General features: G+C 37.9%; 3 protein-coding genes across 9 annotated transcripts; 1 reads left to right on the top strand and 2 right to left on the bottom strand.

The window, feature by feature from the left end:
• Positions 1-9,665: 9,665 nt before the first annotated feature.
• On the bottom strand, positions 9,666-25,948 carry BATF3 (basic leucine zipper ATF-like transcription factor 3). The gene is made up of 3 exons (XM_083358244.1): positions 25,782-25,948; positions 19,688-19,792; positions 9,666-10,083 (listed from the first exon to the last, which is right to left on the bottom strand). The coding sequence occupies exons 1-3, from the start codon at positions 25,848-25,850 to the stop codon at positions 9,898-9,900; spliced, it is 360 nt and encodes a 119-aa protein (XP_083214370.1). The 5' UTR covers positions 25,851-25,948; the 3' UTR covers positions 9,666-9,897.
• A 10,451-nt stretch (positions 25,949-36,399) lies between these two features.
• On the bottom strand, positions 36,400-49,911 carry NSL1 (NSL1 component of MIS12 kinetochore complex; the record flags this gene model as incomplete). Its single annotated transcript, XM_083350203.1, has 6 exons — positions 36,400-36,675; positions 37,362-37,429; positions 42,754-42,805; positions 45,091-45,221; positions 46,752-46,827; positions 49,624-49,911. Coding segments are annotated over 6 exons (891 nt in total), but the record flags the coding sequence as incomplete, so codon positions are not given.
• Positions 49,912-49,953: 42 nt separating this feature from the next.
• TATDN3 (TatD DNase domain containing 3) lies at positions 49,954-61,457 on the top strand. 7 transcript variants are annotated; one of them, XM_083358571.1, is made up of 11 exons: positions 49,954-50,033; positions 50,881-50,913; positions 52,082-52,155; positions 53,424-53,508; positions 55,175-55,291; positions 55,759-55,821; positions 56,598-56,707; positions 57,847-57,902; positions 58,865-58,977; positions 59,588-59,668; positions 61,227-61,457. In XM_083358571.1, the coding sequence occupies exons 1-11, from the start codon at positions 49,983-49,985 to the stop codon at positions 61,368-61,370; spliced, it is 927 nt and encodes a 308-aa protein (XP_083214697.1). In that variant the 5' UTR covers positions 49,954-49,982; the 3' UTR covers positions 61,371-61,457. The 7 variants fall into 7 exon arrangements, with proteins under 7 accessions (XP_083214697.1, XP_083214701.1, XP_083214700.1 ...); XM_083358570.1 differs by lacking the exon at positions 49,954-50,033 and adding an exon at positions 50,348-50,602 and having other exon boundaries at positions 59,591-59,668; XM_083358569.1 differs by lacking the exon at positions 49,954-50,033 and adding an exon at positions 50,348-50,602.
• Positions 61,458-72,089: the final 10,632 nt, after the last annotated feature.

The raw sequence follows: 72,089 nt of genomic DNA, 5'->3' as shown, positions 1-72,089 counted from the left end.
TTTTAATTTAATTTTTTGTGACAGCTAGATTGTGGCAAAATGAGACACTTGACTTACAACAGTTCATTTAGTGACTGTTTTAAATTACAACAGCACTGAAAAAAGTGATTTATGACCATTTTTCACACTTATGGCTATTGCGGTATCCCAATGGCCATGTGATCACTTTTTGCAACCTTCAGACAAGCAAAGTCAATGGGGAAGACAGATTCATTTAACATCTATGTTACTAACTTAACAACTTCAGTAATTCACTTAGCAATTGTGGCAAGAAAGGTCGTAAAAATGGGGCAAAAATTCACTTAACAAATGTCTCACTTAACAGCAGAAATTTGGGGGTCAATTGTCGTAAGTTGAGGTCTACCTATACCATTGGTGGGCAAGAGAAAATTTTATTTGGGGGGGATTCTTATTCTAAAACTTCACTTTCTTAATACTAGCTCTGTAGTTGCTACTTTCTGTACTCTTATTTTGTCACCGGTCCCTTCTTCCATCTCCCTTACAAGTCTTCTTTCATTTTCAGATCTTCCCCAAGATAATCACATTGGCTTCTTCTGCTTTGGAATTGTTTGGTGTTGTGTTTTTTAATATGTTCTACTGTTCATCTTATATCTAAACTCAGAATTCACCACGTTTCGGATATGTATGTATGAATAAAGAGGGTAGCACTGCTAGAAATGAGCCAGAAAAGGTGAACCTCTTCTCTTTTGCTGATTTATTGTTCACACCCTTTTCTACCTATTGGCTGCCCTCCACATTTACTAAGTCTAAAGTAATTTTAATGAATAACATAACTGTGTTTATTTAATATGCTGTGCTCAAACAAACATATTTTAGCTTAATGTCATATGATCCACCCAAAAAACCTTTTAAAAAGGCTGGATTTCCAGATTGTACTAAACTACAAAACTATCCAGATTCATTTTCACCAGGTCTAGTATGTTGCATGAACTAATAGGTCCCTTGTGCCACAGTTCTTCAAATCTTCTTGCATCTTCTACTTCTTATCATTACCAATGCCCTATATGCATAGCATTTGAATAAGGCTTTTTGGCCTTCTGTTTTCTGGGATTACCCATGAATCTATAGCTTTGTTAGATTGGGATTTTATTAATTTTACTGGTTTTATACACATATGACCCAATGAGCCATTAACAGAGTCAGATCTTTCTAGTTCTCTCGTATTTCCCAAAAGTGTCCAACCACTTTATTCAGGATTTATAGAATGACCTGATCAATCTTTTTGTTTCAAGGTATGTGAGAAAAAAAAATGAAATTGTAAAAATGTTGTTTCTTCATCACTGTGCTTTACTTATTTTCATTTATTGTTATTCCCAATATTGGGAATCAATACTGGGAATACATATAATAGTTTGTCTTCCATTCTCCTCATAATAAGCTGGTGAGTTTTAAGATCACAACAACAACATTATAGACAGGTGGGAATTTAAACCTAGGTTCCAGTAATAGCAATAAGAATGGCACTTAGACTTATATACTGCTTCGCAGTGCTTTACAGCCCTCTCTAAGAAGTTTACAGAATCAGCATATTGTCCCCAACAATCTGGATCCTCATTTTACCAACCTCGGAAGGATGGAAGGCTGAGTCAACTTTGAGCCTGGTGAGATTCAAACTGCCAAATTGCAGTCAGCCAGCAGGCAGCAGGAGTAGCCCACAGTACTGCATTCTAACCACTAGACCACTAGTTCAATTCAGTTATTCACTTTGTAGGAGAGGTATAAGGAAAGAGGGAGGACAATTTTAAAGAAGTAACATTCTCATTTAAATTATCAGAAGGAAGAGACAACATTGTCTCAGCCTCAAATCCATCCTCTTCTGAGGCCAATATGGAATAAAAGCAGCAGAACCTAGGATAATGTAGCCTGGAACGAGGAACTGTTCAGTTCAGGTATTACTGAATTTAATCAATACTGGTTTTTGCAGGGATTAATAAGGTAAAGATTTCCAGCTAGGAAATCAACAATTTCTGAAAAACAGTTTTCCACCTCAGGAAAGATCCTATCTCCATGAAGTTAGTTATCATTGTATTGTCTTTTACACATAGTATTACGCTCATAGGTCTCTGACTAATTCCCCAAATTTTAATATGTTTATGAAGATTGTCAGTCATCCAGGTCCCAAACATGCTTTTTCAAGAGGCAACTGGACCTTGTTTGTTGAGGCCACTTGAAGGTTTATCCGTTCACAACTCAAGTTCTTTTGGCAGTTCCAAGATGATTCCACACCCATTTGCACTATTCAGGTGACCCTCAGGGCACAGATAAACCTCCAAGTGGCCTCAACAACTCTCAGAAAGAGTGCTAATAACCAGATGATTGCAAGGAATATAAATCTTTCTACCCTCCAGCATTCAGTCATAACTGAAGAAGCTTCTTGGATGAGAAGCAAAACATCTTCAAGAAAAAAATATCCAGTTGCATTTTGAAAAAGCACCTTTGGGCCAAACTTTAATAGCTTTCCTGATAGGTTAATACCTACCCAGCCAAACTATTGTCCACGATGGCTGAGAATTTCAGATTTTGATTCCAATGTGTCTGGAGAGCATCAAGTTGGGGAAAACATATCTATAAGAAACTGCAAGTGTCCCATGGGATGGTGTGTTTTCTTCTCTCCTTCCTCTTTTTTTCTCACAAATTTCCCCTTCTTTCTCCCTTTCAGCATGTATGCTGGTTGAGAAACATTTCTACTGAAATGTAATACTTACTGAAAGTTGAATGCCAGAGTCAATCATGGGTGGATTACATTTGCTGTAATGCCAATAAATTTATTTATTTATTATTTAAACTTGTATACCGCCCTATTCCCGTAGGACTCAGGGCGGTTTACAGGGAAAAATTAAAAATACATACATACAAAGTTAAAATCGATTAAAACTAAAATTAAATTAAGTCCCTGAATTTAAACTAAAACCCCATTAATAAATAATTAAAACCCCTCAGTCTGGGCCAGACAGCTCAAAAAGCCAAGTTTTCAAATCCCTGCGAAATGATACTTGGGAGTGGGAAGAGTTGCATAAGACAAAGACTTCTTCAGCTCTCTTAATGGTGGTGAAGCACTCAGGAAACAATATATCTATAAATAACCTTGCTAGTATCAGACTTCTGCCATAACATACTAGTCAATTACTATTGATAACAGCAGCACATAAAAAAATTAGGATCTTCATTATTCTGATTGGCCCTCTCCTACACACCACAGAATTTACCATTTTAAAAACAGGAAATGCATGCTCTTCATCTAAAAATGAAATTGGCATCCTATACTCCCCTTTCAGAAATTGGCAGTGTATTTCTAGGGTAGAAGTTGAGCACTCTCTTTTAAGGAGAATTACATAGTTTTCCCCAACCAGATGTTTTCCAGATGAGCGGCTCTCCAGAGCTGGACAATATGTTTTATTCAGGCTTTAGTTTGAGGAAATATTCAGCTTCTTTGAAAGATAACTTTGAACTTTTTCACAGAGTGGTGTGAGCAACAGAATGAAGAAATTGCATCATTCATCATATATGAGGTCACAGGTTTTCTCCAATAGATTTGTCTGAAACTGAAACAACCACACTTTGATTAGCTCCTATAACTGTGATGAGAGAAAAGGACAAGATTTTAGTGATAGAAAATAAACACCACTTCAGTGAAAGATGGAAAACCATGATGCCCTTGTACAGTAAAACACCACTTAAAGGGAACCGGTTGAATTATTGTATCTTCTTTTCAGGAATCCTTGAAACCATAGTTTGGAAAAAAAAGAGATAGAATGTCTCTTGCCATCTCATAAATTCTCAAGGTTCTTTTATAGAAACCACAACAATTAGAATAGTATTAAAGCAGGAAAAGTATTACACAATGTATAGAAATAGGGCTCTACTGAATACTTCTAACTTCTCTGGAAATAAGAGCAAGAATCATATGAAATTCTCCTTTATGAAGCAATTCCGCTTCCATTATCAGGTCCCTGAAATAGGGAAAATATATATCTCACAAAGTCACAACTGTTATACCTATGATAATGAGGATTTAGGTTTTGCCAAAAAGGGGAACATCATGACTTTTATTCAAAGAATTTACTGGGTTCTTATTCATGCAAGAGGATGGCTTTCGGGCAATGTGTGTGTGTGTGTGTGTGTGTGTGTGTGCTTTAAATTGCTTTTTGTTTTTTTGTTACTTGTAAACTGTCCAGAATTGTCATCAGGCAGCCTCTAAATTGTACAAATAAAGTACAATCAAAGCCAAAGAACACAGCTTGAAACAAGAAATTTCAATTCAATTCAATTATTTAAACTTGTATACCGCCCTATTCCCGTAGGACTCAGGGCGGTTTACAGGGAAAAATTAAAAATACATAACATACAAAGTTAAAATCGATTAAAACTAAGATTAAATTAAGTCCCTGAATTTAAACTAAAACCCCATTAATAAATAATTAAAACCCCTCAGTCTGGGCCAGACAGCTCAAAAAACCAGGTTTTCAAGTCCCTGCGAAATGAGCGAAGGTCGAGGGCAGTCCTAAGCTCCGTGGGAAGTTGGTTCCAAAGGGCCGGCGCGCCCACAGAGAACACCCTTCCCCTGGGAATAACCCAAAATGATCAGAATATAAAATGAACAGCTGGCTTACCATCAGCCAGTGAATCAGTGAAGTATAAACCAACGGATTTCGGCAGGAGTGTCTTGAGAAAGGTTTAAACACTATTTAACAGTAACAGGGAACACGAGTTCCTTGTCACTACGGCATTGTAAAGCCAGAAGCAATGTCTCCTGTCTCTGCAATTAGTGAAAGCAAGTCCAGCCTTCTTCATGCCAGCCCTGGCTTCCCAGTGGTGTTAATTTCAGGCTGTAGAAAGCCACATTCAACTTTAGCAGTTGCTAAGAAAGCCTTACCAGCTTGAAGAGGACATTTCTCTGCTAAGACAACATTTTTACAACATATTTACTAGGGGGTTAAGCACCAACTGAATAGAATTAGACTTATGCCTTGATAAATCATGCATAATAATTGCACTACTAGTTTTCCTGATATAAACATTGTATAGAAGTCCTGCATTACGGGTGCAGATGTATATCAAAAGCGAAGTCTATCAAGGATGATAAATTAAGGGCATGAATGATGAAGAATATTCAGGACCCCAAAATACTTCAAAAGGGGGAAAAAAACTGCAGATACTCAACAATGAAAATACAATTAACTTTAAAATTTGGACTATAAGAGAATGGAAACTTGCTAGATCGGTTTTAAAGTGGATTTTTAAGGGTTTAAAGTGTATTATTATTATTATTATTATTATTATTATTATTATTATTATTATTATTATTATTATTATTAATTGTTGTTGTATCTTAAAAGCCCACTTTAAACCCTTAAAAACCCACTTTAAAAACAGTCTATTACATGAATAGCAAGCAAAAGGAGATGTGTGCAGGAAAATATGCTATATGGTATTAAGAAAAAAAGGAAAAATTATTTGGAATAGCACTGCCAAGAAAAAAATTCAAGTTGAAGACAATTAACTATAAAAGCACAAAAACAAAGATGCGAAAATGAGAAGAATTTTCAGCTGCAACCTTATTTCCGAAAAAGCGTGTTATGCATCTTGGAAATCTGGAAAGAAATTAGAATGTGGACTATGGCTGTTAAATCAAGCAGTTAGGTTTAGGTAAATGGGAGCTGTACTTCCACCATACACCCAGACTTACTCCGGATACCCAAGCCATTAGGAGAAGCATGTAAGGAGAATAGAATTGAAATGGTCTCTTTGTCAATTATTTTTGTATTTGACTCTTTTATTTCATTCAATCAATCAATCAATCAATCAATCAATCTGTATAACTGCCAATGTCAACATTTGTGACTCTGAATTGGTCATACAATTAAATCCAACCAATAAATAAAATAAAAAATCAGTAAAAACACAATAGACCCCTTTGCTCCCCCACTAAACTCTTCAAATGTAACTATACTTGGAGGAATGCAGGTTTGTGTACTTAAGTTTTGCTTCAACTTAATAGTGGTGTTATTCTTTTCATGACATGTTGTTCTTTCATATATTTTGTGGCACATCTTGCATACTAACTATTCCCTGACAACTTTGATCCAATGTGTTTAGACACCAGGGCTGCATAGAAAATATTAGAACATAAAACAAGCAACCTTTTAACAGTGGAATAAACTGCCATGGAAAGTGACCAGTTTTCCTTCATGAGGAGTTTTTTAAGCAAACTCAGGATGCTAAATTAAAACCTCCCATGCCACACGATTTTCACTTCCCAATTATCAGAGTTTCAAACCAGCTTGCAGTTGTTCTCACACTGCTGACCTTGAGAAGTCAGAAAACAGCAAAGAAAACCATTCTTTCACAAGCTGTGCCCTCTGGTGCTGTGGGTCCTGCTGCCAAAAACAATTGGTCAAGTCCACTCCACAGAATAGAGAAACGAAAACAACTGCTACTAACCACCATTCATGTCCTTACTTTCTGTTGGGTACATTTGTTTGGTCATGTGAAAAGTATCTTGTCAGAATTGCTGCAAAATTGGCCAGCCACCATCCCAAGAGGACCCAGGACCTGCAAAGGAATGTGAGATGCAGCTTCTTCTCAGAAGAATTGGGCAGCCATGGGCTTCGTAGAGTTACAGCATTTAAAAGGGTCTTCAAAGAAAATACTAGCTTTGTTGTAACTTCCACTCCCTTGTGGTGCAGCTGGAAATATATGGAAGTTGATAATCACTGCAGAGAATCATACATTGAAGCACTGGAAGATATGCCTTCCAAACCTTATATGCTGCATAATATACTAAACCTAAAAACAATCTTAAAGCTATATCCAAAAATGCACTAATCAGGTTTTCACAAAAATTGAGGTGTTTGTCACCAAAGAAAATGGAAGAAAGAAAAACAGAGAGGGAATCAGAGTGCTGGGAAACAGAAGTTGTCCCTGTAGACTTTGACTACAGATTGTCATTCCTATATTCTTTTGGTTCTGAGCCGTCTTCCCCATTCCCTATGATGGCCAGCAAATTATCTATTATTATAAAGGCCATATATCTACATGATTAGTGAGTTAATAAAAGCCCAGTCTAGCACAATACCAACAAAGAAGAAAAATAACAGCTTTCAAAGGAAACCAGCATGGCTGCATAAAGAACTCTCTGACAAACTGAAAGATAAAAGGGACAAGTATAGGAAGTGGAAAGAGGGGCACATAACTAAGGCAGAATATCAGCAAATAGCCCGAGCCTGCAAAGATGAAGGGAGAAAAGCTAAGGCTCAAAATGAACTAAGGCTTGCGACCAAAGTCAAAAATAACAACAACAAAAACTTCTTTCAACATGTAAAAAACAAGAAAAAAGTTAAGAAAATGATTGGTCCATTAGTGGGGGAAAGTGGCAAGAAGTTGACAAGCAACAGGGAGAAAGCAGAACTATTTAACTCATTTTTTGCATCAGTCTTTACACAAAGGGAAAAAACAGTCCAACCTATCAAAAACAGTACCATAAAAAACAGATTAGAAACACAAGTTAAGATAGGCAAGAAAATGGTAAGTGAGCACGTGTCCAGCCTAAACGAGTTCAAATCACCAGGACCAGATGGATTACATCCCAAGGTTCTCAGGGAAATGGCAGATGTGACCTCAGAACCACTGAACTATATTTTTCAAAGATCCTGGAGCACTGGGGAATTACCAGAGGACTGGAAGAGAGCTGATGTAGTTCCCATCTTCAAAAAAAGGGAAAAAATAGATCCAGGAAACTACAGACCTATCAGCCTGACCTCAATACCTGGGAAGATTCTGGAAAAGATAATCAAACAATTAATCAGCAAACTCCTAGAGGCAAACAAAGTCATTACTAAAAGCCAACATGGGTTTGTCAAAAACAGATCATGCCAGACAAATCTTATTGCATACTTTGAGCAAATTAGTGGACCAGAGGAATGCTGTGGATATAATTTATTTGGATTTCAGTAAGGCATTTGATAAAGTAGATCACAACCTACTACTTGATAAGTAGAAAAATGTGGGCTAGATAGCATCACCACCAAATGGATTCGTAGCTGGCTGACTGGCCGTACTCAGCGTGTGGTCCTCAATGGAACTGCATCTACATGGAGAGAAGTGTGTAGTGGGGTGCCCCAGGGCTCTATTCTAGGCCCAGTGCTCTTCAACGTCTTCATCAATAATTTGCATGAGGGGATAGATGGGGAACTCATCAAATTTGCAGACAATACCAAGCTGTTAGGAATAGCCAACACTCCAGAAGATAGGCTTAAGATACAGGAGGATCTGGACAGATTTGATCACTGGGCACTATCTGTTCTGTACCAGCCTGCTACCGGCCCTGCAGAAAAGGCAGGGACAACCCCTTTTTCAAGAAGGCAAGAGGCTGGAATTACGCCTGCCAAATTTATTACCACAAAAACAAACGGAACAAGACAAACCAAGAAACAGGAGCTTTAAGAAACATGAACTATCCAAGCGCTTGCCTTCAGCAAACCAGCCCTCCCCACACATTCCCCTTATATAGAGTTCAGGGCGTGGCTTCTCTCTGCCTCCTTCCGAGAAGCCCCATTGCCTTCCTCTGTTTACTCCTAATTGACTGCCTCCTGCGTCGGGCGTCCTTGAACAGGGCCAGCTGTGGGTCATCTTCATCCACGCTGTCAGGCTCACACAGCTCGGTCTCCGTGGTGACCAAGTGGGAGGGGCCTGGCTGAGAGCTCTCATCAGCAAGATCTTCAAACCCCTCAGCAAGGTCTTCAACACCCCCCTCCTCCTCCTCTGAGTCGTCCGACCCAACTGCCGAACCCACAGGCTGACCCTGAATCACAACACTAACAAAATGAAATACAATGGTGAAAAAAGCTTCTACATTTAGGCAAGTAAAACCAAATGTACAGGTATAGTATAGGTAGTATCTTGCTCGATAGTAATAATTGTGAGAGGGATCTCGGAGTCCTAGTGGACAATCACTTAAATATAAACCAGGAGTGTGCTGCAGTTGCCAAAAAAGCCAACACAGTGCTAGGCTGCATTAACAGAGGGATAGAATCAAGATCACGTGAAGTATTAATACCACTTTACAATGCCTTGGTAAGGCCACACTTGGAATACTGCATCCAGTTTTGGTCACCACAATGTAAAAAAGATGTTGAGACTCTAGAAAGGGTACAGAGAAAAGCAACAAAGATGATTAGGGGACTGGAGGCTAAAACATATAAGGAACGGCTGCTGGAATTGGGTATGTCTAGTTTAATGAAGAGAAGGATGAGGGGTGACATGATAGCAGTGTTCCAATATCTCAAGGATTGCCACTAAGAAGAGGGAGTCAAGCTATTCTCCAAAGCACCTGAAAGCAGGACAAGAAGCAACGGATGGAAACTAGTCAAGGACAAAAGCAACCTAGAACTAAGGTGAAACTTCCTGACAGTTAGCACAATTAACCAGTGGAACAACCTGCCTCCAGAAGTGGTGAATGCTCCAACACTGGAAGTTTTTAAGAAGAGAGTGGACAGCCATTTCTCTGAAATGGTATAGGGTTTCCTGCCTAAGCAGGGGGTTGGACTAGATGACCTCCGAGATCCCTTCCAACTTTATTATTATTATATTCTAGCAAATCCAGCATACACATTTTTTTTATTTCATGCTGAGTATGGAATGCATAGTGGAAACAGGCAGAAGATACCCTGCTCAGTTGAAAATTACTCTCATAAGGCTGCAGTCCAGGGCTTTTAAACAGCAACATTAATTCTTGATGGTTCCAGGACTCCAAGGTAACACTAGATGTAGCACAGGCTGCTCTAAGAATGCGTGTGGTCATGCAACATGATGGCTAAAATGATGATAGTGAAGAGTCTTGAAATCTTCTCATTCTTTCAGGTTTCTCAGGAGGGAGACTTATCTTGGCAAGGGACCAAGGATGGCTTCATGTCTGGGAATCAACCCAAAGTTTAAGGCGCAATGTAACAAGGGACAGATTTTTTCGTGGTTCCTCAACACTTCACTCAGATGTTTCACTTCATCTGTCAGCTTTCCAATCTCCCGTTTTAGAGAATTATGCTCTTGTTCAAGGCACTCATATTCCTGAAATAATTGATAAAAATAAAAAGATCATGCATGCAAGCAAGAATCCATGATTATTTGTTGTTTTTGCTACACTATTCTTCATGAAGTGCTTAAATTCTCAAAAAGAAGTTTAAAAATAACCAAAAAGACAATTAAAAATAATACAATTATCTGAAAAATATAGTTACTTTGAAAAGTACATAACTCCTAATTTATTTTCTTCCCAGTCTGGCTTTTAGTGCATTTCAATTTTACCTACCTGAGGTGTAGTTTATCTATAGTGTTCTATTTAAAATATTTCTATAGCAAATAACCAGTAAGCTAATACCTAAGTGGCAGTGTAGTGTCAAATCAAATCAAGTAAATCATACAGTGGATATTTTTTTCCAAAACAACCATTACTCTTAACATAATTTAATAAATATTAATAAAATCAACAGAAGTCCCATATCAGAAGACCTTAGCCAAGACAAAGATCTTATATCTGTGGAACCATGTGGTTGGACAATCCAAAGGGGAGGAGCCTACTTGGAAAAGTCCTTTATTGGTCAGTATCTAGAGCAGGGGTGTCATCCCAAAACTGCGCCCGCCCCATTGCTGGCAATGGAGAAAAAGCTCCGATACGTTGCACATCACGTGACATCGCAAGTTTGACATGTCTGATCTAGAGAATGAGCTACCATAAAGGAAATCTCCAGTCATTATCTTTAACATCCAAGAAAGGGAAAAGCTTTGGTTCTTCTTTTCAAATGCACTTATATTTTATCATTTTATCAGTGTAAACAAGGGGTACAAAATATGAGATTTCTGATCACATATTGCTTGTTGTAAAAGTTGCCATCCCATTGCAATTTTTAATTCAACAATAGTGGAAATCACAAAATATATGGATACCAATTTTACAGATAATTAAACTAACTTGGTTTTAATTACATTTGAACCTAAATTACATTAAATCAGCTCAAGTTTTGCTTTTGTTTTGTTCTCAATATTTGGAGGGGGCTCTTGGCCATTGGTTTAAAATTTTTATTTATTTGTTTCTGAAATTTTAATGCTATCCAGTTCACTCACAGAGTGATCTGGATGTTATACAATTCAAAACATGAAGAACTAAAAACCATACAGAAATACAATACATCAATAAAACAGCCAGATAAAAACAAGACTAAAATTAGTTAAAAGTTAAAAGGGGAGGGTAGGGTTGTTAAGCTGTCAATCACTCCTTGGGTTTAGTGCTGTTTCATGAACCTCATGTGAGTTGACTGAGCCAGGTCTTCAGACTTTTTGAAAGGCCAGGAGAGTCAGCCTTCTTCCTGAATCCCACCAGTTGAAAGTCTTTAACTGACAGGGTCCAGAACACGCCTTCCCTACCTGAGCAGGTGAGACAAACTGATGTGATGGGGGTGAGACAATTAATCAAATAATGTGGGCCCATGGAAAAAAAAAACTTGTTTCCAGATGTAAACCACCAAAGGCAATTTTTAGAATTGAAAACGGGCATTAAATATGATAATAAATAAAACCTCCATATTTAGAGGCATTATGCTGTAGCTTTAAATACACACACACACACACACACACACACACACACACACACACACACACAAGGGGGACTGGAGGCTAAAACATATAGGGAACGGTTGCTGGAATTGGGTATGTGTAGTTTAATAAAGAGAAGGGTGAGGGGTGACATGATAGCAGTGTTCCAATATCTCAGGGGCTGCCACAAAGAAGAGGGAGCCAAGCTATTCTCCAAAGCGCCTGAAGGCAGACAAGAAGCAACGGATGGAAACTAGTCAAGGAGAGAAGCAACCTAGAACTAAGGAGAAACTTCCTGACAGTCAGAACAACTAACCAGTGGAACAACCTGCCTCCAGAAGTGGTGAATGCTCCAACACTGGAAGTTTTTAAGAAGAGACTGGACAGCCATTTGTCTGAAATGGTATAGGGCAGGGGTCGGCAACCTCGGCTCTTTTATGACTCGTGGACTTCAACTCCCAGAATTCCTGAGCCAGCTATGCTGGCTCAGGAATTCTGGGAGTTGAAGTCCACGAGTCATAAAAGAGCCGAGGTTGCCGACCCCTGGTATAGGGTTTCCTGCCTTAGCAGGGGGTTGGACTAGATGACCTCCAAGGTCCCTTCCAACTACTTATTATTATTATTATTATTATTATTATTATTATTATTATTATTATTATTATTATTATTATTAATTATTATTCCAAACATGCACATACAAATGCATATTCTTAGAAATTGGGGGTACTGAGGAAGTAGGACAGCAGAGTCACAAAGTAAGGGGGCAGAAATGTAGCTTTGATATTTGGGAATGGTGTCAGGGGGCTGCAAGAAAGCCAATCAGACATTATAGGCCATGCCTGGAAACCTGGTCATCCCGGTCTGTAGTTTTAAACCTACAGTGATCCATAGGTGCCTGAATTTGCTCAATCTCCTCATCCATAAAGAGTGGATTAAAAATCACAATGAAAGGATCTGTGTGCCAGGATAAATCAAAGGGACTCTCCTTTAGAAACCCTAAAAAAGGACCAGATGACCCAATGACCAAAGCACCCTCAGAGCTCCTCGAATGAGCTCAGTTCTCAGTTCTCTTGCATGGGCTCAGTTCTCTTGGCACCAGACTTCTAAAAAAAAAGAGAAGTTACTTTTACAAACGTCAAATTTCCCCGTGCTTGTCTGATCTCAATTTCAACCAAAGCATGAATGAGAAGTTATTTTTGAGTTTCAGTAAAAGAAAAGAAACCAAGTGGGACTCAGAAAAAAAATTGCTTTACAAGGCAACTGTACATCAAATGGCTAGTTTCACCCTTGATTTGAATGTGGCTAAAACAGAAATGCATCAATGTCCTTACCTCAAAAAGAATACAAAACAAAAGCCATAGCTGCTCAGCCACCATGACCAATATATTCATTAACTGCCTTACTGCACACATGAAGTCCAAGAACGGATGAATAATGTGCTTTCTTCCATAGAAAGGACATGTTGGACTCTGGTCCTCCACCCTTATTCATCATTTTACTCAGGTATATTCATAATTGCTCATATGAAAGCTTTGAAGCATTGATAACAATCTCAGTCTTGGCCAATACACTTGCTATTCTACACTTAAACTCTGTTCTTTAGAAGTCAGCTTATAAGCATCAATTGTTCAATTGGAAAGGAGAACATGAGAAAAAAATGTTGCAATGATTAAACATGCAAGAAAGGGGGAAAAGACTCTTTTTTTTAAAAAATCACAATAATATTATAAATTGCTTCTCCTGCCCAGTTGTCTATCAGTTAGAACAAGACTGTTTGGAAGAGATTTCTGGGCATAATAGGGCATAATAGAATAAGATTCTAATATCCTAATTCTATTTGCAAGCAATCCGAAAAATGCCAGGCTGTTTTGGAGCAAAACACTAAACTGTATGAAGAAGAGGATAAAAAGGCACTCATTCAGGGACATTCCATATCCATGTGCCCTGAGTTGACAACAGACTTCAACACACTGATGGCAAGATAGGGTCTCACCCAGACATCTTCCTTGCTGGACTGCCAAAATGGTCTGCTAACTGTTTGCTGAGGAAAATGTGTATTAGATCAGAGGACCCCAACCTTTTTGCTACCAGGGACTATGGAGAAAGGTTTTTCCACAGACTGGAGGGGGCGTGGTTTCCTATGCTGTCTGCATCCCACGGATGGGGCTTTGCTTGTTTGTGTGGACCAGTTGCTGGAATGCTGCAGCCCGGTACTGGTCCATGGAACAGGGGTTGGGTACCCCTGTAGTAGATTACATAGTTCTGAAGATATATATCTATATCTATCTATATATACATGTGTGTTTGTGAGTATCTATATCTATATCTATATCTATATCTATATCTATATCTATATCTATCTATCTATCTATCTATCTATCTATCTATCTATCTATCTATCTATCTATCTATCTATAGGGACGCGGTGGCTCAATGGGTTAGGATGCTGAGCTTGTCGATCAGATGGTCGGCAGTTTGGCGGGTCAAATCCCGAGTGCCGCGTAACAGAATGAGCGCCTGTTATTTGTCCCAGCTTCTGCCAACCTAGCAGTTCAAAAGCACGTAAAAATGCAAGTAGAAAAATAGGGACCACTATGGTGGGAAGGTAACAGTGCTCCATGCGCCTTTGGCGTCTAATCATGCCGGCCACATGACCACGGAGACGTCCTCAGACAAGCGCTGGCTCTTTGGCTTTGAAACGGAGATGAGCACCAGCTCCTAGAGTTGGAAACGACTAGCATGCATGTGCGGGGGAACCTTTACCTTTACACACACACATACACACGTGTATAAATAATAATAATAATAATAATAATAATAATAATAATAATAATAATAATAAGAAGAAGAAGAAGAAGAAGAAGAAGAAGAAGAAGAAGAAGAAGAAGAAGAAGAAGAAGAAGAAGAAGAAGAAGAAGAAGAAGAAGAAGAAGTTGGAAGGGACCTTGCAGGTCATCTAGTCCAACCCCCTGCTCAGGCAGGAAACCTTATACCATTTCAGGCAAATGGCTGTCCAGTCTCTTCTTAAAAACCTCCAGTGTTGGAGCATTCACCACCTCTGGAGGCAGGTTGTTCCACTGGTTAATTGTTCTAACTGTCAGGAAGTTTCTCCTTAGTTCTAGGTTGCTTCTCTCCTTGACTAGTTTCCATCCATTGCTTCTTGTCCTGCTTTCAGGTGTTTTGGAGAATAGCTTGACTCCCTCTTCTTTGTGGTAGCCCCTGAGATATTGGAACACTGCTATCATGTCACCCCTCACTCTTCTCTTCATTAAATTACACATACCCAATTCCAGCAACCGTTCCCTATATGTTTTAGCCTCCAGTCCCCTAATCATCTTTGTTGCTTTTCTCTGTACCCTTTCTAGAGTCTCAACATCTTTTTTACATTGTGGTGACCAAAACTGGATGCAGTATTCCAAGTGTGGCCTTACCAAGGCATTGTAAAGTAGTATTAATACTTCACTTGATCTTGATTCTATCCCTCTGTTAATGCAGCCTAGCACTGTGTTGGCTTTTTTGGCAGCTGCAGCACACTGCTGGCTCATATTGAAGTGATTGTCTACTAAGACTCCGAGATCCCTCTCACAGTTACTTCTATTGAGCAAGGTACCACCTATATTATACGTATGCATTTGATTTTTCCTACCTAAATGTAGAACCTTACTTTTTTCACCATTGAATTTCATTTTGTTAGATAGTGCCCAGTGTTCGAGTCTGTCCAGATCCTTCTGTATCTTAAGCCTATCTTCTGGAGTGTTGGCTATTCCTAACAGCTTGGTGTCGTCTGCAAATTTGATGAGTTCCCCATCTATCCCCTCATCCAAATCATTAATGAAGATATTGAAGAGCACTGGGCCCAGAACAGAGCCCCGGGGCACCCCACTACACACTTCCTTCCATGTAGATGCGGTTCCATTGAGGACCACACGCTGAGTACGGCCTGTCAGCCAGCTACGAATCCATCTGGTGGTAATGCTATCTAACCCACATTTTTCTATCATATCAAGTAGTAGGTTGTGATCTACTTTATCAAATGCCTTACTGAAGTCCAAGTAAATTATATCTACAGCATTCCTCTGGTCCACTAGTTTTGTCACTTGGTCAAAGAAAGTAATAAGATTTGTCTGGCATGATCTGTTTTTGACAAACCCATGTTGACTTTTAGTGATGACTTTGTTTGCATCAAGGTGTTCGCTGATTTGTTGTTTGATTATCTTTTCCAGAATCTTCCCAGGTATTGAGGTCAGGCTGATAGGTCTGTAGTTTCCTGGATCTATTTTTTTCCCTTTTTTGAAGATGGGAACTACATCAGCTCTCTTCCAGTCCTCTGGTAGTTCCCCAGTGCTCCAGAATCTTTGAAAAATATAGTTCAGTGGTTCTGAGATCACGTCTGCCAGTTCCTTGAGAACCTTGGGGTGTAATCCATCTGGTCCTGGTGATTTGAACTCGTTTAGGCTGGACAGGTGCTCACTTACCATTTTCTTGCCGATCTTAACTTGCGTTTCTATTCTGTTTTTTATGGCACTGGTTTGGGTAGGTTGGACTGTTTTTTCCCTTTGTGTAAAGACAGATGCAAAAAACGAATTAAATAGTTCTGCTTTCTCCCTATTGCTTGTCACTTTCTTGCCACTTTCCCCCACTAATGGACCAATCATTTCCTTAACTTTTTTCTTGTTTTTTATATGTTGAAAGAAGCATTTTTTGTTATTTTTGACTTTGGTCGCAAGCCTTAGTTCATTTTGAGCCTTAGCTTTCCTCACTTCATCTTTGCAGGCACGGGCTATTTGCTGATATTCTGACTTAGTTATGTGCCCCTCTTTCCAATTCTTATGCTTGTCCTTTTTATCTTTCAATTTATCAGAGAGTTCTTTATGCAACCATGCTGGTTTCTTTTGAGAGCTGTTATTTTTCTTCTTTGTTGGTATTGTACTAGACTGGGCCTTTATTATCTCACTTTTCAAAATTTCCCAAGCTTCTTGAGTTGTTTTCCCCTTTAGGATTCTCATCCATGGAATTCTTCCCAAGGTCTCTCTAAGTTTATTGAAATTAGCTCTTTTAAAGTCCAAGACTCTAGTTTGGCTGTGTTCTATTGCTTGTGCCTCCAGAATGTTGAATTCCAATATTGCATGATCACTTCCCCCCAAGGTTCCTGTGGCTTCAACACCTTCTATCATTTCATCTCTGTTTGTGACAATTAAATCCAATATGGCTAATCCCCTAGTTCCCTTCTCTACTTTTTGGGAGAGAAAGTTGTCTGCTAGGTTTGTCAGGAATCTGTTTGATCTTCCACTTGGTGCAGAGTTTGTCTCCCAGTTGATATCAGGGTAATTAAAGTCCCCCATTACTATTGTGATGCGCTTCTTACATACCTTAGTTAGCTGACTAGCAAAAAGTTCATCTATTTCCTCTGCTTGGTTGGGCGGCCTATAGTATACACCTATGGCAATGTCATTTCCCCCCCCCTTTTATATTGACCCAAATGCTTTCAAGTTTACAGTTTTCATCATATAGACACAAACATATATATACAGGCACACACGTATATGTATATGTCTATATACATACAATATGTGTATGTATGTATATATGTGTGTGTTGGGATTGCTGTATAGCTGTGCGATCTTGATCCTGGCTCAACGGTATACTCCATGAGTATTCACATTGTCTGCGCCATTCCTCTTCCCAACTCCTGAGGGCCTGGTATGCAGGCAGGAGGTCTATATGACGGTTAATTGAGGAGCAATCTGAGAACTAGGCCTCTTTGAACAATCGGCCACCCTTGGTGTTATCACTGGCAATCACCTCGGCCCCTGCCAAATCAAAGGTGTGATTGTATGTAGCCATGTGTGCTCATACCTGCAAATGCCGTTCTTGTCTTTTAACCACAAGTTCGTGTTCATGTACCCTAGTCCCCAACCGCTTTGCCGTCTCCCCAATATAATTACAATGGCAGTTCTCACATGTCATCTTATATACAATTGAGGACTTCTCTTCATTGGGGAGCGGATCCTTTGGGCGCATGACACGGGCATGCAGGGTGTGATCAGGTTTATGGGTTACACTGACTTTGTAGGGGGCCATTATGCACGCCGTGGCTTCAGATACACCATGGATGTAGGGTAGTGTTATCCATGCCATCGGCATGCCTTCATGTTGGTTCTGGACAGGTTCATGTGGTTTGGTGTATCGCCTAATGAAATTTAGTGGATAGCCATTACTTCTGCAGACGCAATAGAGATGGCACCTTTCTTCCTTCTTTGCCTTATACGTGCCGCAGTGCGTATCCACACGTTTAAAAAGCATTCTAATACAGCTAACTTTGTGGGTCATGGGATGGTTGCTTTTGTAATGGAGAATCCTGTCCGTATAAGTAGGATTATGGTAGATGGATGTGTGAAGGGAACCATCTGGTTGGCGGTTAACCAACACATCCAGGAAGGCCAGAGCTCCATTGGCTTCTTCCTCCACCGTAAAGCAGATATCGGGGTCGATGGAATTAAGCTCACCCATAAGCCTATCCTTGTCCTGTCTCTTGACAACCACAAACGTGTCGTCCACGTATCTCACCCAAAATTTGGGGCGACACGTGGACATCACCTGAGTCTCCAATTCCTGCAGGACAGCCTCTGCAATGACTCCAGAGATCAGGGACCCCATAGGGGTACCCTTCACCTGTTCATAGATGCTACCTTGAAATGTAAAAAACGTTTTGAGGCATAGGGCCATGAGTTATAAGAAATCTTCATTATCAAGTGAGTCCTGGTGCCGTCCCGCTCCATGTTGTTGTAAGCAGTCTCTAATTACCACAATTGCTAGATTCTGCGGGATTGAAGTGAATAGGGAGGTGACATCATAGGATACCATGACTTCATCCTCCTCTATACTAAAGGATCTAATTCTATCTAGGAATTCACTTGAAGAGCTTACCGTGGTCTTATTGTTTGTCACCAGGTATCTTAGTTTACCATATAACCACTTGGCCAACCCTGAAGTTGGGGTTCCCCTAAATGACACAATGGGCCGTAGGGGTCCCAAGAGCTTCTGGCATGAGGACACGTGCGATGACAAGGGCATCAATCGCAATCGGAAGAGCAAACAGCGATCTCCCATTGACAGCGAGCATCCTGATGACACTGGCAGTTCTCCAATGAAAGCTCAATTTTATTAAAACTGCTTTGGTTTTTTACCTTGTCCCAGTGTTTTGTGTGTGTGTGTGTGTGTATGTATATGTATATGTGTGTGTGTGTGTGTGTATATATATATTATAAAATATAATATAATAAATGTTTCCCCTGTCCAATCATGTCTGACTCTAGTGGGTGGTTGTCATCTCCATTTCTTAGTCAAGAAAAAGAGAAAGTAAAGAGAGAAAATAACTCAACCCTGATTCAGAGCATGATAAATCTGTCACTTCCCCAAATTGACAATGCAGGTAAATCCAGACAAATCTGTACTTTTTCATGAGCTATACCCTGTGAAATTCAGTGTCTTGGGCATTCGTGACAGTCAATAGCTGAAGCATCATGAAAAAAGTGTTAATGGGGAAACAACATCTAAGTATGGATGCTTTCTGGTTAGAAACAGTGTATTGCCTATAACAGCATGTTATATGCAACCTGTGGGAAATGGTGACTTCCTTTGTAGTCTTTGCCTAAGCATCCATCTAGCTTAGCCTTTCCCAGACTTGGGTAACCAGATGTTGGTGTAGGCCCTAAGACTCAATCCATCTAGAGAATGCTGACTTGGAAATATTGCTTTTAAAGCTAAAATGTTATAACACAAACTTAGATATCTAAGTAAATAGGGTTTCGTCCATAAAAGCTTATTAAATGAAGAAGATCTGCATGAAGGTTAAAAAAAAATCTAGATGCCAACTGAAGCCCCATATCATTTTTTATGTGTCTTGCATATATAAGACACATTAAAAAGGTAGAGCTTTGAACACACATACTCCTCCTCTCACTGTGGATGCCCCTAATTAAGGAACTAACACTCTGTTAATTCTTAAGGTGACCCACGACTTGTTTTGCATTTGAGAATGATACCAATTGTTGATCTTGAAAAATGCCAATGCACCAGTCACCTCATGGAGTTTATCTGCTTTCTGAGTTTGTTTCTTTCGGCTTCTCTGGGCAGCGACTCTGTTCTTCTCTCTCCGTCTTACTCGTCTTTCATCATCATCATGACTCTGGTCAATAAAATCAGAATATGCTTGTTTAGTTAACAACTTCTGTTTTTTCCAAAACAATCCTTCAGCATCCAGAAAATCAAGGAAGCTATACTTTGACAAACACACCACTGATAATCTTGTGAGTCCTGATCACATTTTCCAAGAGTAGCTGATATTTATATTTTCTTTACCCTGAGTGGTAAAGAAATGTACACATAGCCTGGTTACTATATTGATGTAAACTAAAGACTGGTTGCAAGAACCCTTGTGGCTGTATCTGGTTCACATAGTATTCTGAGTGAAAGATAGCTAACTAACTCTGTTCTCCTGCCCAATGACAGCTTGCAAGAGTTCCTAGGAAGAGGATTTGTGTGAGCCAGAGTTTGCTTTCTTTTCCCTGGGGTGTTTGAATGGTTATTTTAAAAAAAATAAAATGGAAGGAAGGCAATCAGGTCATAAAGATTTGGAATGTGTTTTTTCCCCTGTTGTTTATTTGATTTTTCACAGTTCCTTTCATATACCACAAACTAACCAATGAAATATAAACATTTGTTCAAGTATTTAACATTTGTTATATCAGTAATGCTGTAGGTATTATTATATCGCCATACATAAATATATACACGTAGGTTTGGGTGCTGCTCGTCCATTTCCCCTTTCACTGTATCCACCCTCCTCTCTCTTCCCTCTTCTCTACTTTATTTCTCGTTTTCTCCTTTCTTTCCTACTTCCCTCTTCTTCCTCTCCTCTCCTCTTTCCCTCACCACTCCCCTCCCGTTTCTCCCCACTTCTCCTCCTCTTTCCCTCCAACCTTCCTACTTCCTTCCCCCTCCTCTACTCTCTTCCCTCTCTCCTCTCTTTTCTTCCCTCCCATTCCTCTTCGGATACAATTCAGGGGTGATGTCTGAGCAGCTCCTCTCCTTGGATTTTCAATGTCTATATTAGGTATGATAATATCCTTATCTCCTCCCTTCCATCTAAATTAGTGTTAGCTGTCTTTTAAGCATATTCTCTTTTTCACCCACTCGTAAAATTTTCCCCAAATTTCATAATACTCTAACAATGATGATTAAAGATAAAACAGTGTCAATCTATTCATTTCTGCGCATTCCATTATTTTCCTGATCACCTCTTCTTCTGGAGGAGTTTTCAGTGCCTTCCAGTTTTGTGCAAACACAATCCTAGCTGCAGTGGTTATATGAATAATCAAATATGTGTTCTCTTTACTATATTTCTCTGGTAAAATACCCAACAGGAATATTTCTGGTCTTAATTCTATACGTCGTTCTATCATCTTTTCTATCCATGATTTAATTATGTTCCAATAGGTTTTAGCTTCTGTACATGTCCACCACATATGATAGAAAGAGCATGGTATTTGATGGCATTTAAGGTTTGGAATGTGTTAATCACATGTGGATCTTAGCTTTCCTCCAAGAAAGATAGCAAATACGCACAAAGTCTTTTATTTTATCCTCTTGTGAGGTCAGGTAAGGCTGGGCTACGTTAGTACTGCTGCAATAATATAGAAGGCATAATCAACTCAGTTAAAGACCCAATGGCTTGCATTTGCCCAATTTATTGATGTTATGCAGCTTAGCTTTGTGAAGTGAGTCTTTTTATTTAGAAACAAGCTAATTCATTTGAGGTTAAGAGTGTCATGTGAATGAAACCAATGCCGGTCTAAACTGTGTTGGTTGTTTGGTAGCTGCAGTGCATTGCTGCCTCATATTTAAGTGATTGTCCACTAGAACTCCAAGATCCCCTCTCTTGGAGTTAGGAAGGAAGTTAGGAAGGAGAAAAGGGCATTTTGCTATCTAATTTCTAAAGAGTGATCCCAGGAGCTTTTGGAGCAACAAATGTTACAGAAAACTGGGCTCAGAAAGAGTTTGACACAATTAAATCTAAAATCATGAATCAAACACAAAATGTCTGGATCATATTTGGGATAGTAGGTCAAACAAACTGCCATATGTAGTGGGGTTTCTGCTCTACTAAGATGGTAAATGTTTTGCATGTCCAAAGGAAATCCCCATAAAGTATGTTGAACATTCCCAATGTAACTCATGATTTTGCCCCATTCATATATTCTTTTATATTTCCCTGTTTCTCTTTTCCTTTAAAAAAAAAGCTTTTTTTAGTACGAAAAAGAGTAGAGCCATAAACTGATGTTTAGCACATTTCAGTAAAACAAGATCAGTTCAAGAGAGTATACCACTAGTTAGGACAGGGGTGTCAAACTGCCGGCCCGTGGGCTGGATGCATCATAGCGAAACCGCGTCCACTCCATTGCCGGCAATGGCAAAAAAATCGTGCTATGTCACGACATTGTGAGTTTGACACCCCTGAGTTAAAAGAATCATTTTAATGTACCCTTGCTTAATAAAATTTTATATTTGTGATCAGTGAGATGGATGGATCAGTGAGATGGATGGATGGATAGATAAGCAAATTCTATATGGTACAGTGGTATTTAAAATATACTGAGCTGCATGCAATCCTTGTTTCGGAAGCGGGAATGTGTGTGTAGAATGTAGTTTGATAAAAACTGAAGTTTGAATTGTTGTTGTTAGTTGCAAAGTCGTGTCCGACCCATCGCGACCCTATGGACAATGTTCCTCCAGGCTTTCCTGTCCTCTGTCATCTTCTGAAGTCCATTTAAGCTCACGCCTACTGCTTCAGTGACTCCATCCAGCCACCTCATTCTCTGTCGTCCCCTTCTTCTATTGCCCTCAATCTTTCCCAGCATTAGGCTCTTCTCCAGTGAGTCCTTCCTCCTCATTAGGTGGCCAAAGTATTTGAGTTTTAGCTTCAGGATCTGGCCTTCTAAAGAGCAGTCAGGGTTGATCTCCTCTAGGACTGACCGGTTTGATCGCCTTGCAGTCCAAGGGACTCGCAGGAGTCTTCTCCAGCACCAGAGTTTGAATTAGCTATTGCTAATTGCAATATATGATACACCAATGTTCTTGTTTTTATACTTTTGTTTTGAAGTCAGAGAAATTCTACACAATTCACCTGTTGCCAGTTTACATGTCTGATTTTAGTCCAACAAAATATAATCTTGCCTATATCATATCTGTGCCCTGCAAGAGCAATGCCGCCATTTTTGTGTATATTTAAACTGTTTGTGGAATCCAATTCAAAATACCTGGATTTGAGGAACAGACTTGACAAGCATTTTGATTTAAATATAGAAGTAGTATATGAGCTGATATCCACCTCAAGTGCAATAAGACATCTCAAGTATCAACAAGCCTCCTTGTTATATATGTGTGCGATCTCCTGTGGCATGTTGGCCATCAGAGAGGCTGATAACCGCTTCCTTGCGAGGGTGCTCAGAAATGCCCAAGACCCCAAAGCAAGAAGATATTATAAGTGACGCTGGAGATATCACACGCAAGAGCCATTGCCTTCCCAAGCATGATAGGTACAAATAGTTACCAGGTAATAAGTCTTGTAATTTACCAAATATTTAATATATTCAATTGATTAAAAACAGTTTTAAAATTTTCCAAGAGAGCAGTGGCTAAGGGTAGGGGGAAATAAAATTCTTCTATGTAAGTTGGAGTTCTTACTCTTATCTTAAGTATCTTAAATGGCCTAACTCAACTTATACTCTGCAATGCTGCGCAGTCTCCCTGCCTCCTGATCTTTAATATTCATGGGGAGACTCTCACCAATATCCTCCTGTTTTACAGTATATTAAACAAGTGCAAGAGAGACAGAGAGTTTGGCTAGAACTGAAAGACCATGAGTTCTAATCCTGGCTAAGGTACACAATGCACACAAATCAACAGTGACTTTGGGCCAGTCACTCCTATTCTTCTTAGGAAGGAGGCAGTGGCAAACCACTTCCAATTTTTTTTGCCAAGGAAATTGCTGACTCAAAAGCAGAACAAAAGTTCAAAAATAATAACTGCACTACCATAAAATGGGAGAGAAAAATTGGGAAATTCCTTTTGCATAAGAAAACTCTTTGAGAAATTGGATTTCGGCCTGGGATCAGCTACTTGTTACACTCAGATGAGTTTCCATGTCTCCCTGCAGGCACTTCCCAAATCATGAAGACTAGCAGTGAACCATAGCGATGTTACATCCTATATTATCCTAACCCAATTCAGAGTGGACTCTGGCAATATAGAGAGTAAATAAATAATTAAACAAATCCTTAGAGTACTGCCCAGATGGGGATGATGTGCCCTGGAAAGTCTTTCTGTGATAGCATAATCCTGCAGGAAGCTAAGATGGTGTGAGAAAGGCAAAACTGCAAAGCCACCACTTGACTTCATGGACAAATTGCTATGGGACACTACATAACTGCTATACACAGCTCTGTAGCTGTAAATTTAATCAGTTATGCTTACATCTAATGTATCAATCTATACTGTACAGCTTATTTATCTTTCATGAGCTGAAATGCCACCTTTAGCTTTTTGTTAGAGTAGGTAGCCTTAAAATCTATTAAGTACATAAGCCAGGGGTCTTCAAACTTGGCCCTTTTATGACTTGTGGACTTCAACTCCCAGAATTCCTCAGCCAGCGTGTCTGGCTGAGGAATTCTGGGAGTTGAAGTCCACAAGTCATAAAAGGAGCAAGTTTGAAGACCCCTAACATAAACAATCAAAATATCTGATAAATATTATGATCATTTAAACCTAAGCCTGATGAAGGAAAAGGAAGATGGATCTCTGGCCCTGCTAGATCACTTTATTTCATCTTTGACTTCCTTCTACTAATCTCTCCCACTTCAACTTGCTCACTGCGTGCAAGAACACCCATTTGTTACTGACACTATACTGTTATAAATGTTATAATTTTTCTGGTTCACCTCCTTCAGTATAAACATTTAGTCTTGCAGTTTCAGTATATTCAACATAGTTAACAAGCTTGTTAGCAACTTGCTACAAATTAGTATATGTGCTTGGTTCCACTACTCCCTTCTTCCAACTGGCCTCTGAAAGACCTCTTACTGAACTCTGGAGATCCCTGTTGGTCAGTGGAGTTGAGTTTTTATCAACTCTTAGTTGGGAATGACAAGAATTTGAATCCAACACACATACAGTGTGCTGGATTGCGTAGACTGGTACAGTTAGTACTAAACTAATTGGACCCACGCTAATAACAGCAGTAATTCAGTGATTCTGTTCTTTGTTGTTCATACAGGGCCTATCTTTTGGAGATGCCACTTGCTGGATGACAGAGTGGGGGAACTGAAGTTTAAGGGTATCAAAACTCTCTGCTGGTTCAGACAAAATCTCTAGTCTGGAACTCCACAGAGGTCTACCAAACAACAGGTGAATAAGATCTGGGCAAGTAGGTTTGGTTCCCCACTCCATCCTATGACAAGTAAGTGAAGGTTAGCCCAGACAAATGTATACACAACAAGATCAACAGCTGATGAAAGATTAATTGTTCAAAGACATCTCCTCCCAATTGCAGAATGATAAACTTATTTCAAGCAGTGGGAAGTTCCATTTTTGTCTCCCTTCTTCTGACTAGAAGTTCCTACCTCCTCCGTTTCTCGAAACAAGGCAAATTCTTGTCATAAGGAGGGGAAGGGAAAAATGTGGGGCGTGCGGCACGATCCATAATTTCACGCACCACTTTTGTCTCCTTCTGTAGTTTTCGTCTCTCTGCTACCCGAAACTTTTTTTAAAAAATAAAATAAAATAAAATAAAATAATAAAATGAAATGAAATAAAATGAAACGCCTTTCCTTCCGAAGAAAGCGCGCTAGCCCGCCAGTCCTTTCGAGGTGCCACCGCTGCCCTTCGTTCCCCGCGTGCGAGTGAGCTAGCGAGGTCTGGCGCGTCCACACCACAGCCAACGAAAAATAAAAAATAAAAAATCCTGCCCGGCCAACGCTTGAAAGACCCGGCTGGAAGTTGTGCTCTGAAGAGCGCGATGCCAAGGCAACGTCTGAATCGCGGGAGGAAAGTTGCTTGGAGGCGCGCCTTGTCCACATTTTCTATCCCCTCCTCCCCGACCCCATCGGGCTTCGATTTACCTGCAGAGTTTCCTCGGAGGAGGAACTTCGTTGCAAAGTGCTTCCCGCAGCGGGGATCCCCTGAGACATCCTGGCCGAAGAGAAAAGAGGAGGTCGGCCGGCCGGCCAGGAGGCCAAAGGACCTTTAAGGTCCCGGCGAAAACAGCGTAGCCACAGCAAGCGCCGGGGACGCGCATGGAGGGGAATCGCTGCACCAGCCGCCGCCTAAGCGGAAAACCCAAAGAGGGGCATCCCGGAGGCGCGTGCTGCTCTCGGCACTTCCCCGGCACCTGCTTTCCCAGCTGCTCTTCTCTCCAACCAGCGCTCGGCGGCCGGGAAAACCAGAAGCCGCGGCTTTTCGCCCTGCCCGGCGCCGCCGAACTGCTCAACTCCCAGTTCATGGAAGTCACGTGGCGGCCCTTGAAACTTCAGGAGGGAACTGGCGGCGAGACCGGGAGGCGGCCTTCTCCGATAGGGAACTGAAAAGAAAGGGGCTTTTCCCTTCTTCCTCCCCGCTCGCGGGCTGTGGGCTTTCGGGGTGGCTCTAGAGCCGGAATCCGCTCGGGTGACGATCGGGCGAGCCGAAAGCTTACAGCTGAACGTGTGAATGTGTGTGTGTGTGTGGGGGGGTGCTGTTCGTTCTCTCGCCCGTCTTCCTCCCCGTTTAAAAGGGCCACGCTTGTAGGGGTGTCTGACTAAAAGCAGCGTTTCCCAACCTTAGGAACTTGAAGATGCGTGGACTTCAACTCCCAGAATTCCCCAGCCAGCTATGCTGGCTGGGGAATTCTGGGAGTTGAAGTCCACGCATCTTCAAGTTCCTAAGGTTGGGAAACGCTGGACTAAAGAGCGGCGCCGGCAGAAAACAGGAGGCGGAAACCGGGAGCAAACCCTGAAAGAGTCGGTAGGAAATCGCCTCCAGCGTTTCCACTGTAAAATAAAAGGGGGGGGGCCGTTGTTACACTTGCGCGTGCAAGTGGCAGCGTGGCTGTTGTCGTGCTGTCTGAATCGCACCTTTCCACGAGAAGTCCCGCTCAAGGCAGCGTAGTCTGCATTTAAAAGAAGGGCCCGCACAAAATAAACTGCATTATTAAAAAAAAATGATCTCAGCTAGTAATTTAGCTTAAAACCTTATGCTGAGCTTGTCGATCCGATGGTCAGCAGTTTGGCGGGTCGAATCCCAGTGCCGTGTAGCAGAGTGAACGCCTGTCCCAGCTTCTGCTAACCTAGTAGTTCGAAAGCGCGTAAAAATGCAAGTAGAAAAATACGGACCACTACGGTGGGAAGGTAGCAGCGTTCGGTGCGCCTTTGGTGTCTAGTCATGCCGGCCACATGACCACGGAGACATCCTCGGACAAACGTTGGCTCTTCGGCTTTGAAAGGAGATGAGCACCAGCCCCTAGAGTTGGAAACGACTAGCACACATGTGCGGGAGAACCTTTACCTTTACCTTTATTTCTGTGGAAAGTTAAACTATACATTAAACTTCTAAAGTGTAAAATGCACTGGGAAGTGGATAATTTTGATCATTGCTTACCTAATTGGGTGTATCTCCTTTCCTTCAGAAGCTCAAGATGAAGTCCCTATCACTTGCCTTTTCCTCTCAAGTAATTGACAGGATAAAGCTGAGTTGAGAGAGGGTGATTATTCAGCTGTGGAAACCTCGAGCTTTGATCTCTGCAATTTAGTCTATCATTAACCAATACACTGATTTGCATTTTATTAGATGCACAAGCTTGCAGGTGAAATGTCTAATGGACAAAACATGCTTTGAAAGGCATGAAACATGAAAAGGTGACACAAAGGCAAAAAGCGCACATCTATGACTTGCTGCTCAACTACCCTTGGAACTTTCCAAGGTTGCAGAGTTATTAGGCTGCTTGTCAATCAAGCTTAAGAGCTGTTGGATATCTTAGAAGTAGATGAAGGAATTCACATTCTATATAGAAAATTGCCTTGTGCAGTAAGGCTATTAGATGTTTACTTCTGTAATTTAGACTGACGTGCAACAACACTGCTGAATTTCAAACAAATTTCTCACAACCCTAATTTAAAGGTATCGAAGACTGAACTGAGGAGCTTTTTGCATGACATGGATATACTGTGAAAAATGTAGTTCAAGTTGAGCTCAACTCCTGATTTCATGGGCCATGTAGTTATTTTGGCAGAAATATGGAAGTGGTTTGTCACTGCCTCCTTCAAAGAAATTTTGACTTTCCAATCCCATCTTACCAGCTCATATGCCTGATTCTATCTAGACACTGTCCTTCCCAAACCAGACTGAGAAAAAAAGAACCACTTCCACATTTAGTTAGTATAACTGAATTTTAAAATGTCACAACTGTGTTTTGTAAAACACAAAAGGCTTTTGCATAACCTTAAACTAGAAAAGCATGAATATAAAAGACAACTGGTTTATAAAAGCTAAGCTGCAATGGATTTTGAGAGCAGAAAGGACTATTCTCCATTGTCTTTTGCATAATAGAAATCTAAGTTCTATTCATCATACATTAGCACTGAGATAGACTTTTATAGAACACTTGATAATCATCCCTCCATATTCTTAATATCAAGTACCTTGGAGAGAACCTGCATATCTCAAAGTTCAACATATGGACAAATAAAATTTTACTGGTGAATATTGGTAAGAAGCCATTAAAAACTAAATTCACTTAATATGATATTGAAGTTTAATTAGTTACTCAATGGAAACCAAATTCTATATTCTATTCTATTCACCATTAAATTTCAGTATTTTGTTGTTGTTGAAGCTCTGTATACTATAACTACGAAGGCTATATGCATATAGGGATTAAGCAACCAGTTTTATTATGTATCCATCTGAAAACCTAAGCTATATTAAGAAAATAACCAGACGCCTTCTGATGCAATGCCAGTTTACAGTCAAGTTAAAAATATAAAGTTGAATGTTGTGACATTTCAAGTGAAGAAATATTTTAAGCCTTAAAAAAAGGACAGACTTCTTCTAAGTCAGCCAAATAGTGGCATAATTAAACAGAATTTTCTTGTATAAGTCATTTAAAAGTCTACTGATTTATCTTTCCTGAGTTTCAAGATGTCATTACCTATCTGCAGTTGGAATTTATAGTGCTCTCCCAATCAGAGGCAACATTACTCATCTCAAAATGATAGATATCCACACACAAACACACACACAGAGATTTCCTTCTTCAAATAGCACTGCCTTGCTTCCTTCCTTCCTTCTCCCAGCTTTGAAATCCCTTGTTACACTCTTTACAAAATTTAATATGTACTCCAATATTCTTGCTTTTATAAAAACTAAAACAGAAAGTCATCCATCAATGTACAATTAATCTTTTACATTTTTCTGAATCTTACAGTCAAACTGCAATGCTCCAAAGTATAGTCATCTGAAAGTATTTACATTTTAAAAAAATCCAACACCATAGCTATAAAAAGAACGACCTCTGAAATACAATACAGTATATAACCTCATTCTTAGACAATTCAGTGACAATTATTTGCCAGTATGTTTAGGACAGCAGAATGATTGATACAAAGAGAACTTGATTTTAGAACTCAAAACTTTTATTTTTAAGGTAGGCTAACTATTGTAACACATGAATCATAAAAGATTATTCCTAGATTTAAACAGATAAATTTAGTTATTTAAGGGAAACAGCATGTTTATTGCTTTACAAATAGAAAATTGCCTTTCAGAATTGTAAGTTAATAGAAGATTCAGATTTTAAAATTAATGCACACGTAGTGGGGAAGTCCATCAGTTAAGAAATAATAGCGACTCACAGTCTCATTTTCAAAGAATCTGAATATTTAGGAGAATTAACTAATTCTATTCATAGTTTTATTATTGCCTCCTAATTTCAGGAAAATTAGCAAAAAATGGAACAGCATTTAAAACAGCAAGAGGTTCTGAATGATACAGTTGAAAAATACTAAAATCATCTTCATTTTTGTGTACATAGTAACAGAACTAAATCAATTTAGAAATAGAGGTGGTGGGTCTCATTCGAGATAATAAGTCTTAAAATAGACAGAAGGTTGAACAACTGGCCCTGAGGTGCAGCTGGAACAGTCTGAAGCTGAACACGCTTAAAACTGTAGAGATTTCCTATTCTACCACCTCTTACTATGTTAGACAACACAGTGTCAACCATAGAGTTCTTCAAGTTTTTGGGTTCTATAATCTCACAGGATTTGAAATGGATGCCTAACATTAGAACCATCATTAAAAAGACACAACAAAGAATGTTCTTCCAGCATCAAGACTTTAACTTCAGACTGCCCAAGGCGTTGCTGATACAGTTCTACAGAGGAACTATTAAGTCTGTCATTTGTATTTTTATAACGGTCTGGTTTTGGTACAGCAGTTTTAGAACTGCAAAAAAATATCGTAACCAGCTTGCCTTCCATTAGGACCTATATACTGCACAGGTCAGAAAGAGGGCTGAGAAAATATTTACAGACCCCTCACATCCTGGACTTAAATGTTTCAACTCCTTCTCTTGAGACACCTCTATAGAGCATTGCATGTCAAAACAACTAGAGTTTTTTCTTTGTGCCATCACTCTACTGAACACCTAATTCCTACAGTACTGCCTTATGTCTATTTAACCATGTAGCATGGCTGTATTACCTTTAGCCTTCTGTTCCACTACCTTCTGTTATTCTGATTAGCATTACTTTGATATTATGATTATTATTACTTTGTTGTTTTGCATGTACTCTGAGAGCTTATGCACTGGGGACAAATTCCTTGTGTGTCTATCACATTTGGCCAATAAATTCTATTCTATTCTATTCTAATTGAAAAGAATTAATCATCAGAGGTTTTTTAAAAATAAAAGCAATATATTTGCTACTTGTATTTTTGCCATTTTCTTTCCTTCAAAATGTTTTTCTTCAAGAAATAATGAATTCTTGAGGTTGTTCTTTTCATTTATTTGGATCAACTGAGTGTTCCTTTTACTCTTTTTAATATTAATTTTATTTGAAACATTAAAATATAAACTCCAAAAAAGGAAAAAAAGTAATACAAACACAAAACAAAACTTGGTAAGTCTACACCAGGGGCAGCTGACTCAGGAATTCTGGGAGTTGAAGTCCATGAGTCATAAAAGAGCCAAGGTTGCCTACCCCTGGTCTACACAAAAAAATGTGCATAAAAACAGACATTACCTAAATTGTCCCCCCATTAATACTGATAAATATATTTCAAAGATTACACCTTCTCCCCCCTTCTGAAGTAGGCACACAATTTATACATTTCTACAACAGTTCACCCAAACCACTTGGCCTGACATCTATTTATTATATGGGAACATAGTTAACAGGTAAGACCAACAGATAAATTAAACTTCAAAACCCTCACTTAAGTCTACCAGAAAGTCCACAACGGCTTCTGATCTACCATAAATCACCACAATCATTGTCTCTGGTCTGCCAGGATCAAATATCCTCAATTGATTCTTAATAAGGCTTTTCTTTAAGATATTAAATGGGATCTTTCCTAAGTTGATTTTATTCCCCAAAGTCATAAGTCTTTGTTGTGTATATCTCCACAGTATTTGCTGTTCAAAAGTCTCCTGCAAGTTGTAATTCAACATCTCTTAATATTTCTTTTCTAATTGAATAAAATAAACCATTCTCCAATTTCCATCAATCTTCTTGAGAAAGTCGAGTTCATCCCTGGAAAATTCTATCAACTTTGTCTTTACAATCCATACCTCCTAAGCAACTTGCATTTTCCAAATCAGCTTCATCCTTCAGGTCTACCGGCAGCAAATTACATTCCTGTCCATCTGATTGCAACTGCTGTCATTTGCATTTGGTTACCTTCTTCGAGGTGGTTGAAAACCACTGTTAGTTTATCAAGCTTTTTATCCATATATTCAAATTGGGCTTGTAAGTTGAAAAGAATTCTTTTTTCCCAACTTTCCCCAAAAGCTTTGTCTTATCATTTGTATTTTGACTGTTTTGATATAGTCTACGATACTTCAGTAGTTAAACTATTGCAGCTGAACTTTTACAGCCAATCATAAAAAGCTCCTCTCAAAGACAGGAAAAGCATCATGCAAATTAGCCTTGAAAAATGTTGAAAAGAACTTTCCCGGCATAAAAAAGAGAGACTTTCATCATTTTTTTTTCAAAAAATTAAAACCGGACCTCTTAAAAAATTATAAAGTATGAAATCCCTATAGTGAAAGTTTCATACAAATGTAAATCAAATCTTTTTCACTACCCAGAGTCTGCTATCTCTCATGTTAACTAGTCATTAACATTTAAAAGTAAAAATCAAAAAAGAAAATATCAAAACATGCTGTTAAAACCTAGGCGTTCTTAAGGCAACAGGCAGCTGGAAGGAAAAGATGGAGGCCCAGCCCTCTGACCACTCCCATTGAAAATTGCAACCTTCTAGGCCCTTTTCTCAGGTAAGTCCACAGTCAGCTGAGGGACATTTTGGGCCATTCCTAGTAGCTCCCATTCAAATGCAGGAAGGGTACTACCAAAGAGCTGGCTTTGGCGGTAAAATCACCTGTCTGTCACCAGGGAAAAAAACAAACCCTGCTGATTCAGAAAGCCGTCTTGGGGGCAGGGGTGGTGGTAGATCAACTAAGTGTTGATCCATTGGCTGTTGCAGGAATTGACTGAATGGCTTCTCTCCTGAGCATGACGTGGAAAGCTGAGAGTGAGAGTAAATGACACAAAGTCATCCAGCTGGCTTTAATGGCTAAAATAAGATTAGAATTCACAGTGCCCTGGGTTTCTAGTCTGGTACTGTAAATAAGGTAAAAAAAGAAGAGAAAATGGTATAATGTTGATTTAGAAAATTTATAGATCACTTATATTTTAAAATCCAAGTAAGGGCTTCCGGTTTGTGATCGCGGCGCCAGTGGACATGTGACGAAATTGCTCTCTCCGCCGTCTTGTTTTTCTTCTGCTGGGAAACCCTGAAAAGGGTTGAGTTACCCTGGAGGGGTGACAACCGTGAGGAGGACCCCCGTTTGATCGCAGAAGGGCGGCAGCCCTTCCATTTGATCCGGTGCAGCTCTTCGGACCGACGGAGAAAAGATAGGCCATTAACATGGCCGATAATTAAGCCATTACCAGCCGAGGCCAAAATCACCACCAAGCCCAACGAAAGCACCCTGGAGGAATTGGGTGAGACCTTACCTTAACTTCTCTCTATCCCAAGCACTTTCTGTAAAAGCTTCTTGAAATTTCTCCCTCCCCCTTTAAAATGGTGGCGTTTGTCTATCTTGGGGAAATAAAGCTTTGAAAAGAACCACTAAAAAGACACCTAAAAAAAATAACTAAAACAACAACTAAATAACTGGACTTACACTTTTTGGATATTTGGGGTCCCAAAAAGTTCCTATTTCTACAGGGACCTATTACCTTATCTACTTGTTAAAAGTTGGAAAAAAAGAATTAAACTGGATAAAAGCCTAACATGAGTTTGGAAAAAGACTTTACATGCTATCGGGGACATCTCGTGTGTGAAGCCTGGTACAACAAGTGAATATCTTTGACTAAGAGACCTGCTTACAGCCTAGACCTGTCCTTGGTATTATCTAAAAGAGATAAGAAGCTGAAACAGCTGGTCAGTGAAAACAACTCTTAGGAATAGTGGAGGTGAACATTCACTGACTCTTATTAAAAATAGCCTCCACTAAAGGACTATCTGTAACCATCATTGAAATGGAGAAATACCAACAAATTTCAGCTAATTATAAGCTCATACTTGAAAAAATCCTTGAAGCCACTAAGGTAATGAAATCCAGACTGAAAGACAAAGGCGCCAGCTTAAATTTACAAAATGAAGCCCTGATTCCAACTGAAGAACTTACAATCCAAAAAGCAATAGAAGAGGAAGAAATTTATCAAGACACAGGATTTTAAAGAACAACAAGTACAATCTACTGAGAACTTTGACAGCCAAACCCTAACTGTAACTAAAAAACCTACAATCCAAAAAGCAACAGAAGCAGAAGAAAGCAATACTAAGATGGAGGGTGCTAAAGATCAACAAGTACAGCATACTGAAAACCTAGACAACTGAACAACAATCACAACATTGGACATCTTTTTACTTAAATCAGATGAAACCTGAAGACCAGACTGAACTGAAGACAAATATACCAAACCAAATACTGAGATTCGAACTACTAGGGCAACAATTTAATGATTACAAATGGGCCAGTTCCTTTGGAAAATTGCTAACTAGATGTTCTCCCTTGATTCAAGTAACATGTACAGGAATGGAGATCCACCTGAGAATTTAAAGGCACTGGTATGGAAGCCTGCTTGGCACAAAAAGAAAGCCAGAGTTAGATTTAAAAAGCGGGATCTTTTGATTTATGATAGAAGAGCCTAAAATCTCACTTAATGGGCTAAAGGGAGATTTAAAAAGGTATCAATTGGCTTAATATTTAGGACTTTGATTTATAAGGGAAATGAAAATTAGCTATTAGAATATAGTTTTGAATTATAATACAGAAGATGGACTGAGACAATAAAGGATATTTTATTAGTAAGTGATGAGGTACTAGGATGAGAAATAAAACATGGTTATGAAATAAAATAATAATATATTTAAGTAATATGTGTATTTTAGATATGACAATTGTTATGTAGTGAAATAAAGGAAATTTGGGTTACCCGAAATCTAAATACTATGGATATCAGAGGTTAAATTGGAATACTGTAATTGAAAATTGAAATTAGGTAAAATTTAAAAACAGGACATGGATATGTATAAGTAAAAATATATTGATAAATGTCTTAATTAAATGTGCTATAACTAGAAATGTATTAGCTTGAATGTGATATGGTAAACGTTAAGGGAAATAGGGAATTTTTGATGATGCAACCTGAGACATGTACAAAAGATTTTGTTATTGAACTATTGACTACCCAACCACCGCGCTGCTTTCTAAATATTTGGATGTAAAACTAGAAAATCAATAAAATTTGGGTTTTTTTTTTTAAAAAAATCCAAATAAAATGAAAAAGCACTTGAAGTTCAGAAATCTGGAGGAACTGAGTTTTTTAAAAAAATAACGGAAAATACTGGTAATTTACAATACAACTTCAGCAATACCAAGTCCAGAATTACTTTTGTATAGCTCTCCTTGAATATATATTGCTTAAGCAAGCCTATTAGATTCTGTCACCTGGCTTGCTTCCTGTATGCAATTCAAACTACAGTCTAATTTGATTTAGAAAAAAGACATCTAAATATTCAAAGATCAACTATTACAAAAAATTCTTTTCACAAGAATAAAAATAAAAAAACCAACTTCAATTGAATTTACTAGAACTGTATAATTATATAATGGGCAAAGTGATTTTTAAGTAATATATAGATTGGTAATCTTACAATTACTATATCTTCTTGAGATATAGATTTAAGGCCAACTCAATTAGCCTTTTTAATTTGCATACCATGAAAATCAGCAAAGTAAAACAAAACAATTCATTATTGATAGTTTCTCGGGAGCACAAAACTTGATATTTCTTTGCAACTTGACCATTTACTAAATGATGATGTGAAAGTACATTGTACTTCCCCCAATCAAATTCCCAGAAGACTTGTCATGGCTCAGGGAAAAGGGAATGCAGGAGAGAAAGAGCAATACAGGTAGTTCTTGACTTACAATTGAACCCCAAATTCATGTTGCTAAGTGAGACATTTGTTAAGCGAGTTTCGCCCTACATTACAACTTTTCTTGCCACAGTTAAGCGAATCACTGCAGATTTTAGTAACATTAAGTGAATCTGGCTTCCCCGTTTATTTTGCTTGTTGGGTCACAAAAACCTATCATATGACCCTGGGATACGGCAACTGTCATAAACATGAACCAGTTGCCAAGCATCCGAATTTTGATCATGTGACTAAGGAGATGCTGCAACAGTCATAGGTGTGAAAAATGGCCATAAATTACTTTTTTCACTGCCATTGTAACTTTGAACGGTCACTAAACAAACTATTGTAAGTCAAGGACTACCTGTATATTAGCACCAAACAACACTTCTTCCTGATTACTTTTTAGACTATAGTGAGGACACAAACTGCAGCTAAAAATACTTTAATCTTTAACCCCGGCCTATAGCTATAATGAACATATACACATGTTGAGCTAATTTTAAAAGTATGCTGATGTAGAAATCCACAAACAGTTACAGGGAACTAGATACCCCTTAATGTGCATCTAAAGGATTGAGGATTTGCCTCAGAAATTTCAGGAGTTCTTTGAAACTCCATTTACAGATGCTCTGCTTATAGTTCTTTTGAAGTTCCACTTAGCAAGATTCTTTGCTATGGAAATGTACAACTTCATGTATCAAGAGCATTACCTAATGTTTGGAAAGATTACCATTAAAGCATTTATGTTTTCATAAACAAGTCAAAGTCCTTGTAGAAGATCATTCTGCTGTAATATACTGTAGGTAAATTTAGTTTCAAACAAAAATGTTAAAATTTAATATGCTTCAGTATTTTACAGAATAGCTAAAGGGATCCAGTATCGAACTTCATCACTATCAAACAAAATTTGTTTGATTATATGGATTCCAGGAGATCATTAGGATGCTATATAAACAACAACAAAAAATCAGAAAAACTGAATGGCTGTGTTCATGTATCATGACTAAGTTTTCTTTGTCGGAGTGGGTAGAGTCTCTGTGGAGAACATGATGATCTCTTCATTTTGAGTACGACAGAATTACTGCTAGCAGTTCGTGAAGGTGTAACTTCCACTTGTGATGTAAGGTTTTTGACATCATTTTTATCCTCTTTTTTAACTTCAGAGTTAAACATGATTTCTTGATGGAGTCTGCATTGTTCCAAAGTTTGTTGTAAAGACAATGCTTTTGAGAAGTCTTCTGCTTTTTCTACAAGGGATGACAGTGACTGGAGATGGCAGGAGAAAAACAAAAACAATTCCAAGTTATTCAAAATGGGCTACTATATCTCAGGAGTACTACAATACCTAAACTGCTTTAATGAAGTTTAGCAATAGTACACTAAACATTAATTCATATGTGCTATGTATTACAAACCTTTCGTAATATCGCTTTGCAATTTCAGCACACATTTAAAAGGACTGAAATTTTGGGAGTTGTAGATTCAAAATATATGTAGATGATACTAAGTACAGCAGACAAATTCTGAATAAATCTATTCAGTTGAAAAATAAGAGACCTCTATTGTCTTTTCTTAAAACAGTTAATGAATCAGGTTTTCACAAGTGTCCTATAATATTGCTTGACAATAAGTTAAAGTTAGGAATTTGTAAATCTATGCATTCCCTGGAAATGGATATTTGGAGAACACCACCAACCACTTACTATCCTGGCAAATACATTTCTGGAAAGACAGACTTTCTAGAACTAATATATCATTGCATTCCGGAGAGCAGTGAAACATTTGGGGACTGGAATATGTAATTTTTCACACAGTTATGTTTCTAGATTATGAATGCTACTAACTTGGACCACTTTGTTGTACTTAAAACTGACTATCTTAAGTTAGTTGGAGTTGAGTCATTATGTCAATTAATCAACTAATACAATCTATTATATCTTTAGAAACCTCACCTTAAATGATTCTCCAGTATGTCTAGACATAGTTTTCGTTGAAAGTCTCAGTTCTACCATAGACTGATCTGAAAAAAAAAAGATTCATGTATTCTCTTACAAGATAAACCAAGAAAAACATCAATCTGCTGCATTGTAATGTAAAAGAGGGAGAGAGAGGAAATGATATCGAGATAGTATCATGGGCCATCTACTATTCTAAAGAGGGTATTTTATTCAACATCTAAAAAGAAAAGTTCCAAAATTGTAAAAATACAAATGTTTTGTGGACCATGTTATTTCATTCTGCAATTTACTATCAGTTTATTTTTTGATAAGGACTCATATACTGTGACATTCAATGCATTAAATATACAATCATTTCTAAAATACATCTGAAACATGCAAAACTAAAAATAAACCCTTTCCCTATCACAGACCAGTATACAACTACTCATCTGATATAGTGAGATTCTAAGAAACTCAGTTAGGGATACTTCATTCAAAATCCATATTCAGCATGCAATTTAATTTACCATTGCTTTAGATTGGTCATATCTCCTTATAATCTAAATCATACAATGTTTCAAAGGGATGACAGAAAAATAGCTAAATAAACTAATCAGAACTCCATGGAAGAAATAAATGATTACAGTGTAAAACAACAGAAAAAACAATAGCAGATTTGTAAATAAATATTGCCTTCCAGGATTTCACAGTCCCTTCCCCCACAAATTTCTAATATGTACAGCTGGGTGGATAATAAAAGCTCTTGTGTATTGCAATTTCATAGTATTTTTTAACAAAGTTAAACAAAGGAGTAAAAATCTTCAAGTTGTTTTTAATTATCCCATTTAGCTTAATATTTAGTTTAAAACCACATTTTAAAAGATTTTCTGATAGAAACTTCTGAAATTAAACTTACACATATATATATTTATACTGTTGTAAACTATTTATCTCCTATTCTTCCAAGGACAAATTTTTCATCACTATTGTATCAAATATCATAAATGCTAATTTCCAGTAAATCAACAGACACGTCTTTTCTTTTTGCAGCTCCTGAACCATAATAATCAGAATTCTGAAAGGGAAATTCCTAGGATTATTTAACCCAAAACTGCATAAACCCTAGATTAATCTATCTGGAAAACACAGTGCTGAATTCTAAACTGTTGTTGTTGTTGTTAGCTGCGAAGTCGTGTCCGACCCATCGCGACCCTATGGACAACGTTCCTCCAGGCCTTCCTGTCCTCTACCATCTTCTGGAGTCCATTTAAGCTCATGCCTACTGCTTCAGTGACTCCATCCAGCCACCTCATTCTCTGTCGTCCCCTTCTTCTATTGCCCTCGATCTTTCCCAGCATTAGGCTCTTCTCCAGTGAGTCCTTCCTTCTCATTAGGTGGCCAAAGTATTTGAGTTTTAGCTTCAGGATCTGGCCTTCTAAAGAGCAGTCAGGATTGATCTCCTCTAGGACTGACCGGTTTGATCGCCTTGCAGTCCAAGGGACTCGCAGGAGTCTTCTCCAGCACCACAGTTCAAAGGCCTCAATTCTTTGGCGCTCAGCCTTTCTTATGGTCCAACTTTCACTGCCATACATTGCAACTGGGAAGACCATAGCCTTGACTATACGCACTTTTGTTGACAGGGTGATGTCTCTGCTTTTTTAGTGTGCTGTCTAGATTTCCCATGGCTTTTCTCCCCAGGAGCAAGCGTCTTTTAATTTCTTGGCTACAGTCCCCATCTGCAGTGATCTTGGAGCCCAGGAAAATAAAATCTGTCACTACTTCCATTTCTTCCCCATCTATTTGCCAGGAATTGAGAGGGCCAGATGCCATGATCTTGGTTTTCTTAATGTTAAGTTTCAACCCAAGTTTTGCACTCTCCTTCTTCACCCGCAACAAGAGGCTCTTTAGTTCTTCTTCACTTTCTGCCATTAGAGTGGTATCATCTGCGTATCTTAGGTTGTTGATATTTCTTCCGGCAATCTTAATTCCAACTTTTGATTCATCTAGCCCTGCCTTTCTCATGATGTGCTCTGCATATAAGTTAAATAGGCAGGGCGACAGTATACAGCCTTGCCGGACTCCTTTCCCAATTTTGAACCAATCAGTGGTTCCGTGTCCAGTTCTCACTGTTGCTTCTTGACCCGCATATAGGTTTCTCAAGAGACAAATAAGATGGTCTGGTACTCCCATCTCTTTAAGAACTTGCCACAGTTTGTTATGATCCACACAATCAAAGGCTTTAGCATAGTCAATGAAGCAGAAGTAGATGTTTTTCTGGAACTCCCTAGCTTTCTCCATGATCCAGCGTATGTTGGCAATTTGATCTCTAGTTCCTCTGCCTCTTCGAAATCCTGCCTGTACTTCTGGTAGTTCTCGATCCACATACTGCTGAAGTCTAGCTTGTAGGATTTTAAGCATGACTTTACTAGCATGAGAAATGAGTGCAATGGTGCGATAGTTTGAACATTCTTTGGCACTGCCTTTCTTTGGAATTGGAATGTAAACTGATCTTTTCCAATCCTGTGGCCACTGTTGAGTTTTCCAAATTTGCTGGCAAATTGAGTGTAGCACTTTTACTGCACTGTCTTTTAAGATTTTGAATAGCTCAGCTGGAATACTGTCACCTCCACTAGCTTTGTTGTTGCTCAGCTTTCCTAAGGCCCACTTCACTTCACATTCCAGGATGTCTGGCTCGAGGTCAGTGACCACCTCATTGTGATTATCAGGGACGTTAAGCTCATTCTTGTATAGTTCTTCTGTGTAATTTTGCCACCTCTTCTTAATCTCTTCTGCCTCTGTTAGGTCCCTGCCATTTTGGTCCTTTATCATGCCCATTTTTGCATTAAACGTTCCCTTCATCTCTCCAATTTTCTTGAAAAGATCTCTGGTCCTCCCTATTCTATTGTTTTCTTCTATTTCTTTGCACTGTTCATTTAAGAAGGCATTCTTATCTCTTCTAGCTATTCTCTGGAATTCTGCATTCAATTGGGCATATCTATGTTTTTCTCCCTTGCCTTTCGCTTCCCTCCTTTCCTCAGCTATTTGCAAAGCTTCCTCAGACAGCCATTTTGCTTTCTTGCATTTCTTTTTCTTTGGGATGGTTTTGGTTGCTACCTGTTGTACAATGTCACGAACCTCTGTCCATAGTTCTTCAGGCACTCTGTCTATCAGATCTAATTCCTTAAATCTATTTGTCACCTCTACTGTATATTCAACAGGGATATGATTTAATTCATACCTGAGTGGCCTAGTGCTTTTCCCTACTTTCTTCAGTTTGAGCCTAAACTTTGCAAGGAGAAGCTCATGGTCTGAGCCACAGTCAGCTCCTGGTCTTGTTTTTACTGACTGTATAGAGCTTCTCCATCTTTGGCTGCAGAGCATATAGTCAATCTGATTTCTGTGTTGACCGTCTGGTGATGTCCATGTGTAAAGCCGTCTCTTGGGTTGTTGGAAAAGAGTGTTTGCTATGACCATCGTATTCTCTTGACAAAATTCTATCAGCCTGTGCCCTGCTTCATTTTGTACTCCAAGGCCAAACTTGCCTGTTATTCCAGTTATCTTTTGGCTTCCTACTTTAGCATTCCAATCCCCCATGATGATAAGGACATCATTCTTTGGTGTTAGTTCTATAAGGTGCTGTAGGGCTTCGTAGAACCGGTCAATTTCATCCTCTTCAGCACTGGTGGTTGGGGCATAGACTTGGACTACTGTGATATTGAATGGTTTGCCTTGGATTCGAACTGAGATCATTCTGTCATTTTGAGGATTGTATCCCAGTATTGCTTTTCCTACTCTTTTATTGACTATGAAGGCTACTCCATTTCTTCTGAGGGATTCTTGTCCGCAGTAGTATACCTGATGGTCATCTGAATTAAATTCACCCATTCCTGTCCATTTTAGTTCGCTGATACCTAAGATGTCGATGTTCAGTCTTGTCATCTCTTGTTTGACCACGTCCAGCTTTCCTTGATTCATGGATCTTACATTCCAGGTTCCTATGGAGAAAAAATCTTTACAGCATCGGACTTTCCTTTCACCACCAGACACATCCACAGCTGAGCGTCCTTTCGGCTTTGGCCCAGTCGCTTCATTCTTTCTGGCGCTACTAGTACTAGCCCTCTGCTCTTCCCCAGTAGCATATTGGACGCCTTCCGACCTGAGGGGCTCATCTTCCAGCGTCATATCGTTTTGCCTTTTGGTACTGTCCATAGGGTTTTCATGGCAAAGATACTGGAGTGGGTTGCCATTTCCTTCTCCAGTGGATCACGTTTTGTCAGAACTCTCGACTATGACCTGTCCGTCTTGGGTAGCCCTGCACGGCATAGCTCATAGCTTCATTGAATTACGCAAGCCCCTTCGCCACGACAAGGCAGTAATCCATGAAGGGGTCTAAACTGTACATCAGTAATAAAGAACAGTAAATAGTAATTTTAATTATAATCTCTATTAAAAGAGATGATATGAAGTACAGGTAGTCCTTGACTTATGATCGCAAATGAGCAGAGAATTTATGTTGCTAAGTGGGAAATTTTTTAACTGAGTTTTGTCCCATTTTACGACCTTTTTTGCCACATTGTACATCAGAGAAGTATTTAAAAACTTAGATGTTTATACTGCTTCCAAAACATGGGAAATGAAACAAGGAAATGAAAGCTGATAATTCTATCTTTCGTTTCTATTGAACTGTAGTTACTGCACAGGGATAGATGCAAATTCCAGACTGCAAATAAATTCATTCATAATAAGTTCAGCGTATTGGTTCATAGTTCATAGTTCCAGTTTCTCACGTGGTCCTTTGAGAAAATTAATTGCCCATTCCCCGGTCTAAGCAGTATGGCCTGGAAAGTGGTAGAATTAAGACCATGAACTTTATATGGCATTCTGTTTTTTTCCTGCAAAGCATTGTACCCAAAATCATAGTTTTTTTTTTACCTTAAAGGCATTTTTTTTAGTTAGGGTTCTGTGAGAACTTGAACTTTGGATACATAATGTTAGTGCTCACAGTGATTAGTGGTATTTACACACCCCAACTTAGCTGCTAGCCCAAGACTTTGCTGTACTTTTAACATTAAAAATTATAGATAGTATATAGGCTAAAAGTGAATTTTATTGTGAAGTTTTTCTATTTTTCACAATTGTTACGCAGGGTTTCCAAGACATGAAGATTATTTCAAAGGTTTTTCCAGGGTTAGAAAAGGCTGTCTTAGAGACTTTGTACGATACGCTTTTTTCCCACTAGGAATTCACATCAGATGCATAAAATGTTCCCCCATATTGCCAGATTTTATCTCCTCTCCTCTCTCTCTCTCATTATATCTGTAAGAACAGATAGTTATGGAGTATTTAAAACATATAATTGCTATATTCTATGAAAATAAATGAAGCACATCGTTCAGAAAATTACCTTGAGAAGGTTCAACTTTTATGTCTTGACAGTTCACAACAGGTTGATATCCCTAAGCATACAAAAAAAAATACATTCAAAATCTCTTTCCTTTGTTTGCATTATAACTTCTAAAATGTGACTTAATTCATAATTAAAACATTTGAATCTTAAAGCAAATAAAAATTCTTATCCACATACGTGTATGTAATACATCTCTGTAAAAACAACCATTCTTTGATTTGTAAATTTAGCAAAAGCAGGTTTTGCTGTCTCATCATATACAGGCAGTCCTTTCCCGCTTTAGCAGGGGAGACGGACTGGAAGACCTCCAAGTCCCTTCCAATCCTATTATTTTCTTAAGTCCTGACTGATCATACAGTCACCTTCTGAAGTTGCTGAACTAGGGGTTATTTATGGCAGGTCTTCGTAGTTGCAGCCCCTGCAGTGTCCCCCACGATAATGAGATAACAATTTGGGTGCTTGGGAAATGGCTTGCAATTATGATGTTGCAGCATCCCACAGCCACAAGATTGTCATTTATGACTTTCACTGCTGGCTTTTGTCAAATAGAATGAATAGGGAAACTGGCAGGAGGTTGTAAATGGCAATCATATGACGACAGGATGCTTTTGATCACTTAGGATTCACGTAACAGTGGCAACTGGACTACTGTCATAGTTATAATCACACTGCTTAGTCACAGAGTTCCACTGATAAGAGAGGACTACCTGTATTAATTAGATGAGTTAAATGCTGCTATTACAATATATTTTACATTCTAATCTAAACAATCAAAGTTCTATATTACCTAATTTTACAGCAATTTGGATGACTAATAAAACAGTGCCCCCTACTGCAAGACTTAGGATAAGCTGGATTTCTTATTTAAAAAATACCAACTTCTATAAAAAAATGTATCAGTGATTATAAGTAACTGAACAGCCATCACTGGTTTCCTGAAAATATTTTACAGATATTTTTCTTTTGCTCAAAACCTTTTTTCCCCGCAGTTCTGTATTTTGTATTTTAATCTTGTTTGAAACAAAATAAATATATATTTTAAGGAAAAGCTGCAAAGCAAGTGTTCTCAAACTCAGACGTATGCAACGTAGTGCCCTGAGAAAGCCAGTAAGACAGAACTGGAATGCGTGTATGCCCCAAAACAAACAGCACATACGCAGAAAGGGGAAAATGCTAGAAGGCACCTATACAATGGCACATATATGTCTTGGCTACAGTTTATAAAAAGAGCAATAATAAGCAGAAGAAAGGGGTTTTTTTAAATAATAATTCAGATACTGCAGGACATGCTGCTGTAGAGGACATCACTTGGAGTAGAGTCTGCCAAGTACAGAGATACTGGTCCTGGGACAAGAAGGAAGATCAGGAAGAAAATGCTGGACTGATTTGAAAAAGTGTGGAAAGACCAGGAGGAGACACCGTGATGTATGTTTGGAGATTTAGAAGGAAAATAGTGGAACTATGTGAAATAACGCCTTTTTTTGGTAGCAAAGAGCTGGAGAAAAAAAAAACTCACAGACATTCCGTCTCAATAATTGATAGGGAGGGGAAGAAAAAGTCATAATAGAGTACAAATAGTGAAAGAAAAAGACTTGAGAGGGAGGAGAGTTAACTAGGTTAACATTTATTACTGTATATTCTTATGAACATACTGGTTTGTAAATATTTTCACTTGTGTAATACTAAATCACGCTACTTTATTAGCATAGAAATCACATCCTGCTTACAATCACTCACACCTTTCATATGGATTACTGTAATATGCTCCATATGGGGATGCAAAATGTACTTATGTGCACCCCTTGACTGGGCTATGTTACCTGTCTCCCTGTGGGTTGCTACAGCATGTGCAGTAGCTGTAATGCTATGGATGGTTGGGATCACCTTGGGTCTGAGTTTTGTGATAGGGTTATATATATTTATTGCTTTACATTGTATTTTTGCTACTTTTATATTGTTTTTGACTGATTGTAAACTACCCAGAGTCATGTATTAAAAGGGGTGGCTATATAAAACTGATAAGTGCCCACAATAAAAATCTTTGTAAGTACTGGCTGTATGTGTGTCTATATCATCTCCTATCCTGAACATCTTTCCAACTAGCATCCTTTCGGAGCTTTAAGTAAGTAAGCATATGTGTTTCCCTGCATCACAATAGTTTATGACAGGTTTTAGTGATCACAATATTACCTCACCTTAGTAATATATTAAACTAGGCTCATAAACTATAATCTGATATTCATGGACATCTGCTATTGTAGTAAACAAAATCATTATCTGATTCTCTCAAAGTAAAGATTTTCATCCAATGACTTAAGAATTCAAATTACTCACCAACAATTTTTGTTGCATTTTAATGCCTTTAACAACATTTATTTGCATTTTTCTAGGATACTGATTACGCTTGGAAGCCACTTTCACAATTAATTCATCAAGCTGATCTTCAAGGAGTTTGATGTCTGTGTCTATTTCACAACAAAAATAGAAATATTTAATATTTGAAAAGTATAGTATGTGGATATATTTTTAACTTCAATTGGCACAGAAAGAATACATGTATCATCATCTTCAGCAAAGATACATGAAAGTATAATGAGAAGGGGAAAGATTTATTACAGTAAATTTTTTATTCATTATTAAAATGAAAATTGTGAAACAAATTTGAATTTATGTTAAATGACAAACTGTACGATAAACCCATAAAAAGCAAACCAACAACAACAACAAAAAAACAAATAATGATTTACTGCAGAAATTATTGCCTAGAAACAGACTAGTTTCTTGACATAAATCAAGAAAAAGAAAAAAAGAATCATGTCCAACAAACTGACTGGAACTGTACTCCAAGTAAAAATAAAAATACAGCTACAGGTAATCCTCACTTAATGACCACAATTGATAATGGAATCTCAGTCACTGAGCAAAGTGGTCGTTAAATGAAACACCCACGTGACTGCTTCATTCAATGACTGCGATGACTGTACTTCCACTTGCAGTTATTAACCTGCCTCCTAGGTTGTTAAGCAGACAGAGTGAAAGGACTGCATTCTGGCAGATGAAATCCATCAGAAGGCAACCCTTTGGCTCTCAAACGTTCCTGCAGCCAGGTATTAAGAAATATAGAATGTTGTGCCAAACTGGCTCTGTAAAATTCATCACTGCTAGTTAAAATAAAACAGCTTTTTTTTTTTAAAAAAAGTCAATAATTCAATTGCAATGAAATTGAAAGGAAATATAGTACAACTTTTCCAGAAATGTTCTAACTTTATTCACATCATTTTAAACTAGAGAATCTTATGAATTATAAACTGTCATCCACAAACTATAACAGGCCAACAGGTGGCAGTAATAGATCCCTTTAATCTGAGATGACAGGAAAAGAATAGAAATCTTTTTGGCATATAAAGTATATGATCTATTATGTTATGGTCTCCTCACCATAAATGTATCTATAACTAATATTTTTAAACCAAACTAACATTACAAGGAATTGTACTACAACAGGGACTGGGTAAATACAGCAAAATACAGGTAGTCCTCGACTTATGACCACAACTGAGCCCAAGATTTCTATTGTTAAGTGAAACATTTGAGTTTTGCCCCATTTTACGACCTTTCTTGCCATAGTTGTTAAGTGAATCACTGTAGATGATCAGTTAGTAACCCAGTCGTTAAATGAATCTGGCTTCCCCACTGACTTTGCTTGTCAGGAGGCCGCAAAAGGGGTTCACATGACCTTGGGACACAGCAATGGTAATAAATATGAACCAGCTGCCAAGCATCTGAATTTTGATCACATGATCATGGGAATGCTGCAAAGGTCATAACTGTGAAAAATGGCCATAAGTCACAGTTTTTGGTGCCACTGTAATGTTGACCAGTCACTAAACAAACTGTTGTAAATCGAGGACTACCTGTAATTATATATAAGATTTTCCAATAGTATTAGTCAAGATTTTGCATATTAACTCTAAGGATGCTTTTAAATAATATACCATTTTGAAGATTTGATGATTCCTGCCATAGCTGCCCATTAACAGTGATATTCTCTTGTACAGCTGTTTCAAAGTTCTGTACAAAATATACAAAAATATAGATATAAATAAATAATGTATGAATTCTTAAAAAGATACCAATGCTACATCATTGCCAATGCTACATCACAAAATGGACCAGTAAGGAATGACATCGATAAACAAAACATTGATTGAACAGCATTCTGATAAAGCACATCCATTCAGCAAAACAAGTCCACAATATTTACAAGCACAATGTTCCCATGTTGATAGATAAATTACAAAATAGTTTCCAACATTTGATGCATTCCAACATTCCAGCAGAAAGAAAACCAAGTTCATGGCATCCGGCCCTCTCAATTCCTGGCAAATAGATGGGGAAGTAATGGAGGTAGTGACAGATTTTATTTTCCTGGGCTCCAAGATCACCACTGACAGGGACTGCAGCCAAGAAATTAAAAGTTGCTTGCTTCTGGGGAGGAAAGCCATGGCAAATCTAGATAGCACACTAAAAAGCAGAGACATCACCCTGCCAACAAAAGTGTGTATAGTCAGGGCTATGGTTTTCCCAGTTGCAATGTACGGCTGTGAAAGTTGGACCATAAGAAAAGCTGAGCGCCAAAGAATTGAAGCCTTTGAACTATGGTGCTGGAGAAGACTCCTTCGATTCCCTTGGACTGCAAGGTGATCAATGCTGACTGCTCTTTAGAAGGCCAGATCCTGAAGTTGAAACTCAAATACTTTGGCCACCTAATGAGAAGGAAGGACTCACTGGAGAGGAGCCTAATGCTGGGAAAGGTTGAGGGCAAGAGAAGAAGGGGACGACAGAGAATGAGGTGGCTGGATGGAGTCACTGAAGCAGTAGGCGTGAGCTTAAATGGACTCCAGAAGATGGTAGAGGACAGGAAGGCTTGGAGGAACGTTGTCCATTTTAGCATGATAAACAAGCAGAATGCATAACAATGTACATATAAGAAAGGTCTAACAGGAAAAATACAATTATGGGGAACAAATGCTCATTACAGATACAAGTATTTTCATAAGAAACACATGTCAAATTCAACTCTATTAATATATAGTCACAAATACCTGAAAAAAACTCTGTGTGTTGTTAAACAGAAAACTCAAGGCAAATTAATGGATGTAATAACTCCACTGCCCTTTCTGAATCAGAGTGGAATGTCCAGTTCAGATTGCACTTCATATATAGAAGGATACTACTAATTTCTGTCAAGGGAATAACTGCAACTTATCTTGTTGTCTACTTTCACAATTAATTATTACCAGTAAAATAAGAGAAAGGAAACTCTGACATGTACTCTAGAGAAAGTACATCCTAACTGGTAGGCAATCTCTAGAACTCAATAGTGAGAAATTACTTTCTGGATTTCAAAATAGGGTTTTCTTTTTTTAATTTGGGGTGTGTGTGTCTGCATGCAAAGCTAGCAATGGCAGAGGCATTATTAATTTGAAAATCAGTCTTTTCAGATTTTTATGAACTCATTAGATGACCACAATCCAGCCAGTCTTGACTTACAGTATGCAGAGGGTATAAAATTACATTATTTACTATCATAATTACAAAATTTAAACAAACTTACTAAGGAAAGATCACTTAACAGGATTTCCAAGCATAATGTAACAAACACATATCAAACTTTTAGAAAAAAAATCTTGCATGGTAAATACATGTAAATACAGTACACAGCATTAACTTTTCCTAACAGAATGATCTGCATAGTTTTATCTAATCATTTATTGGCTGTTTGAATGCCAAGGTTTTATTTTAATACTTACAATAAATTTTAAAGTTATTAGTAATTAATTACCAGTCTAGCTTAGTTTCTATTGGCTACTTCTGATACAGGTTTTTTTTTAAAATTAAGATCAGTGTCAAAAGTACCAACTTCTACAACAATTTCTGCATTAATTGGGAAATTTCTTCAGGGATGCTCAGCAACCTCCCCCTTGAGTCTTTGTTATGTAAATTATATGTTTCTTCCTATGAAAATACTTGTTTCTGTTGCTTCCATATTGTTTTTCAATATTTTTACAATTGATAATTGCTTTTCCTTTCTTCACAGAAATCACAAATAAAACGCCTTGGTGTCATACTATATTTAAAAATCAGCAACATTTATGCTGCTTTTATAATTCCTGAGGTTTTAAGGGTGAAAAGTGGTTAGGACCGTATCATACAGTACATACCGGTGGGAGAGGGATTGTGAATGCTTATTTTAGAAGTTATACGACTGCTTCTGACCTCGAAAGATACAAGAATCTGAGATGTCCGTTTTCAGCAATCAATCTTTGAGAACGGTAGAAGAGTTATTTGGGGCCAGAGGTTACTCATCCCCTTACTAAAGACACTCTAGGGCAGCGTTTCCCAACCTTAGGAACTTGAAGATGCGTGGACTTCAACTCCCAGAATTCCCCAGCCAGCATAGCTGGCTGGGGAATTCTGGGAGTTGAAGTCCACGCATCTTCAAGTTCCTAAGGTTGGGAAACGCTGCTCTAGGTCACAGGTAGGCAACCTTGGCTGTTTTATGACTCGTGGACTTCAACTCCCAGAATTCCTGAGCCGGCACGGCTCAGCTTGGAAACCTCTCCCTTTCCCCTCAGCAAGGCTGGCTCAGGAATTCTGGGAGTTGAAGTCCACGAGTCATAAAAGAGCCAAAGAATTAAGCCCTATTCAACCAAACAACGCCCCGCAAACAATTCAATATTTATTGAAAGTCTTCCTCTGACAGAAGTAATCTTAATGAGAAGCAATCAGAATAAACCTGCCGCCATCCCTCCTAGCAGCCCAACTCTCACCACGGCCAAGCCATCTCAGTCCGACTCCCCTTACCCAAAGGGCTTCCTCCACAGCCTGTTCCAAGTTCTTGCTGTCAACAGCCTGACCGGCCCCGAGTCTGCGCACGAAAGGTCTGCAATGATCCAGCAACTCGGCCGTCCATCGGCGTGAAAGGCACTGCACTCGGGGCTCCTGACGCGGCAGTGGAGGACAAACTGCCGCATCCCCAGTCAACTGCAGCGCCTCCATTTCGGCTATCATTTCCCGCTCTCTTTCAAAGCCCTCCTGAACTTCCTCCCCAACCCGGAAGTAGAAGTGATCCTCATTTAATGCTTTGCCACCGCGACGGTGGAATCCGGAAATAGGTCCGGGTGGAAACAGCGACTGGGACAACTCTAGTTCTGAGTGCCAGGATGGGAGCGGTGGACTGTCACTGCCATCTCGCGGCGCCCGAATTTCAAAGGGTAAGTGGTTTTGGACTAAGGGGAAAAAATACACCACCAAAATATTTACTAAAACCTCTTATTAAGACATCTTAAACCTTTGCAAAGAATTTGCAGGTTTTCTTCATCGGGAAATACTGTTATTTAAGGATTAGGGAGGAACAAGGTTACTGTTTGATATGGCAATGTCTGCCCGAACTTGCCGTCTGAAATTCATTTATTTATTCAATTTCTATATCCGCCCAGGTCAGTCAATGACTCTGGGCGGCTTACAATTTAAAACGAAAATGATTGTTAGGAGAATCTGAAAATATATATGTTGGTCCTATGGGGGAGGGGTGTAGCGGGGTGGGTGAGAATACGACAGTGATTTCCCCAAAGATTGCAAGCATTTGTGGATCCTCTGGTTATACTATGGTGGCATCTTCCTGACTACTTAAGCATCTCCAATTTAGGACTCATAAGGCTGCAGAAATCTGAATCACGTCTAAATGGATACAGTGAATACAAAAAGCCATAGAAGAATCTGTTCTAACCAAACTATGCCAGCATATCTGGATAAAGACACAGTAGTCAACAATTTGGAAGAGGTCAATCTACATTCCAATACCAAAGAAATAGTTTATTATATTTTCTTTTTTTTCTCCTTTGGGTGTGTTTTTACAATGTTTTTTTTCTTTTTAATGTATTTTTGTATTAAAATTGGTATGTTTTATCTGTTCAGTATAATCCTTAATAAAAATTGTGGGGAGAAAAGAGAAAGGCTGTGTTACTCTTTATGGGTAGAATGAAAATCTTGGTCCTTTGCAAATATGCTATGTTTAAACACAATGATCTGTCAGCATAATAACATTTTAACCTCTTCCAGGATATTGAACGTGTATTGGAAGATGCAAAAAAGGTTTGTAATATTTTTCAGTTGTTATTTTCCCTTTATCAAAGTGTAAGCATAGTTACATCTGCATTTGTGTTTTGGAACTTAAGCAGATTGACTGTTGAATGTTCAGTTAGACTAAAGTTCAAAACACTGACTGGGTGACATGCAGTTTATTTTAACCACCCTGGTGGCTTCAGGCCAATCATTGTCTCTCGGCCCAATTCAACACACATGGTTGTTGTGGGGAAAATTGGAGGAGGAAGGAGTATTGCTATGTTTGCTGCCTTGAGCTGTATATGAAAAAAGGATAAAATGTGGATTATTCTTTACAAATAAGACCTCTGTAGTTTGGTGCAATGAGTCTGTGAGCCTCTGTTTCTCATGCAGTCATTAGATGTTCAATGTACCATAGAAGTATATTTGATTGATTCATATATGCTTTCTTATATGTGGCTTGCTCCCTCTGACAGTACACAGAATTCATATCTGAAAAAAGTTGGCTTGATTTGCAAGTAATCTAGAAAGGACACAGATCTGAATGCTAATATATTCAATGTAAAATGAAGCCTGATGCACACTAAGCAGTGCTTTTGTTTGTCAAAACAGTAAGATTATATAGGTTCTGAGACAAACAGCCTCAGGAGCCTTTCTTAAAAGTTCTAGAGTTATACTTTATATATTCCAAATATATATTATTTGGGATGCAATAAGGTCTCCTGTCTTGGATATGAGGTTGGACTAGACTAGAATATCTCCAATGTTCCTTCCAGTCCTTATACTTTTTGGAAAATTGAAAGATGGAGTGCATGGGTGGAAACTGTTGAGGCATGAGACAAATGACCCAAATTGGAACTGGAGCCTACATTTTATGGTTTAAGGAAGTCTCCAAAAGGAAATATTTTTCCATCTCATCCTTTTCTCAACTATTTTCTTTTCAGCAGAATGAACCTGCAATTCTATGCACAGGTTTTGTGGGACAATCAGAATTGCCATAGAACTAATGTGAGATGCAGAGCTTTCCTTCTGTAAACTTTCTATACACAGGTTACTTTAGATTCAAATCATTGTACCATAGTTTAAAACTTACAATTGCATTTAATTTAATGTGGGAATATTATTTTTAAATAGATTTACTTTGGAACAGTTTTGTGATTTATTGCTTTAATGCTATGTAATTTATTTCCTATTTCAGTCTAACGTTTTGGCCCTGGTAGTAGTTGCTGAACATTCTGGAGATTTCACAAAAATTATTCAACTTTCAGAAAGGTACTAATGTTTCCAGTCTATACTGGATGAGATGAAAATAGTTACAGTTTAGGATTTAAAGAATTACCCAGTTAGTTATATCCATTTAATGGGATTTTGGAATAAACATCTTCATTTTTACTTTTGTCATTCTTTTTTTTTTAAATTTCAAAATTAAATTGAACTATGCTGTTCTGTAAATATCTGTGTTCAAAGAAAATGTTACAAACGTATTGAATTTTTGGAGTATTTCTTTGGAGTATTAGATTCACCCACATATTTTACAATAAAATTTTAACAGTCTGATGTAATTTGATGTAATGTGCAGGAGAATTTACCAAGAATTCATTTAAGACTAGAGATTAGCACTCAGTTTCACTGAGGGATAAATTGGTTTATTACGGTCCTTGAAGGTGAAGGACAAGCCTATAAGTAGAGGGAGTGCAACCTCTTTTTATACATTTATGCAAATTGCAATATATATTAAATATTTAATTGGGATATCGCAAAATCTGTGTTAATGAGATCAGAAGGTGGGAAAATGAGAATTAATAACAGTGGCTTTTTTGAGTTGAACAAATGGATCTAAGCCTGTGCCTGTTAACAGGTTATCTTTTTCTAGATGTTATCAAATGCTTGTGCTTTCCAGCACTTCTACTATATCTCAGTAGCTGAGTCAGCGTCAATTTGTATTTTATGGCTCAACAGGGTTTTCTGTTTGGTTAATCTGGCATCATACTTGTTCCTTCATCCATTATTCAGTATATACTGTATGAAACTTGAGATGCCTTCACTCAAGTGTGCTGGAACTTGCTCGCAAGAGCCGCTTGTTAAGTTATCTGGAATTTTGTGTGTTGTTTGAGAGTAGAGCTGAGCCATAATGCCCATTTGTTTTTCAGCTGGCAGTGAGGTATTGTACAGCAGCAGCAATAGAGCCAGCGGAATAAATTCTTACTCCTGCCTAGATTAGTATTATTTCGCACAAAACAAAAAACGTTGTACCGTATTTTCCGGCGTATAAGACGACTGGGCGTATAAGATGACCCCTGACTTTTGAGAAGATTTTCATGGGTTAAAAAGTAGTCTTATACGCCGGAATCTACGGTAGTTGTTTTTAAGTGGTACTCAGACAAGGAATGCATTGAAAATGTAAGAATGAGGAACAGAAAACTAATTCACTTTCTTTTCTTTTATTTGAAGTAAGTATTGATTTATTTGACATTAATTTTAGTGATTCAATGTAATGTGCACCTGACTTGTGCCATGCCTTAACAAATGTTTATGTCTAGACATCCAGGATTTATTTTTCCATGCTTGGGCATCCATCCAGTTCAAAGTATTCCAGGTGGATGTGAACGCAGTGTTACTTTAAAGGTGAAATGAAAAAAATTACAATTTTTAAGTTCTATACATTATTAAGTCTACACTGTGTCTTAATTTATTAGATATTTTTCGGTCTTTATTAAATTGTAGTCAGGAGTTCTTTAATCTTACAAGTAAGGAATAAAGTTCAACGAGCAAAAACTTGCCTAAGATCACAGAATAAATCCATTTGAGATCAGTTTGGTTTAATTGAGTCACCATAACAGTGAGATTGATGGCATAAAAATCTAATAAAATAAAATCTAAACACTAGACAAAAAGAAATTCCCTTCTATTATATGGATGTATGAATAAGACATACATATCATAGCTACCATCACAAGAGACTAAACACATAAGAAAATATCTACAGTAGGTACATACATAAAAACACACCATTAAAATGCCCCTTATTGATTTAGTTAGATCAGTTTTATGAGAGACGTTTGCCTAAGTCTTGTTGAGAACACTTATTAATAAAAGTTTAGAATTTCATGTAAATTAAAAGAATAGTTCTAAGACTCTAAGCAACAGGGCACCCTCTCATATCAATATTTTTATAAGGAGAACAAAGGAAGAAGCAATGTTTTCCATTAAAAGTGTAGTATATGAGTACTAAGACATATGGCTTGGTATTGAGATGGGAATGTTCTATAGTGGCCAGGAAGAAGGCTTTGTGAACTTGGTTGATCAGAGAAAAAATCCTCACATATATTTGAAAGTGAAATTCAACCTTTATAAGGCAAGATACACTTTAGCTCCTTGGCTACCTTTTGGTTTTACGCACAATACAGGTAGTCCTTACAACAGTTTATTTAATGACCATTCAGTGTTATAACGGCAGTGAAAACAGTGACTTATAACCATTTTTCACACTTATGGCTGTGACAGCATCCCCATGGTTACGTGATTTACATTCAGATGCTTGACAACTGACTCACATTTATGATGGTTGCAGTGTCCCAGAGTCATGTGATCCCCTTTTGCGACCTTCTGGCAAGCCACATCAATGGGGAAACCAGATTCACTTAACAACCATGTTACTAATTTAACAGCTGCAATGATTCACTTAACAAATGTGGCCAGAAAAATCATAAAATGGGGCAAAACTCACTTAACAAATTTCTCACTTAACAATATATATTTTAGGCTCAATTGTAGTTGTAAGTTGAGGACTATCTACAAATTTTAATGTAGATTAACATATTCAATATAGCAGTGCTTACAACCTTAGCATCTTTAAGTGTGGACTTCAACTCCCAGTATTCCAGTCAGCATGAAGTTAAGAAACACTGCAGTGTAGTAATGTATATGTTTTGTGCCTATATGCCATAACCTAGATAATGGAATTTTGCCCAAGAATATGCAGTGATAAAAAGCAAAATGTCTATGGTAAGTGAAACAGTGCTGTAAACATTAAGTATAAAAATCAGAGTTTTTTTGACAGAAAAGCTGGTGCACGTTTAACATCCATCCTGCCTTCCTTAAGAACATAGAAAACATACTGGGTATGTAAGTAGTCCACATGGCCTACTGCAAAGCCCTGTACATGAGACCACCCTTGAAGAGTATATGGAAGCTACAACTGGTGGTCCTGTAAGCAATTTTGGGTGTCCCCATGGTTACTTATGTAACATCTCTGCAACGCGAGCTGCATTGTATGCCTGTTTCCTTTCAGGTGCAATGCAAGGTGTTGGTTATTACCATTAAAGCCCTTCATGACATGAGACCAAGTTACCCGAGGAACTGTCTTGTCCCGATTACATTGATTTGTTCCACCTGCTCAAGCAGGCAAGTATGTTATGGATCCTGTCAAAGAATTTTGACTAGCAGGATCCTGGAAGAAAGACTTTTCTGCTATTGTCCCCACCCTTTGGAATATCTTACCCCAAAGGTAAGGCAGCCCCCCCTTCTTCTGGAGAATATCTTCTGGAAGACTTGGCTCTGCCAACTGGCATAGGAGTCTCAGAGTGATATGAAACTCTGAGGCTGGTTGAAGGCTTGAAGGCATCTTATCTCTTTTAACATCTTCATTTTAACCTTCTAATTCTGCTTTTAATCTGTTTTTAACTATGTTTTTATACAACTGATGTTTTTATTCTAAACTGTCCAGAGTCACTTAGGTGAGATGGGCAGTGTAGAAATTTGAGAGATAGGTAAATAAATAAACAGAAGAGAAATCAAGAGAAACATGAAACTGAGCAGAAGCAAATGTGTACATTTACTTTAATATTCATTTCATTTTGTTAAATCTTTTTGCAGGATCTAGAAGAAGCATTCCCACTCATTGAGCTATATCAGGATCATTTGCTGGCCATTGGAGAGGCAAGTAGAATCATCATATTATTTTATTAGGTCTTTTTCAGATATAATTTTTTCTCTGTCAAAAGCAGTGTGTTTCACTTAGAATTAAGCCCTAAAGAGTTGAATGAATTTAGCATCTTGATAAAAGTTTCTAGGACACAACACTGCAATCCAACCTGTGGTGTTTAGATTTAATTTTTGCAGTACACTTACCGGTATCTGGAATTAAACCCTATTGAGTAAAATGCCCATATAGTATATGTAAGTGGATTTACACAGAATTGTACAGATAGAATGGAAAGTAATATATCAATGTACATTATGTCATAACAAAAACATCCCTGTATGTATAATTGTGTGTGTTTTGGAAAATGTGCATTTGCTGAAATATTTATTGTTTAATCTATGAAAATACATACATATATTTTGAACTGTACAAATATAGAATCATTTAAAATAAATAAAATGTATGTTATATCCCCACTACATATATATGTAGTTGTCATAAATGAGGATATGCATATGTGATGCATAGTATTTGCAATATATCTAGGAAATATTTTCAATGTAAATTTGTTTTTCCATGTTGGAAATTACCTTTTGGTCTCACAGAACAGTCATATCTTTTGTTGTAAGCTTCATAAACTATTTACATTTCTAAATAAATGATTAAAGATTGCAAGTGTTTCATAAATAATAATTATTTGATAGATGTAGCTTCTTTTTCACCAGGAGCACATTTCCTCTGTTTTTTCCCCACAATCACAATCCACCTTGTGTTTTTTTTAAATCTCTAGATTGGTTTAGATTTTACTCCCAGATTTGCCAGCAGTGATGAACAGAAGGAAGGGCAACGTCAAGTTCTGATGAAACAAATTCAACTGGCGAAACAACTTGACTTACCTTTGTAGGTTACTTGTTGCAAAAAATATAGCTATTTTTATAATTTAGAGAATTAACTTCTCTTTATGATACTTAATTTCTTTAAATGAACTTATTTTTCTAAAAATCTGATTGCATTTTGCTTAGATCCTGTGGTTATTTCATGTACTGTAATTATAATACAAGGGACGTGGTGGCTCAGTGGGTTAGGACGCTGAGCTTGTCTATCAGAAGGTCGGCAGTTTGGCGGGTCAAATCCCAAGTGCCGCATAACAGAGTGAGCGCCTGTTACTCGTTCCAGCTTCTGCCAACCTAGCAGTTGGAAAGCACGTAAAAATGCAAGAAGAAAAATAGGGACCACTACGGTGGGAAGGTAACAGAGTTCCGTGCGCCTTTGGCGTCTAGTCATGCCGGCCACATGACCACGGAGACGTCCTCGGACAAGCGCTGGTTCTTCGGCTTTGAAACGGAGATGAGCACCGGCCCCTAGAGTCAGAAACGACTAGCACGCATGTGTGGGGGAACCTTTACCTTTACCTTTAATTATAATACAACATGTTGCATTATTGTATAATAGTTATATAGTGATTTGAAATGTTTTCAAACATTTTATTATTGTTTTGTACCATCAAATTGTATAATCAACAGTTCAGCAAGACATCATATGGAGATTTTAAAAAAATTCAGAGTGGGAATGATGTTCCATAGGCAAGTGCCGCAGAAAAGAAGGTGCATACATGTTACATGGCATTGTTTCATGGAAGGGACTCTAAGCACACCCTTTCTTGTTACTATGAGTAGTAGTTGCAGAATTCTAGATCTAACAATGAGTGAACTGATAATGCAAGTCATTTGCATGTGAAATGGGTGGCTATACAAACAAACAAGATACATACAAATAAGATGCTATGATAGAGAACAGACTCATCCCCAAATGTTTATTTGTATAATAGTGTGATATATTTATTACAACTTTACTATAATAATTACCCTATACTTCAGTCCTAGTACTGTTAATTTAATAGTAAATTAAAATATCTAGCTGAAATCAAAAGCCTAGACATGCTGCAATTTCAGTCATGTAGCTGGTGTATCTGACCCTGAAAGTCATGGTAGTTTTGCCAAAATCTCTTGCTGAGTTTTTGTTCTTTTTATTTATTCTAGAAATGTTCATTCCCGCTCAGCTGGAAGGCCAACAATTAACCTCTTAAAGGAACAAGGTATAATTTATTTTACTTGAATGATTTAAGTTTGTTTAGATTTCTTGTTAAAATATGTGTGCCCCTGATATGGGATCTCATCTCCATGGGGGTCTAAGTCAACTTTTCTTCTCTAGATGTTACATCAAAATTATGAGGAATATGTAACTAAGTAGTTGCTTACTTAACTGCTTTCATTGCAATTTTCAAAACTATGCTTTATTATTGGAAGAAGCACAGGCATTTGAAAATCTGGAACAGTTACATTTTAGCAAGATTTGAGTATTGGCAGAATTTGGCAAAATCCAAGGCCCTATTTAGTATAAGAAACAGGAAGATCCCCAAATCTTGTCACATTTGCCACATTTTGAAATAAATGTGTTTTTAGAGGCTAGTTTGCCATATTTTGATATAATTCATGTAGTATATTATGCAGACTAAAGTGCTAGAGGGGTATGGGTGAGCCGAAAGTCTAAAATTTCATAACTACCCTAATGAATATAGTACTTATTCTAAAATTAAACATCGCTTCAATGCAGAACACATGATATAAAGTATTTTTTTGCAAATGGATCCTCCAAATTGAATACATATTTATTTTTGCCTTTGTATGATTTTTGCAAGAAATTCCTAGACTGTTAGAAACAACTGCATTCTTGAATCACATAAACAATATGATAGGAACTTATGTGTCTGAATTTCTAGTTTTAATAGCATATCCTTTTGTAAGGAATTTAACAACAACTTGTGCTTTTGGTTTGTTGACATGACAATCAAATTAAGCAATTGTGCAGAAAAATATAGTATGAATATATGAAAAGGGAATACAAGTAATCTCACTCTGCAAGAGGGCATTGATCTCTCTCTCTTGCATTACAATATGTGCTTTGAAACTTTCTTGGTTTGTAGTTGGCTGCTTACGTTAGGTTCTGACATAATTCTACTGGTAATGTGACTTCTTTCCCGGCTATTGGGATACTCAGGTGCCGAGAAAGTGTTGCTCCACGCATTTGATGGCAAACCATCTGTAGCAATGGAAGGAGTGAAGGCTGGGTATTTTTTCTCTATCCCTCCTTCAATTACAAGAAGTGAACAGGTAAGGATTAAGGAGCAAAGCCTTGAGCAAAAGTTCTTTATTCATGGCATTGTGTAATACAAACCTAAATACATGTAAACATTTATAAACACACTCCAGGACAGGCTAAAAAAAAATGTCTAAATCAATCTTGATTCCTGGCAACTACCTAAACAAGTTCTTCGTTTTCTTGGCAACAATTTTGGAAGTAACTTGCCATTTTTTTCTTCCTAGAGCTGAGAGAGAATGAGTGGCTAAAATTATCCAGCTAGCCCATCTCAAAGGTGGATTAGAACTCATAGTCTGGTCTCTGGCCTGATGTGTTTAACATTTATAGTACATCAAAATAATTGTCAGTTATTAATCAGCTGAAGGATTCATTGCTTAAACAAAAGAAGCAAGGTTTCTCAATGGATCTTGGCCTTTTTCAATTTTTTAAAATTTGAATATACTGAAATAGGGAATAAAAATTGTTTAGGAGTGTATAAGTATATAAAGACAATGTATTCAACATCTGATAAAGTGCATAGTTTATGTGGAAATTGTATAAATTAACAGTCTTTTGTTCGAGTGTTTGCCTTTTCTGCTTAGAAGCTACAGATGTTAATTCCTTTCTATGATTTCCTTTAAGAAGCAGAAACTTGTGAAACAGCTGCCTCTGGAAAGCATTTGCTTGGAAACTGATTCACCTGCCCTAGGTCCTGAGAAACAGGTCAGGACCCATCAATGATTCTATCTTGTCAGGTTCAGCAATAACACAGTGTAACAGTAGAATTATATCAGTTTTAAGCCTGTTAAAATGACAAGACTCTTAAGTGTAAAAGATAGAGGGAGGTTATCTCAATGAAATAGACTGCAGGTGTTGTTTGCCCAAAACTGGTAGACTGAGTGCTTGAGTATGTCACCTAGGAATTATGGGAATTGTTTCTAGGTTGTGATACTGTCTTTGCACATCTCAAACACTGAGGCTGTACCTTTGCTACTCTGTTACTAGTGTTTGGACTTGGGATATATCCAGGTAGTTTTGTATTTCTTTGCATGTGTGAACATTGTGATAATTGGTGCACAGGATGTGCTTGGCACATTTGCTCAGAAGCAGCAGACTGTTGCAATTTAGTTTTTCCACTCCATGTCTCCTAAGGATTTTGTCTCCTGTGAGACTAGGCTGAAGCTGCCATACCTAAAGATGAAACAGGCAGGTAAGCAAGGTGGACAAAAGCCCAGGAGTCAAAAGATCCCTTAGGGAAGGTAGATAAGAAGGAACTAAGTCATTAAGGAAACAAAAGAAATATGTCACCTGAACCAGAGAAAAGAAATTTAACCTGAGCATGTGGGGAAGCCCTCAAATTTCATCAATAGCAATAACCAGACTTATAAATTAAGAAGGCCAAGAGTAGGTATTAGTTTTTCAATCAACAAAGCAAAACCAGCAAGGACTTGGGGAGATAAAAGGGGTCCTGAAGACTTCCCACTCTTTGAGTCATCTTTGGATCCAGACTTGGTAGCTTCTGTCCCAAGAACCAGTTGTGCCTCAGTGTTCAGTTGAAAGTGGCTTGAGCATACAGTAGCTGTTTTCTAAGCCTTTGTGAGTGTATGACTGAGTGACCATAAGTTATAACTGGGAGCACATGTAACACCCATTATTACTGCCTGTTATCACCTTAGCAGTGAAATTGGTCAAAATGGTGAGTTGGTCACTGGGGTGTGTGTGTGTGTGTGGTTCGGATAATCTGGTCCAGATCCTTGTAGAAAGCTTCCTTGTCTTCACCTGGATTTGTGTGAGTTGATAGCTAGGTGCTGACAGTGGTGACATACAGGGACTTGCTGAGACGAAAGCAGAACTTCATAATCTGTTAATTCATTCCAATTGGCGAGATGTAGTAGAACAGGCAATGTTTAGGGGACCTTTTTTAATCTCCTCCCTCAGGTGAGGGTGTGTAGCACTATTCTAGCAGAGCTTCTCAGATACCTTGGATGCTGCTGGACATCTCTACTGTCTTGGCTACAGAAACAAATGACCCCTGGTCCAAGGGCCATTCCTGTGCAGATTTATGACTACAACTGTCAGTCATCATTTCCACCTGTTCCTTCATCACTCCTGCATTACTCAATGAATTAGGTTTGGACTAAGATTTGCAGATGAGTTGTAAATGAAAAAGAATTGCTCCACAGGAACCTGTTACATAATTTTATAAATGTTTATAAACTTACTTTGTAATTTTCTTTACCATTTTTAAAATGAATTTTATAATCTTATTATTGCATTTCAGGTGAGAAATGAGCCAAAGAATATCTTCATTGCTGCAGAATACATTGCTAAAATAAAAGGAATTTCAGTGGAAGATGTTTTACATGTAACAACACAGAATTCACTGAAGGTTTTTCCTAAGCTGAAAAACTTCCACAAGACCTAGGTGATGTTCTATAGCATCTGACATTACTTCAGATTATTTAAATATATGTAATTACATAAAATGTATACTATTAAAATATCTTAATAGAAGAGCATATGTGTAGCTCAGAGCTGATCTGTGGAGTCCTTGGTGCTCTCTGAGCTTGGTTGTTTGCAGATGTTTTATCACCCAATCATTTAGCATCACTAGTACAAGTGAGTGTGGCTTGCTCCCTGTTTATGCATAGTGGGTTGCCCTGGGGGCATGATGGCTCAGCAGTTAAAGATGCTGAGCTTGTTAGCTAGAAAGCTGACAGCATGGGTGCCGTTTGATGGGGTGAGCTCCTGTTACTTTCCCCAATCCCTGCCCTCCTAGCAGTTTGAAAACATGCAAATGCAAGTACCGGTAGATAAATACGGTAGGTGCCACTTTGGTGGAAAGGTAACAGCATTCCGTGTTCCTTGGTGTATAGTCATGCAGGCCACATGACCACAGAAATATCTTCAACCATGCTCCCTACCATGGTTAAGAAACAAAAATGAGCACACACACACAACCCCTAGAGTCGCAAATGACTGGACGGGAAACCTTTACCTTTATCTTTAGGTTGCTCTGCCAATTTTGGTGGGGATGTGGTTTTATCCTTGGTAGTTCCTTGATTAGGGTATTGGTTTCTGCTTGTATGCATGGTGTTAATCCCTGCTTATCTGGATGTTGGCTGCAGGACTGTTCTGGTCTTTTTGTTTCCTTCTTAACTTTTCATTGTGTGTGAATGTGGTTTATCTCTGTGACTAGGGATTCTTCTAGGAATTAATACTTTTCGGATCCAGCTTGGTCTAGGATGCTCAGTTTCCCAGTTGAAACTATGGTTGAGTCTGTCCATGTGTTGTCAATTTCATTACACATCAATATACTTTGGTACAGAAGATGCATAATTATCAATAAGACTACTGTGTGTCACCAGTATATATATATGTGGGAAAAATTGTTGATAGCCTCCCATTATCATGTTATTAGACCCAAGGCTAGGAGATGCATGTTTTATGGAACAGCCTTCTGCAGGAGCTTCAGATTGCTCTGATTATACAGTACAGTACTGCTTTTCTGAAAGTTGTCAAAATGGAGCATTTCCGGAGCACTTTTAATTAACACAGTATCACTGTAGCTGTTAATTGTCATCTGAGTGTTCTTACTCTTAAGTATTCTATAAGAATCTGCCTGATAAATAACAATACTCATGCATCTGACTACATTCAATGTACAAAATCTTTAAGAAGCACTAGTGCTTAAGGGAAAGCCAAACAAAACACATTCAGTTTGTCTTTGTGTGACAGATCCTGCTCAGGTGCCCTGCCTTTCATGCCTAATCATGTTTCAGAATACAGATAAACTTTGTGCCATGCATCAATAATGTAGAAATCTAAACATTTAGAGGGACATATTAAACATGTTTTCTTGTCTGATTTTAAGCAAGCCTTTGTTATTGTAGTTTCAAAGAGCTTTTAAGGTTTTGAGGTCCAGTAAGGTTTTGCTTATTTTGGTTGAATCTATTGATCCTCATTTTAAAAGCACAATAATAATCTGGTGGTTATTATAAATGAAGAATGTTTGTATTTCTGCTATTAAGATTTTCTTGGCTTATGTATTGTGCTAACAATTAGGGCGCATACCTTTTGTTTCTCTGCATTCCAAGAAATAATATTTATGGAGATAAAATGTTTTGAGAATGACTGCCTGACATGACATTTTCTTAAACTCAGAGCTATCTTGTTCTCAGGAAATGTTTTTTTGCCTTGTGAAAACTATGGGCCAACAATGGGAGTTATGTTTTCACAGAACCTAAACCTCAACCTTTCTCCAGGGAACTGTAGTTCTGAAAAGAGACTGCATGGAAGATAACTTTCAGCAGAGCCTTCACCAAATTTGTATCTTAATGTGCACTGCTAATTATGACTGTAGGCTTCAGATACCACAGATGTGAATTCTATCCCTCCATATTTTTTTACCTTAATTTATCCCTGGAGATGGATCAGTATTTTTAAGGTCACTTTCAGCTTCCAGAAGACTGAAGGCACTTGAAGGTGAGATGTAAGTAGCAATGACTGTGCCAGTATCGGGATAAAAAAACAGCTATGCTTTCAGTGACAAATCTCAAATCATTTCATTAAGACTGATATACAAGACTGACATGGTCAGTGTAGAAGCAAGCATTTAGTGGAATTTATCTGAGAGGCCGGAAACATTCTGCTATCACAATATCAGAAGTTTTTAAATCATTAGAAGGAACTTAATCTTCAAAGGGCTATTTTTGGCTTGAAAGGAATGCGTTTCCCATCCAGAAAAGTCTTTGAACTTGTTTCAATGTAGTTCAAAGGTTTTTCTTGAGGCTAAATGGCTTACATACCTCTAAAAAAATATGAGTGTATTTTTTACTTATAGTGTAAAAAATACAAAAGTATTTTTATATTACACTGAAATGTATATTAGTCGAATACTAGCTGTGCTCAGCGAGGACAGAGTAAGCTCAAATAATTAGGTTTTTGAAAAAATGTGAACTGGATTGCAATGTCCTCTGGTGAAAATATTGGGAGGATGGGAGGCAGGAGATGGGGCATTACTCTGCCTCTCTACCTTGTTTTGTTTTAGCCACAGGAATCGGTCAGCCTATAAGTGGAATGCAAGGTCTGAAATTTCTCCTCCCAGAAACTCTTTTGAGTCTTCATACCAACCATGACCCTACTTTGTGGCTTGAGTTAGCAGCCTGATAATTTCTTCTGCTCCCTGTGTGTTTTATCACCCTGTGTGTTTTATCACCCATAACTGGGGTTTGAGACACCTGTGCTACTTTCCACCTGATAAAGGACAAATCTGAGCTTCTTGTTTAAACTGCTTCTACCCTCTGCTTGTGGCAGCTGGACTTTAAACTAATTTTTTTAAAAAAACTTATCCAGACTGAGACATCTTAGCAAGCTTCCAAGCTACTCAGGACTGAAGGCTACGATGTTCTCCCATTGTACAATTTTCCTGTTGCTCTACCTTCCCATCTTTTTCTACCAGGAAAACAATGACCTTATTGCTGACAGGTCTTAGTGCATGTACATATTTTGTGTGAAATACACACACACCCATGCACAAATGTACAAAACATACATCTATACAGACTAAAATAAAATTTATATAGACATTGTATGCAAGCACAACAACCAGCTTTAAAATTAAAATAAAATCTTGGTAGCTCTTTTGACTTCTATATCTTTCATCGGTGCTGAAAAAGCACAATTCCCCAAACTTTATGTACCATAGAAGAGAATAAAACTTAGTAGAAATGTGATTTTTAAAAAACAAATGCTACCACTCAGCTTTTTTCATTTTACCTCAAGTGAATAGAAAAAATGATGTAAGTGTAAGCAGACTTTAAAAAAAAAAAGTTCAGCTGTCAAAAATTATCCTGTTCAGGCATGATAGGCTGTCTGCAGACAGCCTAGTTGGGAAACTTGGGAAGATTACCATGTGAACAGCTTTGTATAGTGTAACACAATAATACATTAAACTGAGAACTAAGCTGTGACTCCAATTTTTTATGTATGTTCCAGTAACTTGGAGAAAACCAGCTTTGTATGATGATACTGTCTAGCCCCATATGATTATTATGGAGAATACTGAGAAAATAATTCTGAAATGAAGGACATTTATTTCAACATACTGTTTTATTTTGTATAATCCAGGCAAATCTATTTTACAAAATCAACCATAATCTTGTAGCTAAGTTCAGTCTCAAAAATAAATATTTGTGATATGTATGTATACATGCGTATACACACAGACAACACACTTGTTTTTTCAATTAGGTAAAGTGCGCACAACTTCAGTACTCCAGCAGAGAAATTGTTTCTTACAAGACCTCTCATCCAAAAATTGCATTGTCTGAAAGATAAAATAAATACAAAGTGAAAAACAGAACCACCTGGTTATATAACATTTTTATTATCAAATAATAATAATAATAATAATAATAATAATAATAATAATAATAATAATAATAATAATAATAAAATTTTTGGCAAAACATTCATTTTTACTGCTGCAATTTTTCCCAATAAAGATAATTGTAATTTTTTCCAACTGTCTAACTCTTTTTGTATTTTTAACCATAACAATTCATAATTATTTTTATATAATTTTACATTTGAAGCTGAAAGATATACCCCCAAATATTTAATCTTTTTTACTATTTCAAATCCCGTTAACTCTTCTAAAACAACCTTTTGTTCTATAGTCATATTTTTAGACAATATTTTAGTTTTTTGCGCATTTATCTTAAATCCAAAAGTTTCATTTAGCGTATGAATAAGTATTAGTTTTATATGATGTATTATTAGGTATTCATTACTAGTTAGTTATTTAGTTATGTTTAAGGGGAGTTAAAGTGTGATAGAATTTAAGGTGTTTTTTTTTAGTTAGCATATTTTAGCTTAAGTTTGTAAAGTTTGTATTCAGCTCTGGGAAGTTGGGGGGGGAGGGTGAGGGAGGGTAAGTGGGGGGGGAGGGGGAGGGAGTTTATGTTTTTAAAATGTATTTTAAAACTTTTCAATAAAAATAATAATAATAAATAACAATATAATAATAATAATAATAATAATAATAATAATAATAATAATAATAATAAGTAGTAGTAGTAGTTGGAAGGGATCTTGGTGGTCATCTAGTCCAACCCCCTGCTCAGGCAGGAAACCCTATACCATTTCAGGCAATACAATAATCTTACAGCATGTCATAGTAGTTGAAATGTGTACAAACACAAGTTATACAAGATTTCTGAAACCATCTATGATGTCTGTTTCATATCAGAACAATCCAATTCACTCTGTCAGGGAGTGATTTGGTGTTAATGGGACAATGTGTGATAAATAACCCACAATGATCTTATAGTGTCTTGTTAGGGTTACTCTTAGGCTATGAAATAACTTTTGAAACACCCTGCATATTTCAATTAGTTCAGAATAAGTCTGCCAGTTAGAATCAATTATAAAAAACGACTGCATTTTTATTCGTCTGTTCTGAAAGATGTTACCAAGGAGCAGAAATAACATGGATTTGCACAGAGCTTACATACTCATATGCATATATGTACATGTGTATGTATGTTAAGAGTACACACATCAAGGGTCCTTAGTGCTCTCTGAGCTTGGTTGTTTTCTTGCAGAGATTTCATTACCCAAACTAGGTATCATCATCAGTGCTAGACTGCAATGAAATGTCTGCAAGAAAACAAGCTCAGAGACCATCAAAGACTCCTCATTGCAACCCTGAGTTACAAATATTCTCCTTTATTGGTACACAGACATTATTTATCAAATATATATAGCCATCCATCTCAGAAGAATACATAGATGCAGATTATTTACTGTTGATTTCATGTCTTTAAATAGAAATATTCTAGTTGGAGAGTTTATTTCCAAGGAATCTGGGTGCTTCTTTTTTCTGCTAACTGGGTGGAAGCTCAATGTTCTCCTTTCTTACTGTTTTTTGAAAAAATAATGATACAGATAATGGCATCACAAAGTACCAAAAATGATGCATTGGAATATCTGCAAGAAGTACCATTAGCCTGCCAATAAGAAGTGGCGGGACCAAAAATAGACAAAGCAATAGAAGATGATGCTAAAGTGATCTGAGACTTTAGAATTCAAACAAACAAACACCTGCTATATAATTGCTCAGACTTAGCAATTGTTGATAAGAAAGACAAAAAAGTTTGGATAGTGGAGGTGGCAGTATCTGAAGACAGCAGAAAAGAGAAAGAACTGGAGAAAATCACAAAATACAGTGACGATGGCAAAAGGAAGCAAAGATTAATACCGATAGTAATAGACATCGTGGGTACAATCCCAAAACATCTGGAGCACCACTTCAACATCATTGGCATTAACAAAATTGCAAAAGGCAGGAGTTGTTTTTTTTGTGTGAACTTTACATCTTGGAACAATACACCTTTAGCACCATCAAACAATATATCTGGTTATCCCAGATCCTTGGGAAGGACTTGATAGGTGGATAAAAATGCCAAATCCAGCCCAAACATCTGGCTACATGCAACTAACCTTAATAATACTTCTTTTGATTTTTACCCTATTTTTCTTTTTAAAGTTTTTTTTCCCCTTCTGCTCAATCATGTCCAATTCTCAGAGGCTGCCTGCACAAATCCTTGCAGTTTTCTTGGCAAGATTTTTAAAGAAGTGGTTTGCCTCTGCCTCCTTCATAGGGCTGAGAGAAATTGACTGGCCACAGGTTACCCAGCTGGCTTCATACCCATGGTGGGATTGGAACTCACAGTCTCCCAGTGTTTAGGCTGTTGCCTTAACTGCTATACTAAACTAGCTATTACAGTTTTAGAAGCAGGCAGAATGCGTAAGCAGTTTCTTCTCCATTTTCTCTACAATGATAGCCTTGTGAGATAAGCTGGTCTTAGAGGGAGTGGCTGTCTAAAGGTCATCTAATGAGACCGCCAGGAGATGTGATCTTGGGTTCCCCAGGTCCTATTCCAGCACCTTAATTACATTGCGCTGAACAACTGTTCAAAGAGCAAAGCTTAACTAGAGGACAGTCTTTACTGAGGATTCTTGGCCATTTTACTTGCACATTTCCTGGGCTTCTATATTTCACTGAACAGTTTTGATCATGGATTCCTGAAATGCTTAGGTGGTAAGGTTAAATCAAGCCAACAAACTAAATGGATTTCCTGGCTCACAGGATGCTGAACTGAAAGGATCCAGGAGGGTAATTCATAAGTTCCCATATTTAGCATTTATTTCAGGTCAAAATTCTTAAGTCTTTTTTTAAAAGATATCCTATGCTTCCTCAAAGAGAAAATGTAACGGGTGCCATTCATATTTTTTTTAATATCTATCTCTGAAAGTAACTGAACAGTAAAAATTATTGCAAGACTATAAAATCACCCTTGAGCTCTTGAAAGTGAAAAGCTACTTCAGCAGGATTTCCTCTGATCATAAAAATGAATTGTGTAATTATCAGGCAAGCAAGATAAAATTATGGCTAGTAAAAACAGCACTGGGTTTCTCCATAGTGGTCCAAAATAAATTGAATAGGGATAATGTAGTAGCTTATTCTGCTATTATACATTCAACATCAGTATTGGTTTTACAAAAAAGCTGATTAAGCCCAAAGAGTACTCAGTAAAATAGAATACCTGTTTGCTTGATTACAAGATATATTAAGTCATATTGTAACTGGGCAGCCAATAAATTAAATTAAACTAAATTAAATTAAAGAAAGAGAAAGAAAGAAAGAAAAAGAAGAGAGCGTGATTTTTATTTCCCCATCATTGAATAATATTTTGGAGCACATGCAATAGCAATGATACTAATTCATCGGCAGAATAACATATAATATTGACTCTTAAAAAGCTGAATTGGTTCTTTTCCTATAGTTTTAATGTGTGAAAATCAGTGCAATATAAGGTTTAGACCAGGAGAGCCAGGTTCAAGGCCAAATTCAACCATAGACCTCCCTGAATAACTCTGGATCAATCATTAGAGGAGGTGTCAAAGTTTTAAGGCATTCTTGAAAAATGAGGGATTGGGGTCATGGGCCTTAGGAGATAACCAGGGGCAGGTGTGATAGAGAACAGTGCCTGTTAGATCCCATTAAGATGACACTGATATGGACAGACCGCTATGTATCCTTAAATTATAATTATGGCTCAGTGGGTTAGGACGCTGAGCTTGTCGATCAGGTCGGCAGTTTGGCGGGTTGAATCCCAAGTGCCACGTAACAGAGTGAGTGCCTGTTATTTGTCCCAGCTTCTGCCAACCTAGCAGTTCGAAAGCACGTAAAAATGCAAGTAGAAAAATAGGGACCACTACAGTGGGAAGGTAACAGCGTTCTGTGCGCCTTTGGTGTCTAGTCATGCTGGCCACATGACCACGGAGATGTCCTCGGACAAGTGCTGGCTCTTCGGCTTTGAAACGGAGATTTATTTATTTATTTTATTATATTTATATACCGCCCTTTCCCGAAGGACTCAGGGCGGTTTACAGGGTGGTTAAAACAAAAAATACAAAAGTTAAAAACAGATTTAAAAAAATTATTAATCATGCAATCAACCTGGAATTTGTTTAGAGCTTTATTAGGTCTAACGTCATCTTTAATCCCCCTGTATCCTCACCATTCATCTGTTGGGAAGAAAAAGGAAGTATAATTTAAAATGTTTTGATTGTTTTTGGAAGGAAAAGGATGTCTATACCTAGAGATCTTAGCCTTTCAGTGAAACAGGGAAAGTGTATGATCTTTAGAAAATGCTTTTCAGAGAGCTGCCTCAAGATACTTAACATACACCTGGGTTTGATTGTATGTACTGTACATATAGGTAATCCTCGCTTACCAACTTCCTTGTTTAGCAGTTGTTCAAAGTTACATTTGGAAAAAAAGGTTTTGCAACCAATCCTCACATTTATGGCCAGCAGTGTCCCCTGGTTACATGACTGACATTTGTGTGCTTCATAACCAGCTTCCAAACAAGCAGAATAAATAGAGAAGTCAGCAGTATTGCAAGTTGTGATCATATAATGTATCAGTTAGCGAACCATGCTGATTTGCTTAACGACAAAAGCAGAAGTGATGTAAGTACGTACATACAAACATACATAAGAACACATACACTCAATACAGTAAAATATCTGGACCAATAAAAATTTTCAGTTTGCAGCAATAGATGGACCCACCACAACTGAATTCTTCCTCTTAATTTTAAGAAATTACAGATGTGTGAAGTTCAATATTTGAAGTGCAATATGTGCACTTACTTTTTTCAGGAAAATGCCTTTTTTCTTTATGATGAGGAGGAGTTGTTTTTATCCAGGATGTCCTGCCACTGTCACACTCCTGTTTTTCTTCTTTGTAGTTCTCTGCTGAAGCCCGATTACTTTGAGGAAAATGCTTTTTCTGGGGCCTGAGCCAACAAGTTTCACTCCTTCCTTCTAGCAAGCATCCCGATTCCCTCATCTGATTATATTCAAGCAACTGCTTTTTCTCATCTTCAGCCATGATAGTGAAATGTGCTTCTAGTTACTGTGACACAAATTCCTGTTTTTTAAAACAAAACACACATAATGCAAAAAACTCAGGCCTCATTTGCTTAATACTTTTTATCTTTGAAAACAGGCAATACTGATCTGTTCTTATAGAAATGATGCCTGATATATACTCACTAGAAAAGATGATGCAGCTGATCTCTGAGGAGAAAAATATTATTTTCCAATGCGGACAATTCACATACTAATCATCCTGAAATCCACTTCTAACAACATTAGGACACTACAATGGCCCTACTGGATGAGGCCAAAGCTGATTTTAGTCCTGCATATTGTTTTTCATAGTAACCAACTAGATGCCTCTGAGAAGATGAAGATATAATATCAATATCACCCTCAACTGGTCTTGGATTTTCAAAACCAATAGCCTTTGATAGATCTGTCCTGCATGTATTTATCCAATTTGTTGTTAAAACCATCTAATGTAACAGATATTACCAAGTATTTTGGTAATTAATTCCTCAATTAAAGAATGTGCTTTGCCCCACAAAAGCACATTCTTTTTACTGTTTTGAATCTCCCCCTAGTCAGCTTCATTGGATGACCCAATGTCATTGTTATGTGAGAGAGGAAGAAAAGTTCATTTTATTCATCATGCATGGTTTTATACCTCTCAAGAACTTTCTAACTCTGCTGCCTATTTTCCAAGCTAAGTTGTCCCAAATCCTTTCTTGTAGGGAAGAGGTTCATGTGTTTTAGTTGGATGGCTATTTATTTATCAAATATACATGGCCACCTATCTCAGAAACATGACCGCATGGTGTGCAAAAAAGCATTAAACATTCTTCAAAAACCATTAAAAAGTTAGACATAAATAGAAACAAGATCAGGAGATGGTAGTTCTACTTCCCAACATCTAGAAGATTCAGGATACCCATTAATTGAATAGTAGAAGTTTGGTTTTGGAGGATACCACAAAAATATTGTGGGACAGGGTAATATAAAACCCCATTACATCAAAAATGCTGCACTAATCCTCTTAAATCAACTATTGAAATTATCTGGTCAGCCAATTCAATTGACTAGAATTGGCCCACATTTCCTCTGCCCTATTTTTTGAGCACTTTTTCAATTCTACCTACATGTGCTTGGTCAGCAAGGTCCCTTTGGAGTTCTTCAGGGTAGAATCACATATAGTTCATCTGCATAGTTTTTACATCTATATACCACTCTTTCACCCCTTGCCCCCAATCTATGGTTATGAATATTTCCTTCATGCAGGTATCCTGATGGCCCTTTTCAAACCTCCTCTTCCTTCTGCACACTCTGATGTGACTTCCCATGTTAAGATCTTTCTCCTTCCTCTTGCGTTGTTTTTCCTATTAGTAGATTCTTACCTACACATCCTGTTCATTGCACAGATTTACAGTGCTAGGAATAAGTACAACTGTACTTCTGCAGAACATCAGCCGCAAAGTCCATGTTCCAGTCGGTATTTCTGCTACTTATAAAATCTCTCCAGAGTTCACTTTTCAGGATAATCACCCGAGAGTGATAAATCCTGTAAAGTTCTAAAAGTTCCTTTAGAGGATGTTGGTAATTTAGGGAACATGTACCCTTTTTGGAAAATATTCTGAAGGGTGTATACTACCTCTTTTCCCGTCTTGTCAAATAAAGGCATATTTAGACA

The sequence above is a fragment of the Vipera ursinii genome, assembly GCF_947247035.1.
Source record: "Vipera ursinii genome assembly, chromosome: 1".
Lineage (NCBI taxonomy): Eukaryota > Metazoa > Chordata > Lepidosauria > Squamata > Viperidae > Vipera > Vipera ursinii.
This window is presented reverse-complemented; position numbering and strand designations above follow the sequence as displayed.

Excerpts from the sequence above, each read along its gene's own strand:
- TATDN3 (XM_083358569.1), top strand. The coding sequence starts at position 50,504 with ATGGATACAGTGAATACAAAAAGCCATAGAAGAATCTGTTCTAACCAA. Across the intron at positions 56,708-57,846 it reads AAACAACTTGACTTACCTTT|AAATGTTCATTCCCGCTCAG; the intron begins GTAGGTTACTTG and ends TATTTATTCTAG. Across the intron at positions 58,978-59,587 it reads CAATTACAAGAAGTGAACAG|AAGCAGAAACTTGTGAAACA; the intron begins GTAAGGATTAAG and ends ATTTCCTTTAAG.
- BATF3 (XM_083358244.1), bottom strand. The coding sequence starts at position 25,850 with ATGTCTCAGGGGATCCCCGCTGCGGGAAGCACTTTGCAACGAAGTTCC. Across the intron at positions 19,793-25,781 it reads CCTCCGAGGAAACTCTGCAG|AGTCATGATGATGATGAAAG; the intron begins GTAAATCGAAGC and ends TTTATTGACCAG. Across the intron at positions 10,084-19,687 it reads AAGCAGATAAACTCCATGAG|GAATATGAGTGCCTTGAACA; the intron begins GTGACTGGTGCA and ends CAATTATTTCAG.